The sequence below is a fragment of the Nematostella vectensis genome, chromosome 14, assembly GCF_932526225.1.
Source record: "Nematostella vectensis chromosome 14, jaNemVect1.1, whole genome shotgun sequence".
Classification (NCBI taxonomy): domain Eukaryota; kingdom Metazoa; phylum Cnidaria; class Anthozoa; order Actiniaria; family Edwardsiidae; genus Nematostella; species Nematostella vectensis.
The window spans coordinates 10,474,739-10,541,737 of record NC_064047.1 but is presented as its reverse complement, the minus strand read 5'-3'; the positions used below and the strand labels follow the sequence as shown (position 1 = coordinate 10,541,737).

General features: G+C 39.8%; 7 protein-coding genes and 3 long non-coding RNA genes across 20 annotated transcripts in view; 4 read left to right on the top strand and 6 right to left on the bottom strand.

Annotated features, from left to right (window-relative positions):
- Positions 1 to 6,445: 6,445 nt before the first annotated feature.
- LOC5503167 lies at positions 6,446 to 16,900 on the bottom strand. 2 transcript variants are annotated; one of them, XM_032371445.2, is made up of 8 exons: positions 16,745 to 16,900; positions 12,060 to 12,817; positions 11,016 to 11,110; positions 10,641 to 10,794; positions 9,758 to 9,821; positions 9,027 to 9,292; positions 8,138 to 8,297; positions 6,446 to 7,386 (listed from the first exon to the last, which is right to left on the bottom strand). In XM_032371445.2, exons 2-8 carry the CDS (start codon positions 12,690 to 12,692, stop codon positions 7,172 to 7,174), a joined length of 1,587 nt encoding a protein of 528 aa, XP_032227336.2. In that variant the 5' UTR covers positions 12,693 to 12,817; positions 16,745 to 16,900; the 3' UTR covers positions 6,446 to 7,171. The 2 variants fall into 2 exon arrangements, with proteins under 2 accessions (XP_032227336.2, XP_032227337.2); XM_032371446.2 differs by lacking the exon at positions 16,745 to 16,900 and adding an exon at positions 14,962 to 15,098.
- Positions 15,123 to 36,472, top strand: LOC5503176 (lactadherin). Of its 2 annotated transcripts, none has more exons than XM_032371447.2 (3): positions 15,123 to 15,225; positions 34,270 to 34,610; positions 35,978 to 36,472. In XM_032371447.2, exons 1-3 carry the CDS (start codon positions 15,189 to 15,191, stop codon positions 36,119 to 36,121), a joined length of 522 nt encoding a protein of 173 aa, XP_032227338.1. In that variant the 5' UTR covers positions 15,123 to 15,188; the 3' UTR covers positions 36,122 to 36,472. The 2 variants fall into 2 exon arrangements, with proteins under 2 accessions (XP_032227338.1, XP_001624268.3); XM_001624218.3 differs by lacking the exon at positions 15,123 to 15,225 and adding an exon at positions 20,550 to 20,691.
- Positions 20,137 to 34,314, bottom strand: LOC125559926. The gene is made up of 2 exons (XR_007306599.1): positions 34,208 to 34,314; positions 20,137 to 20,554 (listed from the first exon to the last, which is right to left on the bottom strand). It is a non-coding gene; the product is annotated as an uncharacterized LOC125559926 (long non-coding RNA).
- LOC5499552 (cuticlin-6) lies at positions 20,898 to 30,443 on the bottom strand. 3 transcript variants are annotated; one of them, XM_048722213.1, is made up of 5 exons: positions 30,400 to 30,443; positions 24,227 to 24,447; positions 23,175 to 23,357; positions 22,848 to 23,035; positions 20,898 to 21,376 (listed from the first exon to the last, which is right to left on the bottom strand). In XM_048722213.1, exons 1-4 carry the CDS (start codon positions 30,422 to 30,424, stop codon positions 22,874 to 22,876), a joined length of 591 nt encoding a protein of 196 aa, XP_048578170.1. In that variant the 5' UTR covers positions 30,425 to 30,443; the 3' UTR covers positions 20,898 to 21,376; positions 22,848 to 22,873. The 3 variants fall into 3 exon arrangements, with proteins under 3 accessions (XP_048578170.1, XP_048578169.1, XP_048578168.1); XM_048722212.1 differs by lacking the exon at positions 20,898 to 21,376 and adding an exon at positions 22,399 to 22,619; XM_048722211.1 differs by lacking the exon at positions 20,898 to 21,376 and having other exon boundaries at positions 22,399 to 23,035.
- On the bottom strand, positions 35,929 to 38,066 carry LOC125559925. The gene is made up of 2 exons (XR_007306598.1): positions 36,865 to 38,066; positions 35,929 to 36,570 (listed from the first exon to the last, which is right to left on the bottom strand). It is a non-coding gene; the product is annotated as an uncharacterized LOC125559925 (long non-coding RNA).
- A 753-nt stretch (positions 38,067 to 38,819) lies between these two features.
- Positions 38,820 to 39,440, top strand: LOC116605491. The gene is made up of 2 exons (XR_004291510.2): positions 38,820 to 38,995; positions 39,283 to 39,440. It is a non-coding gene; the product is annotated as an uncharacterized LOC116605491 (long non-coding RNA).
- Positions 39,441 to 40,535: 1,095 nt separating this feature from the next.
- LOC116610712 lies at positions 40,536 to 42,872 on the top strand. The gene is made up of 3 exons (XM_032371448.2): positions 40,536 to 40,689; positions 41,319 to 41,537; positions 42,633 to 42,872. The coding sequence occupies exons 1-3, from the start codon at positions 40,629 to 40,631 to the stop codon at positions 42,821 to 42,823; spliced, it is 471 nt and encodes a 156-aa protein (XP_032227339.2). The 5' UTR covers positions 40,536 to 40,628; the 3' UTR covers positions 42,824 to 42,872.
- A 1,451-nt stretch (positions 42,873 to 44,323) lies between these two features.
- LOC116610719 lies at positions 44,324 to 56,124 on the bottom strand. Of its 2 annotated transcripts, none has more exons than XM_048721967.1 (4): positions 55,908 to 56,124; positions 49,913 to 50,037; positions 47,667 to 47,872; positions 44,324 to 47,523 (listed from the first exon to the last, which is right to left on the bottom strand). In XM_048721967.1, exons 2-4 carry the CDS (start codon positions 50,028 to 50,030, stop codon positions 46,876 to 46,878), a joined length of 972 nt encoding a protein of 323 aa, XP_048577924.1. In that variant the 5' UTR covers positions 50,031 to 50,037; positions 55,908 to 56,124; the 3' UTR covers positions 44,324 to 46,875. The 2 variants fall into 2 exon arrangements, with proteins under 2 accessions (XP_048577924.1, XP_048577923.1); XM_048721966.1 differs by lacking the exon at positions 55,908 to 56,124 and adding an exon at positions 50,112 to 50,259.
- A 1,591-nt stretch (positions 56,125 to 57,715) lies between these two features.
- LOC116610707 lies at positions 57,716 to 65,846 on the bottom strand. Of its 5 annotated transcripts, none has more exons than XM_048722137.1 (5): positions 65,582 to 65,844; positions 64,771 to 64,796; positions 63,380 to 63,504; positions 59,652 to 59,857; positions 57,716 to 59,417 (listed from the first exon to the last, which is right to left on the bottom strand). In XM_048722137.1, exons 3-5 carry the CDS (start codon positions 63,495 to 63,497, stop codon positions 58,770 to 58,772), a joined length of 972 nt encoding a protein of 323 aa, XP_048578094.1. In that variant the 5' UTR covers positions 63,498 to 63,504; positions 64,771 to 64,796; positions 65,582 to 65,844; the 3' UTR covers positions 57,716 to 58,769. The 5 variants fall into 5 exon arrangements, with proteins under 5 accessions (XP_048578094.1, XP_048578093.1, XP_048578092.1 ...); XM_048722136.1 differs by lacking the exon at positions 65,582 to 65,844 and adding an exon at positions 64,991 to 65,110 and having other exon boundaries at positions 63,380 to 63,515; XM_048722135.1 differs by lacking the exon at positions 65,582 to 65,844 and adding an exon at positions 64,991 to 65,110.
- Positions 65,847 to 66,531: 685 nt separating this feature from the next.
- LOC5508657 (malonyl-CoA decarboxylase, mitochondrial) overlaps positions 66,532 to 66,999 on the top strand; it is a 20,242-nt gene continuing 19,774 nt past the window's right edge. For both annotated transcript variants that reach the window (XM_048721875.1, XM_048721874.1), the window contains exon 1: positions 66,532 to 66,650. Coding sequence is in view for 1 of the 2 variants with exons in the window: in XM_048721874.1 (XP_048577831.1) it covers positions 66,613 to 66,650 (38 nt within the window). In the remaining variant the exon portion in view is untranslated. The remainder of the gene's footprint in view (positions 66,651 to 66,999) is intronic.

The window sequence follows — 66,999 nt, the reverse complement described above, 5'->3', positions numbered from 1 at the left end:
TAGCCTTGAATATCCATATGTAAGGTTACGGAGCTCATATCGAGCGCTTCATGAGATATCTGTACGTGCTACATCAGAGCCTAAGAGACGGTTTCTTTAAACAAACTTTGAAACACTGCTCCGAGGAAATGACGTGATAAATGCGCCCTTGGCTATGCCCTAGGGGGGGATAAAAAGTATTTTGAGCAATTCCTGAGAATGCTGTGCTGTTTGAACGATTAATAGTTCAATAGACACAATTCGTGTCCTTTCAAATGTCACTAAATTGATTGAGTTTGCCTGCGTTCGTGCGTACCTAAAGACTAACCGTGCCTCTTTGCCGAAAAAAAAAATTGCCCGAGGTCAGCGAAGCTATATGCCGAGATCAGCGGTGCACATTTGATCATTTGCCTGCAGCTCGATATAGCCACAGGATGCCATGTTTAACTGATCTCGCGTCTTTTCTCATGACAGTTACTTTTGCTAGTTGAAACACTAGGTCTCCAAAGCAATTTGTTTTTTCCTGATAAATATCACAGCTTATGGCTATTGTGTTGGGAGCGCAGACGTAAAAATTGCCGTTAAGCGACAGTTGCTTCCTCTCTCTTGTTGAAATACTCAGCAGCTAAGGCTAAGTTCAATCGTCGTATTATCCATGAGCCGTATTCAATGCAAATGCGTGCAAATATGAAGATAAAACAATCGACTTAGATTCATTTGCATGTCTGCCTTAGTCTGCAAAAGGAAAAAAATGACGATTGAAAATAGGTGACACACGAAGCTAGGTGCTTCAATAGAGTGTCTAGACATAAAAAACAGTCTTGAAAAACAGTTCTTTCTTTTCCAGAAAAAAATGATAAACATGACGGTTCCAAATAAAGTGCACTTTTACCGCCGTATTTTCAAGCTTGACCTACTTTTAGCACACGAGACCAAACATCGCGGAAGACGACATCGCAGCGAGAAAAAAGAAAAAGCAAACAAGGCGAGAAAATGTCAGGTCAAGAAAACTAAATACTCTTTTCCTCAGAATCCCTGACAAATATTTAAGTCTGACCCTGTTATTATGAGTGCAGACATCACAGTGACCTTTCAGCGGGTAAAGTTGCATCTCGTCTGCATGCGCCTTATCATGCACGGTTGAAAGTCGTAAAAAACGTGTCGCGTGCTGACACATGTCAATAGCCAGCCGTGAAAATGCTCCCTTGATATCACCGGCTCAAATATAAGACCTGCTGAGGCCCCAAGCAGCTCATAAAGCTATCAAGAGACTTGACAGCAAATGCGCTTGGAGACTACTCGACGTAAGAACCTACAAACTAGACAAACGTATCGGAACAATCAGGGGCAAGAAGGAAATACGGACCACAAGGAAAACCCCTTATTTTCAGGAGATGCAAGCATATTTTGTGATGTTTAAGTTTTGCTAACAGAAGACGAGTTAATCAGGGCATTAATAGTGGTGATATCAGGCAGGGTCAAAGACGTGAAAAAAAAAAAAAACGGTGCACCTTTTTCTGTCTGGCGGAAAAAGCGTTAAATTGTGCAATTCCGAGAAGTCAGCAGAGAGGAAGATAGGAGTTAAGAGCGATTTTGTAGTGTGATTATGAGTAGAATATCGACTTCAAAGAAGAACTATATGCGTCGCCTTTGTCATCGTACAACTGAAGGAGAGAGCTTTGTACTTTATGGCAATTCAGTGGTAAATGCAATCTCTCGCGAGGAGAAATACCTCGACAAAACAATACATCATCTGGACCACGAGAAACGTAACTCAATACAACACTTGGATAGCGAGATTGAATTATTCAAACATGAGCACCATGACGAGGGCCGAAGTGACTCGAAAATGTCCACTATTTCCGAGGCAGGCAGCGATTTCGATCATCTGTGGGATTTGCGCTTGCCTTTTATTGTTGATTGTAACAAATTAACGAGACCGAGTAACAGGGGGAACGGTAGAGAAGGCGCTCACAGAGGCGGGTTAAATAACGTGAGCGGTTTACGCGGGAAGGAGCAGAACAATCACACGAAAGCCGGTGCTAATGCTGGAGTTAGAAGAAGCTGGTCTCTCAAGGAAAGGCCAACAGAGTTGAAGTGGATACAAGAGAAATACGAGCCCACTCAAAGAAACAAGGAGCGCAAAGGAGCGAATGCTAAGCTTGGGGAATTCCTTTGGATGCGACGAAAACCCGAGAAATTAAGCGAAAAGAGAGGATTGGTAAACAAACTGAGTGCCCTTGCACAAGAACATATGCCGCAAGCTTCGCTAAAGATAGCCCCACTGAATAATAATATCATTTCTCAAGAAACTATTACGTTCGAAGATACGCCGATGGCTCCGGAGGAGGACTCGGAAAACCTTCGGCTAGATTCGCCGCTTATTCGACGCCGATATTCTCAGCGACAAGCAGATAAGCTTAGAATCCCTACTCCTCCCCCCTTGAGTGGGCGTTTGGTTCGTTATCATTCCAACATTACTCCAATACGTCGCACAAACCTTAATCCAATGCTATTTCACCCGAGTTTTAATATTGTCAGCGATGCACTTCACGAGAATGGCGAAGACATTGACGAACACAATAGCTTCGAAGTGTTGAAGAAGTGTCGGTACTTGCGAATGCCGCGATATCAGCCGACACCCATGAGCGTCGATAAGGTGTTTGAATGACATTGACATTTATTGTCTCGACAAAAACGGCAATATGCGACTTGCACTAAGAAATTCACCGGAATTGACGTCAAAATAACCCTTAGAAACGGCTGCAGCCCGCACGCCAGAGTGTTAAGAAAATCCAAAATCTTATCAAAATCAGCCCTCTCTGACAGAGAAACTAATTCTGGCTGATTCCCAAGCGCTGAATTTTTTTTATTTTATTTTTTTTTGCCACAAAACGCCCGAACTTAAAAAGTCATGTGATTTCTTAGTACACAGTCGCCTATTCTCGCAAAGTGCGCTTACACCCCTCGTTGGTCGCGTCCAAAATTGGGTCTTTTCTTATTGATGGATCGTCAAATGCTATCCTTTTCCATGTGGCCGCTCAACCCCTCTCAGCAAATCCTGCCGTATGTTTTCATTTATTGAGTGACATTAAATAGCGAACAAATGCTCTTCTTGGGTGGAGTATGCTTGGATAGTTTGGCCTAGTGCAAACCCCGGTATAAGCCGGAAAAAGGATAACTGATCTGGTTATATTTATTATGTATTATAGAGTAATATGCCTGTCTTATAGTGTGAACTGAATATATATGTTTGGCGTTTGGGAAATAAATTATTTATTTCTTCTATGGTCTAAGTCTAAGTCTATTCCAGCACACAGTCGGTGTACTGTACAAAACCAAAACTTGTAAGGCATATTCACCCGCTGATTCGATGGCTTAGAAGGCATCTCAGAGAGCCGAACTCGTAGATGACCAAGGCCAGGGAAACGCCGTTCTTTTTGTGTACCGCCCGCCCCAGATGCAAATAGTGAATATGGGCATGGATCGACTTAGATCATTTGCATGTAGCAAAGCACATCAAAAGCAGGGGTTTGACCTATGCCTTAGGATTACGTTAGACGTTGCAATCAATAACACGTTCTTTTCAGAGATGTCATGAATCCTTTGTCGTTCAACCCGACGAAAAACAAACAGCAAAGATATTTTTTTGCCGTTCTCACGTTGCCTCGTCGTTATCAAACGTCAAACGTTTTGTAAACTGGTAATGATAAAAGGGGTGACTTAGCCTTATACCCGTCAGTCTAAAGTTACCTGTGAATCACAACGGGTGGAATGTTCAAGTTTCATGACGCAGCAAATTTCGTCAGTTCAAGCACATTGCACGTTGTTATTACCCGGGTCACGTAGGTCTTATGTCATGCACTATGATAACGTGACTCGTCAAACTGGCCTATAACATGGTTTACAAGTACAGCTTGACCTTATGCTGGACGGGCCATAGGAAAGTTAAGGGGGGGGGAGGCTGCGGGCGCTGCCAAAGGTCACGCGGGGGTGAACGTAACCTGGATAGTCTACAACCTTACAAATAAGCTTGTTGATCCAACTTGCAAATAAGACACTATGCAAATAAACCCTGGTCTCTGAAAGCCTGTCAATGTTTTAATTCCAGGCACATAAAAAAAGATTGACACAGCTTCATTCAAAACAGCTGTTCAACACGCCACGAATTAAAAGTCTATCCAAGTGCAACCTTATATGAAATAGGTGAATTCATAACGTTTGAATTGTAGCAAATATTTTCCCTGTATTATTAAGCGGTTAACATTTAGGAATCTACCCATGCTTCTGCTGTACCGCGGTGAAGTTAGCAACTAATTCAGCAGCTAATTCAAGTAGTGAAGTTAGCAGCGGATTCAGCAACCAATTCAAACAAAAGTTAAAAATAACGTTCTGATTTAACCAAATTTCGTCTGCAAACACATAAAACTTATGTATTATGATTGCTTAGTGAACTACCGAACATTGTACAATTTCGTTGCTTTTCTGATTTTATGCAAATTACGTAGAAATTGGTTATTCATATAAAACTGCTATATTGGTTATAGTTTCGTTGTTTCTTGGGCTTCCTAATGCAAAAGCCAAGTAAATGAGATGATAAAGAGTAAATATCTTTTACAGGATTAACAGAATAGTCCTTTTCTTTTCAAATCAAATACAGAAAGGGCTTATTAATCTAGATTTAGGGAAATCGACCTGTGGATATGTATTTTTTTACTTTGCGCAATTGGTATTTATCGAGTTTAGAACAAGGTGCTCATATTACACATCAATACCCCATGTTCGCGGCTCTACCACACGCTCCTAATTCTATGCATTGCGACTATAGTTTTCTAATAGCCCTTAGTCACCCCTGCAAGCTCAAGATTGCAGATTTGGGAAAATCGACCTGTGGATATGCTTTTTTTTACTTTGCTCCATTGGTATTTATCGGGTTTAGAAAAAAATGCTCAAGTTACACATCAATACCCTACATTCGCGGCTCTACCACTCGCTCCGAATTCTATAGATGTCATTGAGACTATAGTATTCCGATAGCCTTTAGTCACCCCTGCAGGCTTATGATTCCAGATTTGGGGAAATCGACCTGTGGATATGTCTTTTTTCACTTTGCGCTATTGGTATTTATCGGATTTAGAACAAGGTGCTCAAGTTACACATCAATACCCCTTGTTCGCAGCTCTACCACACGCTCCGAATTCTATAGATGGCATTGAGACTATAGTTTTCCGGTAGCCTTTGGTCACCCCTGCAGGTTTATTATTCCAGATTTGGGGAAATTGACCTGTGGGTATGCTTTTTTTTTACTTTGCTCCATTGGTATTTATCGGGTTTAGAACAAGGTGACCTCGAGGTAAATAATAGCAAAGTATTCGTTTTTAAGAGAAAAAAGACTATTCTCTTAATCCTGTAAAAGATATTTACTGTTTTTCATCTCATTCACTTTTTTTTTGTACACAAGAAGCCCAAGAAACAACAAACTATAACCAATTTAGCAGTTTTATATGAATAATCAATTTCTACTCAATTTGCATAAAATCTGAAAAGCCACGAAATTGTAGAATGGTCGGTAGTTCATTGTAGGTAGTTCACTAAGCAATCATAATACATAAGATTTGTGTTTTTGCAGACGAGATTTTGTTAAATCAGAGCGTTGTTATAAATTTTGTACAAATTGGTTGCTGAATTCGCTGCTAACTTAACTACTTGAATTAGCTGCTGAATTAGTTGCTAACTTCACCGCGGTTTCTGCTGTCATCGCTGTCGACGCACACATTGCCGACACATTAACATTGGCAGTCAGCTCCAGGCGTTATTTTTGCGCTCCTGTGCTTTATGGACACAGAAGAGGCCAGGCGTAGAGTCTGGGTAGAGCTAGGTGAGAGAATCTCTTGGCATGTCAGCCGCCATTTTGTCTTCGTAGCAAATTACCAAGTGAAAGAAAGCATTCATTTCCATCATCTTTCTTTTCTTGCATAATTTGTTAATAACGCATAAAACTTTGTTTTGATAACTTCCCTTTTTGAATAAAAATATTAACATAGGTGTGGCTGACAAGGAACAGGGCTTCTTCGATTGTCAACCACAGGAAACCCGAACACCCTTCAAGTCTTGGCCCGACTGGTGCCAATGTGTGTATGCTAGTGTGCTTCTAAAGTTCACCCTTCAAGGACTCGTGTCAAGCCAGTGATCAATAAGACATAATTCCCAAGACAACATTTCCAAGATAAAAATTTCCCATAGAAAATTTCCAAGATAAAATTTTCAAGACAAATTACTGAGAAAGTAAAAAAAACATAATATGTGAAGGGCCTTCGGCATGTTTTAAAGAAAAACTGAACGTACTAAAAGAATGTTGTGAATGGAAGGAATAAAATTCTTCCACATTGGTTAAAGGATAAGTGTCAACAAGGGATAACATCAAAACCACAAAAACCAACAGAGTGGTAATATTCACTCTACTTGATACCATTAGCATGTTTTATTAACGCTAAACGCTGTTCATCTCGTACTTGTGCAATAGTGCGATGTTGGTATTTATCATGCAGATGCTATGCTATTCTTCATGCATTCCGCTGTTTTCGAGCTTCAAGAGAAACATCTAAAAAATCATCTCTAAAATCAGTTGGTCCATTTCCAATTATGCTCAATAAACCTATTGGGCAGTTTATCCATATGCTTGATTCCTGATTGTTCTCATCATGATGCGGGATCCCTATACAGGCCCGTACCCAGGGGGGTGGGGGTGCAGGGAGTGCTAGGTCCCTCTGGTATGTAGCCAAAGTCCGACAATAAACGTCCAGTGGAGATACTGCAAAGGCATAAAAAAAATTCCTTTAAAAATAATGGTCCTTCCCAATCCTTAATTTCCTTCGTCCCTTTTTTTGCTCAGAACCAAATGGTTGCATTTTTAAATTTACTATTTCAAGCATTCAAACTTATGAATGGGCTTCTAAGCAATTGATCCCTTACTATCGCTTCATTTCCATCTGCCTCATTTAAGGATTCGAAATTCCAAAGCTCAGAACCAGTTTCATTTTAACACTTTATTCCTATTGGTTTCTTTCCATTACTCGAGCCCAATTGGTTCCAGAAACGCTATATTTAAAGGCCCTTTCGGATGATTGAATCGAACTGGTTCCTTTTTGACGCTCAATTTTGATTTGTCCCGAAACGCTCCAATGCTTAATTCCTATTGGTTCATTAGTTCACTCGTGTTCCTAATGGCCCGTTCGTCGCACACTTCTTGCACTCCTCGTATCCATTCCTCTTGGTATGCGCGGTATTTTGATATCATTCGCTTGAGCTCTTGCCTCCGCTGAATACCGCTGTCCAGCATTTGTGCATCGCTGTCATCTTTTGAATAACGGGGCTTCTCGTCTATCTCTGGAGGGGCAAGATGCTTGGCTGAAGTGAGTTTAAACAGAATTATGTGTTATTCCAGAAAAGATCCAATATAATATCCAGAAAATAAATGTCAAAATGCTGTGGGAAATCCGGGCTCTCGTTTTTCTTTTCTTCGGAAAATATCTTTAGTCCATATCTGGTAACACTAGTAAAACACTAGTAAAATGGTAGACGATAAAAACAATTTTTTATCAAGGAGCTAAACTCTCGCATTAAAGCTAAATAGACAGTCACCCGACTTTCAGACACTTCAAATGCCGACAGCGATACTTTATATGCGAGATGTATACGAGATGTGAATAAAAATACAAATGGTAGTTTAACATTTGTAACAACATTTCCATGCATCATATAATTTGATGAAGGGATTTTGGAAATCATAGCATAACCAGCGATCACAAAGCTGAATGAATCTCAGAAAAAAATAAGCATATCAAAATTTGGGTGTCCTTCATACCCACTCGGCCGACGTCTTGGGAGCCTGGGTCTAAGGGCTTTTCGAGATCAGTGAGAAAAAAGATTTAACCAAGCGATCAAGGTTTTCTAACAAATTTTGGCCGCAAGTCTCAAATTGACATGAATCAGCATATTTTCACCATGTTTTCAGGAGATCAGGGAACGGGAAAACTGTAGCTCCTCTAAATATGGGCATCAATGACCATATAAGGCAATACATACGAAGGACACTATATGTGGGGAATATATTTGATATGAATAATAAAGCTTATGGTATTGTATCAACTCTACTTACTGAGCTTTGGCCGACGCCAAAAGTATTCCCATACCACCCCTGTCAATATGAAGACTCCAACCACAGCCATCCCACTGTATGTCACGATCTCAAACGTCTTTTCCTTGAAAAACAGACCCTCGGCCGCGCGGAATTGGGCACTAACTTTATCTGCAGGGTTCTGGAAGAATGAATATGTGCAACAAACTCTGTAAATCAACCTTTGCTCAGGTAACTTACTGTAATAGGGTACTTGCGCTAAGAGATCACGTGACCTCTCTGGGTGGAAAATTCAAATTAAAATAATTTATAAAAAAAAAACATGAAAAGACTGCGCTAGTCACACCAAAGCACGACAATAAATAAAATCCTTAAATGTAACAAACTCCCTTCTGAAAAAAAAAATTCTTGCTTTTGTCCAAACGCTGAATAAGTTGCTTTTTGTTGCTGTTAATTTGTCACTAAATGCATACGGGCGCTAGTTTGCCACCCAAACAGTCACGTGATCTCATAGCGCAAGTTACCTATTGCTTGGATAAGCACCGAGGGGCTCATTTAAATATTATGTGCCCCATGTGAGGCGTTTATTCATATATGGAAGTAGATATATATACCAGATACGCAACTGTAATCCACATCGACTTTTTCCTTTTTTTATTCCCCCTGAACTCCGTAGAATTTCCGCGTTTACTTGCAGAAACAGGCTCTCACAGGTTTCCCAAGCGCTTGCCCCAGGCTTTTTTAGACCATTTAGAAAAACGACAACAATTCATTTATATGTTCCCATGTGGACAGGCTTATTCATTTTTTTTTTTTCTTAGACGAAGTACTTAAAAGAGAAAGCCCTTATTCGAGCAATTACGGTGATGCGCAAACTAGATGCGCAATTATATTAATTAATCAATGTTACCTTTAGTGGCTTCAAGTTCCTTGCGGTAGCCTGGTGCCGAGTACCTGGGTAATTGTGCAACATCCAGTTTACACAGTTTTCAAAATCCCCGCTATCCCGGGACATAGTCATCCCGTATGTGATCGGGTAATACATGGTCTCTTCTGTGCGCATGTGCCCAGCTGTTAGCATCTCAAGGTGTTCCGTGATGACGTAGTTGTCAATCATTGCGCCATCAATCACGTGATTTGACAGGTTGTTCAGCATAGGCTCCACCTTGGAGAACGCTGAAGACAATATACAGGATAAACGGGTTAGGTGATTCAGCTAATTCTAAAGGAATAAGATGCCCTCTAACAGCTTTAACAAGTCTGTCTACTATTGCGTGCCATACAACTCCCTGCCGTCCGGTTGTCTTCTTTGTTCGTCTGTCTATCTGTCCGTCCGTCTGTCTTCTCTGTTCGTCCGTCTACCTGTCCGTCCGTCTTTATTCTCTGTTCGTCCATCTTCCTGTTCGTCCGTCTATCTTCTCTGTTCGTCCATCTTCCTGTCCGTTAGTCTGTCTTCTCTATTCTTCCATCGCCCTGTTCGTCCGTCTATCTTCTCTATTCGTCTGTCTACCTGTCCGTCCGTCTATATTCTCTGTTCGTCCGTCTACCTGTCCGTCCGTCTGTCTTCTCTGTTCGTCTGTGTACCTATCCGTCCGTCTGTCTACTTGTCCGTCTGTCTAACTGTTTGTCCATAAAACTGACCTTTGACCTCTGCGTTAAGGTTAGCAGCAAGTCTGTATTCCTCACTTCCGTTAATAGCTCCAATCTGTCAAAACAATGTTCCAAATATGACCCATTCGGAAGCGCACGTCAATAGTTTCTGATGAGTTTGAACTTGTCACTTATAAGTCAGAAGAGATGTATTGTGGGATCTATTTGATACGCATTTAGAACTGTGAATCATGATGTTTGATGAACATAATGAACTACATCAACAATGTCAAATATTTCTGGTCTTGTAAGCAACAAACCCCGATAATTACCAAAAGTTTAATAAAAGGGCTTTAGTCGCCACATAAACGATGTGGTTCCTGGGTTTTATCTAAAAACATCCCTCGTTAAATTAGAATCGGTGAATACCCTTCTGGACATAATACATCTTAAGGTCCTGTGCATACAACTCCGAAGTCTCGCTGGAATGTACGCAAGGCAAATAACAGGCTGGTATTTCCTCTGTCTGGTAGTCAGTCGTGCGAGACTCGCGTACAAGACTGGCCTGATGCATATCATTCAATCTTGTTTGAAAAACTGTCGTTCTTCTAGCTCGCTCGGTCATTTCCTTATTAGGCACTACATACCATATTTTGGATTCAATCTTTTTTCGCCACGTAAACTTGCAGGAATTCGTGTTTATTACGATTTTGCTGGCAGCCATCTTGGAAATAGAGCCTAGTCCCTGACGTTTTAGAATAACACAGGCACGCGCGCTCGCCCCAGGTTCTTTAGGCCATTTCGAAAAACGACATCCATTGATTGATATGTTGGCGTTTATTGTAGCGGGCTTTAAGCTCGCCACGACTTTGAGATATGATAGCCGCTGGGTTCTCACTCGCTAGTTTAGATTGATAAGGCATTTTTAACTCACCACAGATCCATGCAAGCGGAAGTTAGGAGTAGTGCTGGCCCAGAGGGAACTGGTGACGAGTGCGGTGAAGATACTTATGGTGGTGACCCCGGTCAGGATCCACAACATGGCGAAAACGCGTCCGAAACGGGACTTAGGTGTCCGGTCGCCATAGCTACAAAGAACATTATTGAGATACATTTTTAGTGCACATTTGAATCTCACTATGTTAAAGCGATATTCCTAGTAATTTTTCACGCCCGTGTTGGAAAGAAAGTCTGAAACAAAACAGAAGCCATCCTTCGAGGTAAACAGAAGAACAAAAAGTCTAAAAACTCTTTTTCTATACAGGATTTACAAAAGCTAGGGCAACAGCTTGGTGGAAACATGACTTACCCTACAGTTGTCATGGTGACCAGTGCCCACCAGAAGCCTTCCCAAGTTCCCTCAAAAAAAGAGGGCGGGAACTCCTTAGAGTTACTTGTGTGTTCCTGGAAATACAGCACAGAGTGTTAAAAGCCAGAATATCACATTCTTTTATGAACCAGAAGAATGGTAAGGCCAGGGCCGCTGGCAAAACTCCTCCTCCCCCTCCCCCTCCCTTTTTCGTTTCCTGCTTTGCCATCAGCAAGGGCATGCATGTGATTGCAACGTGACAATGGCTGTCTTTTTTATCTTGTCTTTATTTTGGCATGATTTTGACTGTGTTTGAATTCGCAGAGCTCCTACTGTGCCAAATCGACGGCGATATAGATGCTGCACTAAATTAGTCACACGGGATAGGTTGCGAGTATAGTCAAAGTTTACTTGATGTGGGATCTCTTTTGCACAAATCAAAACAAATGTGGCTTTTGATTCGGTTCAAAAATATATTAATGTCGTGCTTTTGCCGTACGGGACGACTGGCATGACCTGAGTTGACTTTGCTTGCCGAACTTAGTTTATTCAGACGTCGGGCTGTTCATGTGTCAAATTCAAATAATTAAACTCGACCTAAGCAACTCCTTAACCGTGCAAGTCATTTAGTCTTAAAAGTAGCTTAGTCACGCCGCCATGTTAAGCCGCGTGCAAACTGCGCCAGCACCTGCCAGCATTCCTGGCGAATTCTTGCTCGACTGACCAAAAGACAGAGGAAGTGTCAGAAAGTCCATTTCCCATTTTGACATTTCCTTTGTCCTATAGTCAGTCAAGCGAAAATTCGCCAGCAATGCTGGCAGGTGCTGGCGCAGTTTGCATGGGGCTCTATATTCTACCGCACATTACAGAGTCAAAATACTAAGTAACTGAGAAACTTTCAATCAAATATAATTAATAAAGCACCCAACTTCAACCGTGGATATTTATTTTTTATGTTTCCTTGCAAATGAACCGCTGTATTTTCAATTGTTAACAATAACAAAGGAGTGCTTGATCGATACGTTCTAACAACTCATCACTCACCAAAAACCATAAAATCATGCTTGCAAGCGTGGCAATGACAAGGATGAACACAAGCATAGGCCAAGCTCGCCCCAGGGTCGTTATCAGCGCGTCCGTCTTGCCGGCATCACTATGGGCGTCCTGTACAAGCAACACAACACGAGGGGCCTGGAACAAGCGCACAAACACGTGACCACGAAAAGCGTACTCGATGACGTCATACCCATAAATAGGAAACACCACATCGAAGAACTTATCAAATAGGATATTCTCAGCCGCCCGGAGAGAGGGGAGAACGGTACCGAATTCCACTTTGGTATTGGGATGACAGCAGGAGTTTAGGAGGCTGCTTAGTAGCTCGGGAATCATGCCAGTTAGCGTATATCGACGAAGACCATTGTCCAGTTCAGCTCCTGGTTTTACTCTGACGTAAGGTGGGTATGGGTAGACGGCAATAGATAAGGGAAGTCCTTGTTTACATCGCTCTTGGAGAGTTAAATTAGTGGCATTCCTATAGCTATTGAACTTTGTCGATAAGTTTGAAGTATCTGATGATGCTATTATCGATATCGTTGCATCTGTGAACTGCGAACCAAAGGCGCAGATAAGCAAAATCCACCATAGACCTGTCTTGATGGTGTTCACCTTGAGCATCTTACTCCAGTATTTGCTTATAGATTATTTGCTATATTTTGCACTCCCTATTCTATCTTTTAAACGCTTTGCCCCCGCCGTCCATATAGTCATCCGCTAAGCAGCTGATGTTGTTCTCTCGACTCCTATAAACAATAATAAAGAAAAAGAGATAAACAATGAGTTTACTTGCACTGCCTAAGAGAGCACCTTAGCGAAACATATTTTTGTCCGTGTGTGTTTTTGCTTTTTCCCGTCTTCTTGTCTTCCCGCCGACATTGCATACAATAATCGACTCCAGAGACCTCACTACTTGAGTTTCTCATTTCAGTTCTAATTGCGTTTTGCACAAACATTACCTAATGCTTCTAAGCATAACGCATTTCTCTGTTCTTGCGTTATTCCGGTAACAGGCAGGATTCAAGAAGGACTGAAATATGTGCACTACACAGCTACGCACACAAGCGTTAGGACATAACTGGATTCATCTACACACCGCGCGTCTCACTTTCCAACTACTTCCCACAACTCATTGCGAACGCTCATGGCCATCTGACTTCCCCGACGCCACTTTGTTTGTTTACAGTTTTTTTGCCAACTGATTTTGTTTTCATGTGTGCTTCGCAAAGAGTTGTGGAAAGTAGCGGGGAAGGTGAATTATGATAAGGCTATCAAAATGTCAGTCACGTCTTATTTGGAAATCACAGGAGAGAAAGCGAGCGAAAACAAAAGAAAAGGCGAACGAATACATGACGGTGAAAAAAGAAACTACTCAAAATATCTAATGTATATATTGTATCCCCAGAAACAGAATCATAGAAAGACACTACCGCTCCGACCGGCGCCATGATTCAACACCATGTCACTTAGACCTGCCTGCATCCTACGACAACTAGCTTGAGGCAAACTTAAGGTCACCGAATCACACATCCACAGAAAGCATGCTTTTTTTGTCAAAATAGTCAAAGCAAAGTGGTCACTGTGTAAAGCACAGTCTATTCAGTTTTGTTCTTGGTTTTGTCCACTCTTGGGAGATATTTAAACCAGTTTAATTTAACCATACCTTTAAACTAGTTTAAGTGCTGGTGTGAATGCGGTATTAGTCCAATAAGCGGTGTTTAGCTCGCACTGAAACATTTCGATTCACATTATTATCTTTGTTTTTCCTCTAAGAAAGGTTGTAGACTCACACTTGAAGAGTCTTTATCCCGTTCACGCTAATATCTGGCATGGTTGCACGGTCCGCTGAACAGAGAGACTAAGGACGCATAAATAGAGAAGGAGCCTGGGTTCGAGACTCGGGCACATCAACGAAAATCATCCGACGTTTTGGATAATATACTGTATTCTAAGAACAATGGTCATTGGATACGAAAATATGGCAAAGGACTGAAAAACTAAATCGTTCTATCGATAACATCGTTAAATCAATATTATTTTCCATTTTAGTATTTTATAGCTGGCGGGAACTGAAACCGATATCAGAATATCGAGAATATCGATAGAGTCCACTGTGTACTTGCGGATCGAATGAAACCGAGACTTACACGTTTTTAGTGCCTCTTTATATCTCTACCTTTTTCATATCGTCTTTTTTCAATCCGTTGTCTTGTCGTTCTTATTTTGTTTATCACAAATTCACACAGAGCTAAATCCAAACATTGTCTGTTCCAAAATGCTTGTACTCCTCAATTATTCATCAAGTGACAGCATTGGTTAAGTAAATCTAAAAGTATCTTAACCATGCCGTTGCGATGTCGTACATGCTCAGGATTTTAACGATATATAGAGGGTGAAAGCCTCGTGATTTTTAGATTTCGTGGATGTTTTGATGGCTTGTCATAGCAAACGTGACAAGAAAATCGTACTTTCTTCAAAAGAATGTCTTTTTCAGACAACATAAGCCCATTTATAGAAAAACAATCTAGCTAATCCCACTTTATAACATGATAAGAATACAGTGACTTAGGGATTTTTAAATGTATGCTAGATATTTGAGCATTCTATTTACTCATTTTAAACATCATGTAATTTTTTTTTGTTCTGGCAGTTTTTCCCCTCAAAATCGAAAAATGGTAGAAAGCTAGTGTTGTGGTCTCTGTATTGCTTCTGTTCAACAACATTTTGAATTCATTGAAATCATAAATTCATGCCAGAAAAAAAGGAAAAATAAAAAACATACGTAACGCTATTCGGTGAGTAAATTTTATATCATATTTGGCGCTAAAAACATATTTCAAATGAGCAACATCTTTGGATTTAAGCCAACACGGATATAATATTTACTTACGTTTTTGAATTCTTAGTGTGCAATTGAGTTACGTGCATTTAGCTTCCATTTAAAGTCAATTCTTGGATCCACATCAATGAAGTTTCAGTCTGAAGGCGTTCAGAATAATTTTGCTATATCAGTTTATACTATCTTGTATATGTAATGCTCAATGTTAATGTTTTCCAGTGTATAGAACACACTCCAACTGTCCATACACGTCAGCCACGCAACCCCTTTAGTGGTTAATGTTATTTTCTAAGGCGAGAATTAACCGCAAATCCGGTAAGTGTGGGACAGGTAAAAACAACCATCAACACAAATAATTCACAACACTTTAAAAAGGTTTATTAGTAATACAATTTTTCAGAGATTTCATAGTACTGACAGTTGTTGTAGGAAAAAAAAGGAAGAAAGGAAATAAAAGTGAGATGAAAGAAGATAAATTCAATATTAAATTCCATATGAAATTTTGCAGAAAAATATGAATTGTTGAAAAATTACTTTGTAGGATGTAGACAAGCGAACCTTCATAGGAATTAAAATAGACAGGAAAAAATGTTTTTATTGGGAAAAAATGCTTTTATTTGATTCTGAAAATATATATATATTCAGGTATTTGGACGAGTTTGTTGGATGTGGTAGCGACGTTTCCTATGAATTAGAGATACGAGTGAAGAAAAAAGGAAGAATTCTATCAAAGAAAAGAGTTGAAAACTATTGTATTTTGTCGACATTAAAAAGGTTGTGGGCTGAGGCTAAGTGATTCTGTCTTACAAAGTAGATTCTTTTTTATTTTCTTGAGAATTGTTAAATGTAATATTTATTTCCTTTCATTTTCTCTGTGCGTTGTTCCGTTTGCTCTTGAGAAGTCGAAAGGATAATGTCGTCCATTAGTAGATGATGACAGTACATGACACTTAATCCGGAATATTAAGTGAAGTGGTTTTGAGTACGCAAAAAACTGATCTCTTAAAAACATCAATTCAATAAGTCGGGATAACTTAATCATGGTTACTTACAGAATTTTTAAGTTTTGACCATTTGCTAAAATTGACGTTGTATAGAACACCTGATTTAACTTTATTTATTTTTTAAACAGGTTACTTCCCTAATCCTCTGGGCGGGCTATAAGTGTCGTTTTTTATCTCACTAAAAAATAACCAATTATTAATTGGTACATCTACTCAGTTTTCATGTTAAAATTACATAATAAACTGTTTATATATCCTTATATCGCTTAGAAAACCCTTCATAACAAATAAGAAGTGGTATTTCGTATCAATTCAAGGCCATTTACAATGCATTCAGACGTGATTTACTAATAAGCGTCATAAATAATTGTTTATCTGTTGTGAAAACCTGTTCAAATGCTCAAGATGATAATTAGGAATCGTTCTTGTACAAATTAATAGAACACAGTTAGTAATTATCAACGTTATTTAGCTGTTTTTATATCGACGTGCGTGTCTAGCAGTCAGCAAATGTGTAAACAGACTTCTTTGTTTTATTCTGCTGCTTGTTTTGATCAAGGATTTGTACGAAGTAAAGACTTGATTGTTAACTAAGTATACTTTATCACTAACTTGAACAACACATATAGTTTTGCTTATGATTCTATGTAATGTAAGCGGGAGATATAGCAAAATACCCCATAGTACACACAGTATCATTTTGAAGAATATTTCAACATCATGCCCATACAAAAATGCACGAAAAATCAGACACAACAAATCATTTAACTGATGCTCTTTCTCGATCATATCTGATGTTTCTTCGCGTCCAGAAATAGCTCAATACATACCGTCTTTTTGGACTTGTAATCGTTACACACTCTCTTTAACCAGGCACATTGAGTTCGTGTACACCTTATGCAAAGTTGGAGCTTTACAGTGATACCACTGCATTCGAACAATGCCAACTCAAAATGGCTGGCGAAACACAAATTGTAAACAAAAACGCTTGTCAAATGGCTTTTTATAGACTTCCGTTGGAAAGAAAAGGCTTTTGTTTCCTTAATTGAATCAAGACCATAATTAACATGCAATTTATAAAATCCCTAAAAACGTCAGTTCATTGAGAAATTTTTGGTTATGTTTCGTTGATTAAGATGCCTAATGGGCATCAGAGGCTCGAGCTTCGTTCGTTTACTTACTATGCGCCTATTACTGACTGGTACCCAGGGTTGCTTTACACGGTAACTCTAAAGTAACTCTAATACCTAGTTTACCCAAATAACGGGGAAAAAGGTCAAGTTAATAAAAAGACACTGTAACCTTTTTAAAATCCGTTTTTATTATTATCTTTTTTATTTTATCGCACACATCATATCGCCACAATTTGTCTGACTTTAAGCGTTCTCTCCATCGATGCATTTTGAATTGGTACCTCAAGCTCAGAGTGTGTATGAATACGTTGTGTGTGTCATACGTTGTGTGTGTTATGGTTTTACACTATTCAGACTGGGGGGGGGGGGGGCTCTTTAAGACCTCCCCCCCTTCCGGGAAAATTGCTATAACTCCTGAACCATAGCAGCTAGAAGGCTAAAACTCTGTGACTTTTCCTAAAATCTTTCTGCGGACGTTTTGATGCCATTGACATGTGGTGATGACGCTCCATGTTACCATGGCAACCGTTTTTTCACACATAGCTTTCACAAAAACATAAAAGTAGTGAATTTGTTATATTTTGGTCCTCTTTCTAAGATTTAAATGCCCCTTTTGACTTTATAAGTTTGTTTAGGTGACAAGTTTCACAACAGCGCTAGAATGTTTTTACCTCGGATATTTGGGGGGGGGGGGGGGTTGTGGGTAAATTTTGCTCTCTCAAAGCTGTTGTTAAAAGTGTCGCTAGATTTACTAGATAACACTTTAAAACATTTTAACCTAGCTAACAGACTGCCTAGAACTATACCCTAAATCAAAATGGATTAGCATATTGTCCAAGTTAGAAAGGTAGAAAGACTTCTTCCTTATCCTATGCCTATTCTCATGGAAGTCTATAAACTCATCAGATCTGTCGTACTTAAAATGCGTATCACAGCTTGAACAGACATTCCCCTTAACCAACCTTAATCATCACTCGGTTCTCACAACACTCATCCATTTGGTGGTAGAAAACACCTTGGAAATAGCTTCTTTTTAGCGGCGATTACCATACGAGCCCCCTCTATCTCGCTGGAGACTTTGTCTATGATCGAATCCCACTCGTTATGCTCAAATGTATTCGATGCACTTCGCCACATGATCCAACCCCCATGCAACAAGAAGCCTCTTCCAAACGTCTTCTGCGCCCCTTCTTGAAGGTTGGTAAGTTCACCTACAACCGATACAAAATAGAGTTGTACTTGATAGACAACTGATACAGAAAATATATTTATAATTTGCCACACATTAAGATCTTGCTAAATTGGGCCCTATTTATTTGTGTTAGTCTTGTTGTATTTATTTAGTATAGTTCAGAGAATCTACAAAGATTTTTTTTCAGAAAAAGCGACCCTTAAGTTCATGTGCCCTTTGAATAAATAAGAAAAAAGTTGATATTATATATAGCTGTCAAACTCTCCTGAAAGAAAAACATGACTGAGTTTAGGCAGTCAATAGTACAGCAGATGTACAACAGATTGTACAACAGATCAAAAATTATAAATAGGAAATTACCCGTAGGGGCTTGGCTGTACCCTCCCCCCACCCCCCATTGTTTTATTAATTTTTCTGTATTGTCCTGCATTTCTGTATTCTTAATGTTTTTGTATTGTGGTGTCCCCCCACTATGCCTAGGCCTGCTACGGCTATGTACTATGGGGCCTTAGAGAGTCCAAAACTATATACCCCATAAACCTAACAACTAAACCTTATTACTATATCTATTGCATACCAAACTACAAATCCTTGATAAATCAAATCCGTTTCATGTATCCTTTTTCTTATCCTTTCTCTTCACCATCCTTTCTTTTATATCCTGTATAAAATCCATCTTCCTTCTAATGACAAACAACCATATTTAAATTTATTTAAAATTCCATTCAAATATTCAAAGCCCTCTAACCCTGCAATTAGTACATATGAGTCTCTCCTAACCATGTTCATGAATAGTAATCAGTCATGTAGAGGGCCAGCCATTGTGCAAATGCATAGAAAAATTAAAAGAAAAAAAAGACTATCTACATTTGCAAATAACAGTGTAGCCAGCTTCCATTGATGTTACATATGCAAAAAAAATTATTGTTGTTAGCTATGCAAATAAATGCACATAAATTGCAGTAAGTAACTTTTAATTACAGATATTTCTAAAATCTCTGGGGACTGGGAAGGGTCGGGGGTTCTCTAGGGAGAGGGTTCCATATTTTCGGACCTTGGTATGAGATTGCTCTGTATCAACAGAGCAAGAGCAGAGAGTATGTTGGCTATAGGAATGTGCGTTGATTGAATAATTTTACTAAGCAAGAAAGGAAAATAAAAAAAACATTTATTTACATCTGCTGTCATTTCAGCCAGCCTATAATGACAGCTATACTTTAGTCCTTGCTTTATTCACCTGAAATCACCTGAAAAAAGGTATCCTTGTCATTTCATAGCTATTACCAGCTATTACCAATTGTTAAAGGATTTTCCTGATTCTGCTATCTTTAAGGGTATAACATTTGACCAACTGCTTTTCCTTAGGGTTTTTTTAATGGCTCTTCCTATTCTGCTATCTCTAAGGGTTAAAACATTCCTTCTATCACACCCGATTTGCTATCTCTTAGGGGTAAGAATTTCTGCTGACCACACCCAAGTTGCTCTCCCATCAACAACCACCCCCATCTGCTTTTAGCGGAGTCCCTCCCCCGAGACCAAGATATCCTTGTCATTGCATAGCTATGCCGACTAAATCATGTAATTACTTAGCATGTAACTTGCTTGCCCTAGGCAATGTTACTTTTCCTGCTAGCAGGGAAAATGTTACTGTGAACATCACAAAGACTGGGGGCTCGGACATTGCTCTAAATGTGATGTAAGCAGAATATAATTGGTTTGTGTAATTAATTGTATCCTGCGAAAACTATTGGCAATCAATATATTTTCTTGCTCTCCTTCTTTTCTCAATCTTTTACCTTCAGTAGCCTTTATGTTCAAAACAATACGTTTTCTCTTTTTCTCGGGCTAAACACAAACAACGGCACAGCATTGTAAACATAACCATCAATAACAATCATAACAATCATCTATCCCTTTAATAAACTAAAGTCATCTCCTAAGGTGCCATTCTTTGAAGAGATGATGCAATTTGCGATCACAATTATCATGCTGTATAATCACATTTTGTTTCATCAAAGGATAATTATCATCTCAGCATGTACTCCTTCAAAAGAAGATGCATTCTATCATGTGAGTCAATTATTCAAAAACCAAAAGAAGACACAGAGATAAGAGCCATGCTTCTCTTCCGTTGCCTACTCGTATCCTTTCTCACATCGGCCATTCAGAAAACAAGGAACTCCACGTTTGGCCACTCGCTTCTTGCATTTCCCTACGACGAGACAGATTTTAGGGAACTTTGGGAATGCTACAAACTCTGTCATGACGACAAAGAGAACTGCGCCAGAATCAAAGAGGGCGACTTTGTGGCAGGTCTAGAAAAAAAGGGAGATGCAAACGAATGACCGTCACACACGTGAATGCCTCGAGAACTCATAAAAATAGAAAACTCTGTTTACGCAGATATCATATATGCGTAAACAGAGATTTCCATTTTCAAGAGCTGATAGAGGTACTTTCACCGAAAAGTGTTAACATAATCGACAATTGAGAAAACTGTAAGTTAAGATATGTCCCAAATGAACTCTAAGTCAGTTAGCTATTCAATTTTGAGAGAGATTTATATGGCTGTTTCCGGAAAAGAACTAAAACTGCAATTTATTGGTTTAAGTCGGCCCCACAGCATATACAGCCTCGGCTTTTAATTTCTTTGTTTTCTTTTGATGGCAGACATGAACCAAGAATACATCAATGGTGGAGTCTCGTTTGCGCGAGAGAATCCTACAATTATGAGCAAAGTCAAAATACATTAGAACCCCACTAACTCGAACTCTGAGAGAAACTGGGGTTTTCAGGGGTTCGTATGACCTGGACCGACTAAAAATATATATTGGCAGCTCACATTCAGCCTACAAACAAGCGTTTCTCTGGCTGATCCCTAAACACTGAAGTGATTCGGAGTCCGCGAATTGCCACTCAAAAGGTCACGTGATACCTAAGATACCTTACATGGTTTATAGCAGCACACAGGCCGTCTAGAAAACCTTGTTGAATGTGGTATTAGCGGAAGCGAGCAGACTTTCGTAATCCGCGACTTTAATGACGTTGTCGAGTGTTCCGCAGAGCAACTGGAGTTTATCCAAGTCAAGCACCGAATCACTTCCAACAGCGACTGCCAGAGTTTTCACGCCCAAGGCCTGAAAGCAAGTTATGAGAGAAGCTATTTTAGTTAGGTGCGGTGCGGCTAGTTGAGGCGAAGCAAGGTAACTAAAGGTGAGGGGAGGGGAGGGGAGGGGAGGGTTAGTATTTACTTGGAAATCTAGAAATTACAGTTTAAATTCTAGAGAAGATTTTAGAAAAAGAGCCCGCTTAATACTCAGAATGGTGGTTTATTTTGATAGATATAATGATAAAGATATAATGGTAAATAATCTATGTAATGTTAGCGATCAGAAAGAAAACAAATTAAAATACAACCTACAACTTGCACTTGCACAATGTCTATTGCGGCCTTGGCGGCCAAAATTAATCTGCAGCTGTAAACATGATAGATTGAATTTCAAATAATAATAATAATAATAATAATAATAATAATAATAATAATAATAATAATAATAATAATAATAGTAATAATAATAATAATAATAATAATAATAATAATAATAATAATAATAATAATAATAATAATAATATACAAACAACATATACATACAACATATTAACAACAAACATCCTACTCTATTCTACTCAATAATTTCGCTGAAACTCTATCTTACACATATATAACGGATATATATATATATATATATATATATATATATATATATATATATGTATATATATATATATATATATATATATATATATATATATATATATATATATATATATATATATATATATATATATATATATATATATATATATATATATATATATATATATATATATATAGATATATTATATCTTAATACTAATACTTATGATAATATTTCTAATGGTTAAAAACTAATCAATTAAACTAATCAAAATAAAGAGATAATTAAAACAATCACCACAGAGTGGACATCTGATAACTATTTATGATATACTATCTGTTTGAAATTTGCTTTCTCTTCCCCAATCCCGAATAGTCCCATGTATTGTGGTCTATTAGGCATCTCCTTTCTCCCGTTAGATAATGACCTCTAGTTCCTTAGGAAATGATGATCCGGTGTCATATGGTACTGATCCAGCAATATTAGTTTATTCTAATTTGTTATACAATTGTGTAGATAGCATTTTTTTAATTAAAAAGTTCATTAATCCTGAAACTTTATTATTATCATATTTATCTATTGTCGCTTCTATGCCTCGGCTTTTAATTTCTTTGTTTTCTTTTGATGGCAGACATGAACCAAGAATACATCAATGGTGGAGTCTCGTTTGCGCGAGAGAATCCTACAATTATGAGCAAAGTCAAAATACATTAGAACCCCACTAACTCGAACTCTGAGAGAAACTGGGGTTTTCAGGGGTTCGTATGACCTGGACCGACTAAAAATATATATTGGCAGCTCACATTCAGCCTACAAACAAGCGTTTCTCTGGCTGATCCCTAAACACTGAAGTGATTCGGAGTCCGCGAATTGCCACTCAAAAGGTCACGTGATACCTAAGATACCTTACATGGTTTATAGCAGCACACAGGCCGTCTAGACCACCTTGTTGAATGTGGTATTAGCGGAAGCGAGCAGACTTTCGTAATCCGCGACTTTAATGACGTTGTCGAGTGTTCCGCAGAGCAACTGGAGTTTATCCAAGTCAAGCACCGAATCACTTCCAACAGCGACTGCCAGAGTTTTCACGCCCAAGGCCTGAAAGCAAGTTATGAGAGAAGCTATTTTAGTTAGGTGCGGTGCGGCTAGTTGAGGCGAAGCAAGGTGACTAAATGTGAGGGGAGGGGAGGGGAGGGGAGGGGAGGGGAGCTTGCAGTGCTTGATTGGCAGTACTTACCTTGAGACCTGCGATAGCCGCGTCCATCACTGAGTCATCGTACCAGCTTCTCCCGTCCGTGATAATGACCAAGGTCTTTGGGACTCCACTCCTCTGCTCCCTCTGGAACAAGCTTAGCGCGCTTTCTAATGCAAGGTCGGTTCGTGTTGACTTGTCAGAGAACTTTAGTTGGGTTTGGATGATCTTAAACAAAAAGGCAGGACGATTATTGGTTAAAATGTATAACTGCAAATCCCAAGACAAGTGTTTGCTTATCATTGAAAAGAAGAAATCACTGAAAGAATACTAGTCAGCCACACATGTTTCCCTCTCACCCGCTGTTAGTACCTTTCTAATGTCAGTGATTCCCTCTCCCCCATCCTTAAGTACCTTTCGAATGTCAGTGATCACCCCCTTCCCGTTAGTACCTCTTAAATATCAGTAATTCTCCCCCCCACCCCCCCGCGCTCCGTTAGTACCTCTCGAATGCTAGTGATTCCTTTTCCCCATACCTCTCGAATGTCAGTGATTCCCTCCCCCCTCGTTAGTATCGTTGAATGCCAGTAGTCAAAGGCCACACCCCCACCCTGTTCGTACCTTTCGAATGTCATTAATTCCCTTCTATCGTTAGTACCTCTCAAATGTCAGTGATTCCCTCCCCTCTTGTTAGTACCTCTCGAATGTCAGTGATTCCCTCTTCCCTCCCGTTAGTACCTCTCGAATGTCAATGATCCCCCGTTAGTTTTGTTGAATGTCAGTAGTCAAAGGCCCCACCCCCACATATCAAACATATTCCCCACGGATAGTGTCCTTCGTATGCATTGCCTTATATGGGCATTGATGCCCATATTTAGAAGAGCTAAAGTTTACCCGCTCCCTGATCTCCATAAAACATGGTGAAAAATGCTGATTCCTTTCAATTTGAGACTCGAGGCAAAAATGTGTCAAAAAAACTTTATCGCTTGGTCAAATCTTTATCACACAAGTCTTGAAAAGCCCTTAGACCCAGGCCTCCAAGAGATTGGCCGAGCGAGATTTAAGGTCACCCAAATATTGATATGCCCTGTTCGTACCTTTCGAATGTCGGTGTTTGATAAAAATGCGCTCCCCTGGAGCGTCAGCTTGATGTGTGGGACAACATCGTACCCGACAACAGCAACTCGGTTCTTGTCCTGAGCGACGTCAGATCTGTCTAAAAACTTGAGAATGTACTCGATCACTCGCTCCAAGTTACTCTGCCCAAGGTTCCCTGATACGTCGACGTAGAAGGCGATGTCTGCCTTGTTGCTACAAACTGTATGAAGAAGAAAACAACTGTTAAGCCTTTTTCACAAGATGTTGAGAGAATGTTATAAGGTTTTACTTGCTTTATTCTGCTTGCTACAAACTGTACTAAGTGAACACTGTTAAGCCTGGTTCGTTCCGCCCACACTACACGGTTGTTTCGCCCACGTTTATAAGAGTTGTCGATTCTTATACAATAAAAAAGCTTTTCTAGGCTTTATACCTTTTTGTTGAGTCGCGCGCAATTTCTGATCCGTGAGCACGCTGTAAACGTTTACGATAATTGAAATACGGCCCACATGTGTACATAACGTACACATTTTTTTCTTATTTTTGTGGGTTCGATTCAAAGGGGTTTCACTATATAAATTATAATTATAATTTGACGTGTCCAACGTTATCTGAATATCTGACGAAGGTGTCAGATATTGTACTGAGCTGTACACGGATTAAGAAAAAATCAATGCAAAAAAATAAGTGCCGAATATATGGTGCTCGTTACAGAAATCCAATCGGCCAAATACGATGACGCACGAACACTATCCGAACATCTGTCGAGCGTTTATCAGATTTAAAAAGCTTATACTTTTTATTTACTCCAAACTTAATTATCAATGTAAAGGTTTAAAAAAAAAAAATCGAAATTAACTAAAACGGCTTTCAAGTGATAGTCCGGGAGCCAGTGAATCGAAAAAAAAAATGTTCGTCTACTTTGAGAGCTGACCAAGTTTGGACCCTCCTAAGTTAAAGTAATGTCAATGTAAGTTTATGTACGTGCGGCAGTAGAGACTGTTAGTTGGGCCAGCACTCAAATCGACACGTGTTAAACCCCTTCCCTTGTCCCCGCTCCCCTTCCACGTGCCTAAAATGCGATTTATCGGTGTGCAAAGAAGAACATTCCGCTAAAAAAAAAAACTGAGACCTAAACAAACTTCGAGATTGAATTGTCTTTATTTTTACGCTATAACTGTCATCACAATGTTTGAAGAATTTGAATTTTTGCCTCCAATGATTTGTCGCCGATATTACGTTTGTTATTTGTTATTTCCGATAGCTACGCAACTTGTGTTAGAGGGGAGAGGGCAGATCAGATCAAATTTGTAATAGACAATTTGAGGAAATTTTTAAAGAAAAAAATTGAAAACTAAAAAAATTCTTCCTAACCAATATTTGAGGACAAACCGCGCGTCTTCTAAATTACAAACCAACGATACGGCTACAATAGGTCTTTACGCCAATCAAATTGCAACTTCGAAGAGCTGCGTACTGACCCAGTAAGCTTTACGCGAGTACTTGCTCGCCGTAGCTGCATTAGGCTCGATTTCCAGCCGTCGCTAGGCCTCATTTGAACCACTGGGGGCACGTACTGCGGGCTCACAGAAACGAGCTGGAAATTGAGCCTATAGCTGTTTGGTAAAACTGCGCTTATGAGAAATTAGGAAATCGGGAACAATTTTAAATGTGTTCCCCAGGTTTCCATTTATACTGCCACCCTTAAAATGTTCCTCATTGAGATTCAAGCAATTCTGCATGATGTTTTTTTTTCTTCAGCCTTTGAAGTAAAGCAACTATCGTGCTTTAACCACCTTTCTTAGCGCTGTGGCTCCCGGACTATATAACTTTCTACTCACCAGAGTTTGCCGTGAAATTTGCCAACGCCAAGAAAACCGAAAGTATCGGAAATGCTAAAAGTGACTCCATCTTCAGATACAGGTGGACATATACGTACTGGGCATGAGGCTATGTGCATAATGTTGGTACCCACTGCCGTAACAAACGTAGATTTCGCCCGCTGGCGTCCGTTTTTACACCCGCTACTTTTCAATAAGGCCCGCTTATCAACAAGTCATCGAGGCCCGCTAGCGTGCCTATTCCTCGCTGATGCCTCTTGAAGCCCGCTTGTGTCTTGCAAAGAACCGCCGGGTGTTTATGTTCAAGTAACGATCGCCGAAGTCCGCTCAATGCCCGCTAGCGTCCATAAGGCCCGCTGTTTTCCATTTAATGCCCGCTAGCGTCCATTAGGCCCACTGCCATCCACAAGGCCCGCTACCGCCCGTTTGACACCCGCTACCGTCCATAAAGCCTGCTGTTTCCAGTTTAATGCCCGCTAGCGTCCAGAAAACCCGCTGCCGTCAGTTGATCGCCATGTAAATTGATTTTACGCTTGCTGCTGGCATTACGAACTTGTTTAAAATAGAGAACACACAAAATTTAATGCTGACCATCCTTGTACGTGGACTTTGGGAACCTCACCTGTGCATGTCACAGAATTACGTGCCACTTGAATTATTTAATTTAGTAAGTCAGTCCCCGCACGGAACTCCGTATACCGTTGCACCTTCCCTTTTGAGTAAACTTATAGTAAGTACTTATAGTAAGGTACTTACTTATAGTAAGTACCGTAATGTTGTTGACTCAATAAAATTGAAAAACAAATGTGTTTCAGTTTTGCCCGCCCAGCGGGCAAGCGTCAAAGGCCCAGTAGTTATTAAAAGGGCCCGGCTAGCCCGAGTACGGGTTTGTCCAGCAAAAACGGCTCAAAGTTTTGCTGTCTTTCCTTTCACCTTACTAAAAAATGCTCGCTAGCGGGCGAGTAGCGGGCGTTTGTGGAGGTACGCTAGCGGGCGTTAAGCGGGCTTATCTTAGAATGCACGTTAGCGGGCAAGTAGCGGGCCTGTCTTAGAAGGCACGCTAGCGGACATTATTGCGAGCGTTCGTCAAGGCATGGTAGCGGGTGTTTAGCGGGCATATCTTTAGAGGTACGCCAGCGGGCCTGAATTTGAAAAGGACGCTAGCGGGCCTTCTTCAAAGTACGGTCTTGCGGGCATCAAGAGAGAATGCCAGCGGGCCTGTAGCGAGCGTTTTCACCGGGTAAGGTAGTCGCCTTGGTGAAAATATAACTGTGAGGGGGGTCAGGCCTCGCTAAACCAGACATTTTAAGAAATCAAGCCCATCAAAAACGACTAAAATGTTTATTGACAGTCGTAGTCAAACGTATGTCAATTTCTATTGTACATGATTTATGCATCAAATAGCATTAAAAAATACAACCTTTAAAGTTCTCGTGAAGTGTACATTAGAGGGGGTCATATGGTCAGGCCTAAGAAAATCCGCAATAACTTTTTTAATTATTATCGGAACAAAAACTATTCCACAAAAAAAAAACGAAAAATTTGGGTAATGCCAATTCAAAATATCTTAAAGACTTTTAAATACGACATTAATAAAGTACATTATTTCCAATTATTCGTAAGGCAACTAGGTGAGTGATGTTACACATGCTTTTGTCTTTTTGCTCAATTTAAACGTTATTAAAATCTACGTCAGGCAGTAGCAAAATTTATATTTCAATCTATTGGAACGACGTTTCTAACAGCCTTAGCATATATATATATATATATATATATATATATATATATATATATATATATAGATGATTAACCATAAAAGTCAGCATCCTGTGATGTTCCAATCAGCTATGTTGTCCAAAGATTTTGTGTGCTGGGAGTTGTTAGAAGTTGAAGAGTATGACCTTTGGGAGCGCCCAAGTACGCTGTATCTTCCAACATGCAGATCTATGAGCTTTGAATTTCGGCGCTATTTGTCGGACAGCAAAACAAGATAACAATTCGAAAAAAAATATTTGAGATAAACGTACCCAAGTACCTTCAATGCTGGGAGACAAAGGACAAAAACAAAAGGCGATTTGTGTTAGCATAAAAAGCACAGTTTAATTTGGTCTGATTCGGAAACACAGTCAAAGTTAAATCGTACTTTCGCTTCGTATCGCTGGAGCCTTCGAACTAAATAATAAACAAAACAAGGCTATTCGAGAACATTGGGGCTTCTGAAGTGTGAGTACGAAGAAAAAAAAAGCGTAATAAATACAATTCCGTAGGCTTGAGTTGAGACAAATTTAGTAATAATCTGAGACTTACAGCCCAAATAGACTTGCAATGCTAAAAGTATTATAGAAAAGTGTATCGAAGTTCAATTTTAAAATAAGCGATACGTATAATTAGTTTTTGCGTTTTTACAACAGTTGAAGAATGTTTACAGTGAGGACACAGAAAGCGGGCCATGCTGAACAACTAATCAGAGTTGTGTTTTGGAGATGAAAAGCTAGTGTGATTTGAGAGTTGTATTTTGAAGATGAAAAGCGCAAGTTTGATTTGAGAGTTGAATTTATTTGAAGATGAAAAGCGAGTGTGATTTGAGAGTTCAATTTTTAAGATAAAAAGCGAGTATGATTTGAGAGTTGTATTTTGGAGATGAAAAGCGAGCTTGGTTTGTGAGTTGTATTTTGAAGTTAAAAAGCGAGAGCAATTAGAGAAGTTGAAAATCGAAAGCGTTGATTGACTTGCGAGAGTGACTTGCTAGCTCAAAAGCGAAGGCGCAATTTTATGTTGACTAAAAAATAGAGCGACTTGGGAGTTTGTTTTTGTTTTTCAAGTTGTAGCCCGATATTGGAGAGCGATTTCAAAGTTAGAATTCGATAATAGACTTTAATTTGAAAGTTGGAGTTTGATAACAGATTGCAATTTGATAGTTGAAGTCACAAAGTGAAATTCAAAACTAAACTTCACGCGTGACCGGACCGGCCTATGCTTCCGTATGCCAACCCCGCCTTCTCGAAACACGTTAACATGGCATATTTCCTCGTTTTTTTTAAAAAAATAAGGAAATATGCCATGTTAATGTATTTCTAGTACAGCTTTCTATGAAGGACTAAATTCGACGAGAAGCGTGGCGTACGATTGCGTATATTTCGAGGTCGATCGAATGGTTTACCTAGTGTTATCGAGTGCTCTTTTGAACTTATACGGTTAGATAAGCCTTGTAAGATGTTATTTAGAGTCTACCAGGACCACGTTTCGCATTTATTTGAACTTGTTTTGGCGATAAAAGGTGCCCCGATGCAAAGGTACGTGCCTTTACGACAACCATTGTCTTGCAATTGTTGAAATATGAGCGCTCAGTGGGGCTGTTTATCGCCTCATCAAAACTCGTGTTTTTAATTGCCACAAAATTTTATTTGATATATTGGAAGTACAATAAGTGCTGTATACATAGAGTGAAAAGAATTGTGCAATTCCACGTCCCATGGAAGATATAGGCCTCGTTTCCGGGCTTATTTACGGAGTACGAAAAACAGAAAATAATTGAAAAATCTGTTAAAAATTAAGAAAAATACTAAAACTACCAACGACCTAATCTATCAATCAAGTTTGATTTTTGCCGCCCGGCTCAATTTTTTATTTTTTTATTTTTTTAGACATTGTCTAAAATCGCTAATTATCGAAAAATACATTTTCCCCTTGTCAAGCCAAAAATATTTATCCGATCCGTTTCAAACTTTCACAGAATACTAAGGTCATCAAGGTCTTTCTCCTGGCAAAAGATGGTATTTTTGTTCTGAACAAAAAAATTCATGGTCTGAGACGGTCACTCTACTTAATATGTTATGATGCCGAAAATGTCCATTTTAAAAGTTGCAAGGAAAATATTATCTGTTCCTTATTCCCAGGAGGGAACATTCCTTTTTCTCCCATCCATAGCAGTGGTTAGGCATTCGCACATGAATAACTCCCCGTATAACCCATCGGGACGTTTTTTTCCCCAAGCATCCGCTCCAGCGCCCCAAAAAATATTCCAAGCACAACTAGTTCGGCTCCACAAATTTGCCCGCAAAACAATTCGGGAAGATTTTTTTCTCAGCAACCGAGGGGTCTAGAATCTTCCCAGCCAGCAAAAAAAGGGGCTGCGGAACAGAACAGAACTTGGCACACTCGTGGCCATTATGGGAATTAGTCTCCATCGAAAGCATGATTTCTTGTCATTCTTTCAAGCTGGGTCTTAAGAGTCAAAAACATTTTCAGAGCGAGAATTATACACATTTCCTTTCGCCTATGGTCTCAAATCGGCGCTCAAAATCGCCTGGAAGGCACATATAACAACTTACCGTTCGCCATGCTTTCGCATTCCATCGTTGTGAAAACCAAAGGAAACGAAGCTATGCCTAATGATCTTTCACCTCAGGAGCTTTATTGACACTAGATAACATATCTATTTACATTTTTTTTCTTTAGGAATGTACAGTGTACAGTAATTGTAAGAATCGCCATTTTCATGGACACAATACAGAAAGCTGATCCACAAGCAGTTATTTTTTCTAGTGGAGGCTTGTTTGCCAGCAGTCTCTCCTTTGTGTTTTAGGGGGGAGGTGTTAAGGATCCTTTTCTGCTCGCCACAGGAATCCTAAATCCTCAAAAAACAGGAATTTCCGAATTCCCACTAAACAGCGTCCTAACAGGCTAAGTAAAGTCGAGAAGCATTAGTCGTTGTCTAGGAGTTCTTACTTGTATCCATCTGTGGGGTTTGGTGCATGGATTCTGAAGTAAGCGTCACTCAGTTCCTGTCCAATGTAGCATCGTGATGCCCTCCTAACCATCAGGACTCCCGTAATTGTCAGACACCATCAGCCATCCCTTGCCTAGTCGTCTTGGGACAAGCTAGCACTTTTTCATTGCTGGATCTTCACAAAGGAATGTCCAGAAAAAGCAATCCTGGGATATAAATAATATTTATTAAACGAAGGGGAACAAATGGCTTTATGCCTGGCGCCCGATTGCTAATTGGTAGTTGTGTTACCCCTCGCGGGGATAGATTTATCAGCCAAACGTGACGCCACTCAAATAGGGACGGATAATGCGACCCTTTCTTTCTGGTTAGCACTTGAATGTAATCCTCAAGTTCCATCGAGCCGCCTTTAATCCAGAAGTCTTAGCATATCTCCAACACCAGATTGTTAAAATTGTTTGACTAATACATTAATCTGTCGCCCTCAGGGGTTGTATCGCATGTTTTACCCTCGATAACCCGTGAAATGACTATTAAGATTAGTCACAAGCGACAGTTGTGCATACAACTAATCAAGGCAAGTGTTTTGGAGGTTGATTTTCTTTTTAAAATCTCTTAGATTTAGCGAAGCTATGATTTTTCTTTCTTAGCAATAATTAATGCAAGAACGATACAGGGTCCCATTTATCCGTGGCAAAAAGCTTTCGCCACCTGATAGGATCTTTTTAAAACAAAACAAAACAAAACACAATCAAACATGTACAGGTTAGAACATGTAGAATATGGTAAGATTTTGAGGAAATTATGTAGAAAATGTGGGGGGGGGGGGAGAAAAAAATCTCGTTTTCACAAAAAAATACCCAAAAAATGCTAGCATAATCGGAAGTAAACTCGGAAGTAAAAAGCCAGTTCTCGATAATTATTTTACAAATCAACTCATTTTAGAGGTTTTGAGGTGAGCGGTCCGATAATGCGGGGTCCGGATCGTAGGATACCGGACCTCACGCGAGCCAATCAGAGCGCGCTATATTCAGGGATACCGGACCCCGAAAAAATATATATCTATACTTGCATACGATCTGACATATCTAATATTTCGAAAAAGTCGCCCTTGCAACGGACAGTTAGCATAATATCATAAGAGGAGAACATGCCATATTTATAGTAGTGAATCGCATGTAAAAAATTATATTCATGATAAAGAGTTTCTCGGGCTCGAATATTATAGTAAAAGTTACTACGAAATATTTCCGGATCCCCCCATGCATTTACCGAATTTTCGTGTAATTTCGCGGCTTCAGTAAAACTCGAAAATACCTTTACCATAAGATAAAGCATTTCTTTAAATACGGAAAAAAGTAGAAAGGGTTGAACAAATAAAGATGGAAAAACTAATAAATAAATATAAAACGCAAAATAATATTTGTAATTATTAAAAATTCTTAAGATACTTTAAGAAACAAGTCTCAAGGGGTGTTGTGCGATCACCCAGATGGCGTAGGTACTAGATTGAAGGGCCGATAGATACACCAAGGGGGTCCTTGGGACCTTGAAGGGGGTCCGCGTATTGGCGATTTTGTATGATTATTTATTTTTCGCAAATAAACGTACATTTTGCAGTCATAATCAGCAAACTATATTATTTCCATTATCTACTTTAATTAACTCATAACTCATTTAATCATCTAATAAAAGGAAAGCTGTATCATCTCCTAGGAGGATGCCATTCTTTGCAGAAAGAGATGATGGAATTTGCTAAAATAATTAACATGCTGTATTTTCCCCATTCTGTTTTTATGTTAGTTTCAAGGTCCCCATGCTTCAAGAAACATTTCGGGTTTTGGGCTTCAATAAAACTCAATATACCTAATGATATAAAAGGGTTAAAAAACAAAGATGGGAGAAATGATAAGAGATGAATGAAACGCAAAATATTTAAAATTCTACGTTACATTGGGGTGTTACATTGTGCGATTTTCAGATGGGGTATCTACTGCATATAGATAGGGGCCGATAGATACTTGAAGGGGGTTGCGTATAGCAATTTTATCATGGGGGATTTTTTTTTAGTAAACTTGCATTTTGCAGACAAATAAGCAAACTATGTTATTTCCATCATTTATCCCTTTAATAAACTAAAGTCATCTCATCAATGGATAATTGTATCATCTCCCAGCAGGATGCCATTCTTTGAAAAGAAGTTGCAATTTGCGGTCACAATTATTATGCTGTATGATCCCCATTTTTTTCCCAAGAGGATAAATTGTATCATCTCAGCACGGTACCCTCCTTTCAAAACAAGTTGCATTTCATTATGTGAGTCACTTATTCAAAAACCCCGAAGACACACGGCTAAGAGACATGCTTCTCTTCCTTTGCCTACTCTTATTCCCTCTCGCATCGGCCATTCAGAAAACAAGGAACTCTATGTTTGGTCATTCGCTCCTTGCATCTCCCTACGACGAGACAGAAGTTGGGGAACTTTGGGAATGCTACAAACTCTGCTATGACGACAAGGAAAACTGCGCCAGCATAAACTACGACGTGAAAAAAGGAAGATGCAAACGAATGACGGTCACACATGTAAACCTTCCTCGTGAACTCGTGAAAATGGAAAACTCGGTTTACGCGGATATAAGAGCGGATATAAAAGGTACGTTTACCGAAAAATGTTAACATAATCGACAATTGAAAAAACTGTAAGTTAAGATATGTCCGAAATGGACTAAGTCAGTAGCTATTTCATTTTGAGAGAGATTTATATGGCTGTTACCTGGGAAACAAACTAATACTGCACTTATAATTTTGAAAGATACGATGTTTTTGGTATTTTTTAAACAAAACTGTCCATTCTTCTGCAACTGCTAGTCATTATGTGGTATAATAGCGGACTCGCTAGATACAAAAGTTAGTGGAGCTGAATTAAGGTTGGCAGCCTCACAGCTTAAAGATTTTTCTGTTGTGACGCCGTGGATGAATTTGCAAACAAATCTCTTTCACGAAATAACATTTTTTTTTTGGTTTCTTACATACAAATGTCTTGCCCTAAGCTGTTATGCTAAAATAACCCTTATAAGCCTTATAAACTAACCTCGCGACCTACCCGAGCAAAAAAAAAAAAAACAATTCTATTGTAATCTCGTTAAAACCGTCTATTGACAGGGTAAGGAAAATCCTATTAAGGGGTGAGGGGGGTGGGGGGTTCAGATAACCTTCTAACTTCTCTAATACAAATAAATAATGGCGTCTTAAAATAGATGGACCATAGGGGAAAGTCAACGAAACATCCAAATTTCTCAAACATGACGTTTAAGACAATAAGTGTATACTGCAAACCCTGCCCAAATAAACATGACAGAAACACGTATGCGAGAAAGTATTAACCGACACGTTCAGATTAGATTACTAACTGTTAGTGTGTAGGTAAAGTCAGAAGAATAACAGCGGTTTGCCACTCCTTGAATCTTGTCAGGTTGTGCTAAGAAAACGCACCCTCTGGGAATGGAAGATGGGAGCATTCCTGACTCGAGTATCACGGCTTCGTCTCAGTATTCCCAACAATACGCCCCTTATTACGGACGACTGAATAACCAACGAGTTAGCGGGATACACTGGGGTGCATGGGCAGCCAAGACCGTACGAAAAGCCGAGCATCTACAAGTGGACCTGGGCCGAGTCACATGGATTACCCATGTTGCAACGCAGGGGCGCCCTATAGGAAACAATGACCAATGGGTGTCTGAGTACAGTGTGGAGTACAGTCTGAGGGGTGATCAGTGGCAGAGTTATCAAGACGGGAATGGTGTGACTAAGGTAAGAACATGTGTACAGTGGAATACAGTCTGATGGGAGATCAGTGGCAGAGTTATCAAGACGGTAATGGTGTGATTAAGGTAAGAACCCGTGTACAGTGGAATACAGTCTGATGGGAGATCAGTGGCAGATTCCAAGACGGGAATGGTGTGATTAAGGTAAGTACATGTGTACAGTGTGGAATACAGTCTGAGGGAAGATCAGTGGCAAAGTTACCAAGACGAGAATGGTTTGATTAAGGTAAGGACACATGTACAGTGGAATACAGTCTGATTCGAGATCAGTGGCAGAGTTACCAAGACGGGAATGGTGTGATTAAGGTAAGTACATGTGTACAGTGTGGAATACAGTCTGATGGGAGATCAGTGGCAGAGTTACCAAGACTGGAATGGCGCGACTAAGGTGAGGACACGTGTACAGTGGAATACAGTCTGATGGGAGATCAGTGGCAGAGTTACCAAGACGGGAATGGTGTAATTAAGGTAAGGACACGTGTACAGTGGAATACAGTCTAATGGGAGATCAGTGGCAGAGTTACCAAGACGGGAATGGTGTGATTAAGGTAAGGACACGTCATGTAGATGTTTTATTATTGGTACCATATAATTTTTGTTACATAGGTTGTTTCAACCAATATGTTTCTATATTTCCTTTCCTTATTATATTTCCTTATGTCCTTTCCTTATACACATACACAGAAAAAAGTGCTTTGCAACAGCCTTTCGCACCGTTTTTGGCGGGTTTAAGAGTAGATGAAAAGCCGTTCCTTGATGTGGAATCTAATTTTGTCTTTTCCCAGAACATCAAGCATTTCTTTCCTAAGGTTATCATAAATGGAACACCTCATGCGCGTACAAAGGATTGGCTGAGGGGGAGGGGGGGGGGCGCAGTCAAAGGTATTATATGGAAAGAGCATAGGATTTAAAGATTCCTAAAAAAAAAGGCCAATCACACCGCCATTCTATGCTCCCGCTAAATGGCGAGTCACCGAAACATCCATTTCCATCGGCTAATTCAAGCAAGTGAACAAGATATTTTCAATGAAATATCTTCAATAACATATTATACTCCATTTTTAGACTGTTATTTGGAAGTTTCCTTGAGAATAAATCGCTGCATTTTCAATGACATCCATTAACAAAGGTGTGGGTGATTGACATTCTTTAATAGGAAGTGACCTACTATTTGGCCGACAAGGGGGGTCTGCGCGCGCACCCTGTTTACGCGTCAGACAGTGTGATGAGTACAGTTTAAGGGGAAATCTTTGGAAGAATCTTTATCAATATGAGGGGTACAATTGATGTTAATAGAAGAAAGCTTTTATGTTGTCGTTGTTGGTATTATATTTTGAGCTTTTTTTTTTACAGATTTTCCCTGGTAACTCAGACCGTACCACTGTGGTGAAGAACGAGTTCTCCCCTTTCATCAAAGCGCGTTTCGTCAGGGTTGTAGTTCAGGCTTGGTATGATCATATCACTATGAGAGCGGAGTTTTATGGATGTGCAGCTTGACTTAGATATCTTTGCACTGGGCTATTCCATTTTAGAATTCCATTCTTGGTGAAGGGTGCTAGTATTTACTTGAGAACCTTTATTAAATTTCTAGAAATCATAGTTTAAATTCTAGAGAAGATTTTAGAAAAAGAGCCCGCTTAAGACACAGGCTGATGTCTTTTGATAGATAGATATATAGGCAAATAATTCATGTAATTTTAGCGATCAGACAGAAACCAAATTAAAATACAACCTGCAACTTGCACTTGCACAATGTCTATTGCGGCCTTGCGGCCAAAATTAATCTGCAGCTGTGAACTTGATAGATTGAATTTCAAATAAAGAGATAATTAAAATAATCACTACAAACAGAGTGTACATCTGATAAGTATCTATGATATAATATCCGCGAGAAATTTGTTTTCTTTCTTTCTTTTCTTGTGATAGACTCTCTTGGAAACATGAACCTGCAAGTCAAAGAAAGTAACCTTCCAATTATGAGCAAAGTCGGAATGTATTAGAATCCCACTAACTCGAAAGCTGAAAGGAGTTATCATGGGCTCGAGTGACCTTGGACAAACTAAAAATATTTATTTGGCTGATCCGTCAGCTCTGAATAATGTTTGTTATTTTGCCGCCAAAACCCGGAGTGTCCTCAAGCCTGCCACTCGGTGCATGTCGCCTATTGACTTAGCGCGCCGCCGGTGTCCAGTATGTATGTATGGGCTACGCTCCTTATATCTGATACTAGGATAACTTACGTGGTTTACAGCAGAGGCCATCTGGACCAACTTTCTTAATCCGCGACTTTAACGACGTTGTCGAGTGCAGATCGACTGGAGTCTATCCAAGCCAAGCATCGAATCACTTTCAACAGCGAGTGCCCGAATTTTCCTGCCCAAAGTCTGAAAGCAAGTTATGAGAGTAGCTATTTTAGAGAGGTGAGGTGAGGTGAGGTTTTGTAAGGTGAGGTGAGGTTTTGTAAGGTGAGGTGAGGTGAGACCTGCGAGAGCCGCGTCCAGCACTGAGTCATCGTACCAGCCTTTCCCGTCCGTGATTATTACCAACGTAATCCCAGTCAGCCACACATGTTTTCCCTCTCCCCCGCCGCTGTAGGTATGTTTAGGGTTTCCCCTACATCCCGTAAACCTTCTCAATGCCATAATGAAGCTGTCTGTCATCATCAAGTGAGCAATCTCGAGATGGACTGCCATCGTGATAGCCTGCGTGCAGCCGGACATAGTTCCATTATAACCGTCTGCAAATTACCGACAGAAAGCTTGTTTAGACCCCCCGCGCACCAGCCGCCGGAGTGAAGCGATTTCTTATTGCTGGTTGTCGTTTGGTTCAAATGTAACGAGCCACGGGATTGGTAAAAAGCTCCATGTACCCTGCATATATAATTTTTCGAATGTTATGATTTCGCATGTTATGATTTCGCGAGATGAATGTTATGATTTTGCGAGTCAGTAAAAACGTGAGACTGCGGGATGTCCAATTCCTTGGTTATCGCTTGCGACATTCTGACCGCCATAACTGCTGCTTGGAGCTCAAGTCAAGGGATACTTAGTGACTTGAGGGGTGCTAGTCTGGCATTTCCAAGAACAAATGAACATTCAATGTTACCACTTAGAGCCTGTGTCGAAGGTATGCCACTGCTCCAAAGGCTTCTTCTGACGCATCTGCAAAAATGTGGATCTGAGTGCTAGTGATTTCTTCAGTTGACTTGAGATAACACCGGGGAACAGAGAAGTTTCGTAGATCGGTCATCTCATGCTTCCAATTTTCCCAAGCATCGAGAAGTGGTCTGGTTATGTCATCATCCCAATCGTACTGCTGTCTCCAGAGCTCTTGCAGGATTAACTTAGCTCTCAGCACGAATGGAGACCCTAGTCCCAGCGGGTCGAACACTGAAAGGCTGCTTCTGGGGGGTAGGTACTTCCATTGGCTGAAGCCTTATCTAAACAGAGCTAAACGCTTTCCATGGCTGTCAGTGTCGGATTACCTAGGGGACGCCGTCGTAGGACCGTATAAAAAGGGGTGCGGTAGAAGCCGCAGTCAGATCTTGTAAACCTTTAGATTGTAACAGCGAAGTAAAACCCGGTACCTCCCCCAGCCAAGTGGTAACCAAAAATAACGGTTACCGCTCGTGATAGAACCAAAAAGATAGCTCCACGCAATGAACAGCATTGATGCTGACGATACTGATGCCGTGTTACTGCGTCAAACGCATTCAATTTGCTTAACAGAGCCACTGCGTTGCACAATGTCGCGGTACTTAATATCTCATCTTAGCTACAAACGCCATCAATAATAATAATACCTGTAGAGCACGAGCGCGCCTCTTTGTAACGGATGGCAAAGAAACAAGATCTGCTGAGGGCACTACACAGGATGAACCTTTACTTCCGGTCGATTACGTTATAATCTCCCATGATTTTTAACGGAAAACGCGAAAAATAATTTAAAATATTGAAAGCAGTGTGTATATTGCAAGTTTCTTCGAGGATGTGATTGATAATTTAGAGCGGATGCCATGTTAAATATATCGGATTCTAATAGATTCTTTTGTCTTTTAACGGTTGAGGTTTCCGTCGGACCTCCGGAAGTGGACTGGTGACAATGCGGCTTTAAGCTTTGAATACATTTATCAAAATGATAAGAATTGAAATCAATAAAAGAAAAGGAAGAGACTGTCTGGATAGCTGTTCGAGTTTCAAGCTTTTGCAAGTTCCAGTTATGAATAGTAAACGATCATATATTGACATTGGGCTTCCTGTGTGACGGTGAAATTCAGCAGCTTCCATTGACCAAATATGGTCACTACACTGTTGGGTGTAGGGCCTTAAGGTACCCAGGGAAATCATGGTCTCTTGACCAAATACATTCAAGGTAGAACTTCATCTTTTCTTATTTGTGTATACATACATATAGCGGTTGTTATCATCTTTAGGGCCATTTATTTTTAATACCTGATTATTTTTAAATGGCTTTCACACACTAACAGTAATCAAAACCAACAGTTAGATTCGTCTCTCCCGCTTCTTGTTTGCTGCGTCTTATCCTTAATTGAAGGGAACTTCACGCCAGTACGGCCTCTTAAACAAATAAAAAATCCCTTGGTCAAATATTCTGTTTGAAATTATGTTCTGTTTAATATTTTGTTCAACTTTCTCTAGTTCGATTTTGCCCTGCTTGCTTGGCGACCGGGTTGTAGTTGGTGTTTGATCTGCTGGCGTAGCGAAGCAAATGAAAATTAGAATATTCATCTGATAGGAGCGCAATAGCATTCATGTGTAGTTATAAGCCCTTGTCGAATAAAATAAAAGAAACTCTATTTGTTGTGTGGTGTCTTTTAGATAATATTAAAACTGATAGTGCCTTAAAAATTATGAATGCATGCGTCGACTTCAAAACCATCTATAGTTGATGAGTTAAACAGTTAAATCCAAACATTTATTATGATATTGTAATTATTTACAATAATAACCATGATATCAAAATCAGTGTCTTACATAAGAACGTTGTTAATATATTTTCCGTTCATTAAACCTGTTGGTGTGTTCTACTTTTCCTGCCTATTTACATTGTATTTAATTGGAGCCTGATAATAATTGTGTTATCACTTCCTTAAACCCAAATCTGTCAGTGAGAAAGGAAGTTACTGTCTCAATGTTGAGCAACCGTCCATGTTTTAGCCAAATACACGCACTCATTTATACAAGAACCCTTTTTAAGAACGAAATTTCACCAGGTTTAAGAAAAAGTATAGCAAAGCCTTTATCAAGCTATTTTCCGTGTTAATTCTCTCGAATACGCTCACTCGTGAACCTTATAAAATACATACATGTATATCTTGGTTCTACATTTTATGACGTGCTACAAATTAAGATATTCTATCATCGATCTTTTTTCAATAGCGACATTTCCTTTCTCCTTGTTTTATTATTCTTTTTTTACTCTCAGACAGAAGGGTATTTGACATACCAAAAATGAAACCATTTTCGACCAAATAGAATTAACCTCGACTTATGAATACAATAACGCGACTTTTACATCTACAATAATAATGTATGACGCTTATTTGCAAAGAACAAAAACAATAACTGATTGGAAAGTGAAAAGAAATGAGGACCGACTTTAACCAGAATCGCAGTTCGGAGGCTGAATTACAAGAAACATTTATAAAAATTAAGTGTATGAGGAGTGGATGCTAATCATGTTAGAAGGGCAAACATGATTATTTGGGATCCAAATGTCAATACACGAGTCTCAAACTGGTAAATCATGACATTTGCCAGTGGAAACACGAATTCTTACAGTATCAAGCTCCAAATGTTTAGAAAAGAGAGAAATGCAAACACAGCTGGTTTTGACCATATTGTTTTGAGCGCTTACCAGGTCACGTTTTCGTAGCTCCCAAAGGTACAAAAGAAGCTGAATTGAGCAGATTTATCAGATCAATTCTGAGCCGTAAGCGAAGAAACTGTCAATTCTCAAAGTGAACCTTTACAAACCTCCCAGCATGCATCTCCAGCTGAGCATTGCCGTGGTCGTGGTTCTACTTGCAACAAGCTGTGTGGGCGGTAAGTAATTTTTCTTCTTCTGAATTTTACACGGTTGATTTGTCTTGATGGAGAAAGATCAGCGCGAGAATTTTGCGATACGTCACGACTGTATTTCAATTGTCAGATGGAATTTTATGGAACCAGATGATTTTAAACGATTTGAATGCTTTGCTAGAAATTTTAAAACCTCCTACTCCTTTGTAACTCTTTGATCCGCAAACTCTCTTCCAACAGATATTCTCGGGTCCCTCTATTTCCTCTTATTAATTGAAATTATTCGCTTGCTTACTTTCTCTCATTAGTTGCTGTATTGCTTGTTCATCAATTTCTTCAATCACTTACCCGTTGGCTTTAGTTAAATAAAGAAGTGGGCAAAAATAAACACTTTATTGCCATTCCTAAGCTTTATTTTCAGGATCCGATTTTTGCGACGTTTTATTTCGCGCAATGCATTTGAATTCATCACGAAGAGCGTAAAATTCACTTTTTTTGCATTATTTATCTGAGCCGTTCTTGAGCTATTGAACACGCCACCGCAGGCGGCTACATTAAGAATATTGTTAAAGTTATAGCAGGGTCTCTCACGTATCTTCAATTTCATCATTTCACATGTTTCTTGTTTTTTTTTTTTGTTGTTGTTTTTTTAGGAAAAGTTGGGGAATACACGACCTCAGCCGGCCACATGAAGAATCTCTTGAAACACGCTCACTTGGAGTCTCACGGTTTCACACGGAAGGACGTGATGGAGAGCAGACAAGTTCCCGGGTGTAAGGAACCGGTTGATCAGGTCAAGTCTGTGTACTACAAGTCGGTGCAGTGTCACAAGGCCGCCGAGGTTGAAAAGCAGCTAAATCGGCTGATGAAGGGTTAGAATGTTGCCATTCCTTGATACCATATTTGGAAGCCTTGCTTCAATAATTTTTTCGCTTTTTTTGTCACCCTGGGATTGTCTATGTCGAGCATATTCGGCATTTGTATGCAGGAATTCGTGTTTACTACGGTTTTACAGGCAGCCATTTTGTGCAACATTTTTTTTGCAGGCAGCTCCCGCGCGCTCGCCTCAGGCTTTTTTAGACCATTTATATAAAGAAAAAGACGACTGCCATTGATTGAAATGAGTTATTTTCTTTTCTTTCTTTCATTGCGCTAAAAAGGTATTTTTGCGCGAGTTTGTGTTTAACAAAAGGTTGTCATCAACCGGCTTTGCGACTTCGCGACAAGCCCGCATGTAAGCCTAGCTGCACATATTAGCCACTGCATAACTTCAGGCTTAGACGCTGTATAGAGATGATGGTATCAGTGGCTAATATATGCAGCTAGGCGCTTTAGTGGCTTTTACCCATACTTACATGCGGGCTCGTCGCGTAGTCGCAAAGCCGGTTGAGGACAACCTTTTGTCAAACGGCTGTAAGTTGAAGAGTCTGATCCGACTTGCGTGACAGAGTTGTCTTTCGTGACATCGTTGTCTTGATTTATTTTGATAGATGAAATTCGATTATTTTAGAAAACATGAATATTAGCCTTGTGCCCCTAAATGTTAAAACCGATAGTATATCGATAGTTATCAAAATAGCTACCCCGGCTTCCTGTGGTGGGCAAATCCCCTTGATCTCCGCTTCTCGAGTCGCGCGCTCGTTTCATCGCCACAGGTTTCCCGAGCGGCCTTGTTTCTTTTCTGTTGTTTTCTGGGCACATTTTGTAGTTCCAGAAAATATCCATACCCCCCCCCCCCCCCCCCTCATTGAGGGGATTGGAGATTCCGGGGGGCTGGTGGTTCAAACGCCCAGGAATTTCCAGAGGGGAGGGTGTAAAATGCCCTTTTTTCTTAACAGTTACTGTATTTATTTTTTTCTAGGGGGGTAGAAATTACAGATGGGTGGGGTGGGGTGGGGTCATACCGCTGACACCCTCAATAGGGGGGTATGGATATTTTCTGGAACAAAACATTTCTATTTCTACAGGAGTCTTCGGGAAGAAAACGAACACCCAGGTGGCGCGTAAGACAAGTGCTCTTGGAAGAGGAGAGATCTGTGAAGTAGGAATGGAGGTCGACTTTAACAGCAAGACGACATGCCAACCCGAGACCCCCAAGCGCGCGGAGGCAAAAGGAACCGCTACCTCTCGTCTCATAATCATTATTATCTTTGGGTGAAAATTATTATTAATAAAGTGTGGAGAATCAACTCCATTTAACACATTGATAACGCTTGTCTTTTCTGCTTAATATGCGGAGAATAATCATAAAGATAAAAAAAATTAGGCGGACAAGAGTAGATGAGCTAGTCCCCTTGCGTGCATTCGCTTGCCCAAGCGTAGTTTTAATCCTTGCGCGCCCATCCAGGGATCATCTCCACCAAAGGTCGTATTGGTGGAACTTCTTAAATTGTGATCGCGCGGGGTTTACATCTAGAACAAAAGAGAGTACGCGCCCAGAAACATTTGTGCTTCACAACATAACAAACACAATGTGCTATCCAATAATTGCATTCAATTTTTCTTACATTTGTCAACGATGCTCCCAATAGACTAATATCTCATATATATTTGCGGCTTCCAATAGTTTGATCTAGCAGTATAAGAAATCAAGCAAAGCTGAAAGATGGTTTAGAAGTCATGCTTAAGAAATTAAGTGTAGTAAAACAGCTATCGAGCCAAGAAGAAAGAGAAAATCCACGGTGCACACAAGCCAAAAAAGGAAGGTTTGCTTTGAACATACCACATCATCCATCTTCCTAAGCAGCCTTACGTAGACATGTAGGGGGTAAGCTGAATTGGCTGCTCACGCATTCACTCTTATTTGAAATAATTCTTAAATGCGGACATTTTCTTATACAGGTACACCGTATTCATGTTCCCCTAGTACCCACGACACCCAGTCTTATTATTTCCCGTTGCATCTGACTAGTACCTGGTCTAGAACACACGTAAAGCTGCTTAACCTTTCATAAGAGCTCTTTGAAATATCCCATTCATTTTTAACTGTCATACATTATACATTTATGTGCACGTTGTTGTTTTCTCATATTTCATTCCCTTGTTACTCACTACTCTCTCCACCGGCACACACACCTTGTCCCTTATCAGCCATCCTCGTTTGGTGCTAGCTTCCCTTCCCTACCCACTTTCCCCCTTTTTGCCTCCTCTCTCACCCTAGGTGCCATGGTACGAGTAACCGCTTTAAACCACTCTAATTAGTAATCCATTCACCGAAAGAAACAAATTTATCGATAAATACATTTAATATATGGCTACGATAGTACGCGCGCTCTGATTGGCTGTTGAGCGGGCTGGAATCCTACGATATTGCTTGCCCGTGGGAAGTTTTGGATCTTTTTTCGCAGCGGGCTTTGTTTACATAGCCGGGTGAGTTTGCGAATTTCGACCAAAAAACAAAAATCAACATAGATTTAGGCACTGCCTAAAAACGAAGCCAGCATGCAATCAATTTAAGCCATATTATAATACCTATGTATGTATGTATATATGTAAGGTGTGAGTGAAGCCGTTCATAGAAAAGTGCTTGATGCACAGGTGTAGAGTGTAATATGTGTGTATGTATATTTTTATTGTTGTTTAACCCGGAAAAACTTGTTGGGTGTATATGGAGGTATCATCCAATAGGGAACATTGAAGAACTGAAAATGAATTTTAGTTTTTTACAGTAAAATGGGTGCTTTTTTTATTCTCTTTAACATTTAAAACCATATCAGCACACAACGCGTTTCTATACATTAGCATATCGTTTTTGCCAGTAAATGTGCTGCTTACTTGCCTACACTGTCCAAATTCCCTTTCTTCCTTTCACATTGCACTACTACTAGATTTTCTTGATTTTTATAATTTTCTCTCAGTTGAAGGGTAATAAAAAAAATAATTGGTAGAAATTACAAATAATGGATAAACAGTTTTATCAACCTTCTTTACTGTTTTTTTTGGCTAATACTTGACACTTTGTCTTGGGTGGATCGTACAAAAAGCTGACTCTAAATTATGAGGTCCATGGACCCACTAGACCCCCATATTGAAGCATCATGGTTTCAAGGGTATGTACACCTAGTATTTTTGTGTTGAAACATAAAATAGGGCTTGGTGTGGCATTACAAAAAGATGCAGTTTGTTTAAAAAAAGGCAGCTTTATTTTCATTTCACATCACTTCCATGTACAGTGCTAAACTATCTTTGAAATAATTGCATGAAAGGTCAAATGGTACATTTCTGTTGATTTTTGCAAATATCATCTCAGATTCCTAAGTATTGAGCTGTATTCATATCAGCTATTTAAAAAGTAGATTGCTCACAAAACCCTGTGCAGTTAATTAGTTCAAATTGAAACAATATATTTTTTTTAACTAGAAAACCCATTTAGTCCATTTGCAATAAGGGCCAATGTTGGTCAGTGTTTTGTACCAGCCACTTTGTCAAAAGGTGAATGAAATAAACCACTCTAACTTGTTTTCAAAGTTTTTGACTACTTTTAGTAGTAAAAATGGGAGAACAGTGACAAAACGCTACGGAAGAATACTAAAGATATAAATGTTATGCTGAACAAAACCTAATTGATAAACCTAAAATTAAAAATATTTCCAAGTAACCTTTAAAATAAAACCTTGAACAGAAAATTAATATATGAAGTCTGTTTTTTAGGGGCTTATGAGCCAGAGTTTCTTAGGAAAAGCTGTGGAGATAAACTATAGGTATCGGACTAAATGCTCCCAACAAAAAGCTGTCTTTAGTTTTCTATGAAAATTGAAGAGATGGGAGTTTTGAGATGTTGTATGAAAACGTTGAGCTGGAGTATTCAAGATATCTTTTTGTGAAAAAGAATCATATGCAAAAAGGGAAGTGTGTAGGTAAAGCAGATCTTTTTAGAACCTATTACCCCTCATGAACCTTTTTTTGATTTCTAAAATTCAAACCAGAATTCATTTTAAATTTTAAATGTTCTACGAACTCACAAAATATAAACTAAAACCGTTCCTCGCTCGATATCCTTCATAAAAGAACTGACAGAACTTAAATGTGATGAAGAATCTCCAGATAAGAAATCGTTCTTTATTTACAGTTAAAAAGTTATCCCACTCCCCACTTCTTCAAAGATTTTCTAAAACAAACGCGACGTTTGTTTACGAACAATCAATCGCACAATTTCTATCCTTTTTGTGGGATAATGTATGAGCAAACTAGCTGAATTACTAGTTAGGAACTAGGTATAATTAAACATCAACATCCCATCATGGCTTTAACTGTTTGAGTGCTACAAATATATCAACACAAAAAATTTCCTAGCTCCGACGAAGTTTATAAAATTGACGTCTTACTTACCTGATTTTTCCAAATCCATCCTTTGTCCTTCCATCCATCGTTTGTATGTCTTTTTATTATAAAAGTGTGTTAAGATGTGTCGAATTTCTTTCTTGGCTTTGGCCACGACGAAAATAATGCAAAAACTTTATCAATTCACGGTGTCGGCCGCGAGTTAGAAGAGCAAAACGAGGGAAAAATTAGACGCAGGGTTCCCGTGAGTGTAAATACAAAAACACAAAACTAAATAATTGTAAGTTTTGATGCAACTTTCGGGGTTTTATTAAGTATGTAGCATTCTCGGATAGTGCTAAAATATATTCTTCTATAATTATTTCACTGAGGTGGCGTTTTGCTAAGTTATTGCAAATTGTGCTGGCTCCACGTGCAGGCAGGCAGACGGGCGACACCACAGGGTACCCGCGCAATGACCAAAAAACTGCGTCGCATAGTTATATAACATTTCTCTATACCCATGGAGCTTCGCGCGCCGCCTGCGGCCGCGCTGGCTCCGCTTTGAAGCATGAATGATCTATAGCACGGATAAAGCTTGTAAGCTTCCGGCGGAAATAGGAATGAGTAGCCCGAAAAGCCGTTGAATTATTATTTTTTTAGTTGACCCGTGCGCGAGCGCTTCTTGTTTTCCCGCCTTTTTCGAAGTCGATCAGTGCTTTTCTCCTCATTTTAATCTGTTAAAGCCATATAATAAAACTTTTATTAACCTCGCTTGCTCAGTCTGTACGAAGAGATATCCGACCCCGGTCTTTTTTTGCAGGCCGTACAGACCTCGCGCTTGGTTAAGAAGTACTTATTAATATATGAATTGGCTTTAGAAAACGAAAAAATCTTAAAGGCATTTTTACATTCATGACACTCCTTGATCCTTGAAACTTGATTGTTGGACTATGCGTATCCTCCGAACCAATACTCAGTGGTGCTGTCGTCGTCTTTCGTTCCGCGAAAATTCACGTTCATCGAGGGATCAGATTCGCAGTAATAGCCGAAGTTGTTCTCGCTATGGACTGCGCCCGAGTTTGGCTTGAACTGACAATGAGTGGCACCGCTGTCAATATGAAAACCTATTCCATTCTGCCAAAACGCCGCCTCCGTGTTAGTTCCCAAGAGTCCCCGGATGTTAACCAATTCAACCGGTTTGCAGATACCACCTCCACTGAACGTCATGATGTCGAATGCCAAGAAATTTCCACGAACGTAATCTCTGTAGTCTACACCATAGACCGGGAATCCTGTGGTAACGCGCCAATGAGTGGACTGGGATTTCAGGAGTTGCATTCTGGGAAGGGACAGCCGGAAGTCATTCCAGTTGGGGTTGTTCTCGTTGCGCTGGATGTCGACGGAGAAAGCCTTATTACAGAAGGCGTCGATTCTTCTGTTTCTCCGAGAAAAAGCCATAACTAGAGTCCAGGCTGCGGGTGGTTCAGACCGGAAGTCACAGTACACACTGAATTGTTTGTCGTCACTTCCGGTGATGGTGTAAATGCCGTTTTCAGTAATTCCAATCTTCAGGAAATCCAGGCAGGATTTAAAAGTCTAGGAAAAAATAAGCAAGGCGGCATAAAACAATTATATCACATTTCACATATTATATCCCAATTATATCACAATTTTTTTACTCCCGTCCGTCCGTCCGTCCGTCCGTCCAACTTTCCGACTGTCTATTTCTATTCCCTTACCTCACTAATGTCATAGAAGTGAATGGAGTAAGGTGTCTCAACCAAGGAATCTTTTGCCGTTGTCTTTGTGACATTGAGCAACTGACATAAAGTTCCGCTGACCAAGTTGTACGATCGGCACTGATAATGCATGAGACATTTCTGACCACATTCAACTGATGACGTCACATCATGTTCCGAGATCACGCCATTCATGATGGCAAAACCTGTTTAGATACAAGTTTACTCTGTGAAGGGGAGATATACAGTGGAACCCCGTTAACTCGAACCCTTTCCCCAGTTATTTCTACACTCGAATTTCCGGCTTCCTGTTTGTATCATGAAAAATATTGAGAGGCCACGCTTCCTGCGCCCAATCCAGCTACGCGACTGAAATTCGTATAACACAACTCAAAAAAAGCGGTTTTTGCTCTTTCTCCAGACTCAGTTTATCTTTCCTCCTAAAAGAGGCCTCTTTTCTCAGTATTTCACTGGTCGTTTTTAATTTTCTCGTCCAGCCCAGCAAAATACAGAGAAAAGAGGCCTCTTCTAGAAACAGTTTAATGTCACGCGGCGAAGTAACGAAGCATACTATTTATAATAACTCGATATTTTATACTAGCTGCCAAATTGTCGGAAGTTAACAGAATGACTAAACAGCTAAAAGCTTTTTGTTTAGTTAACCTAACATAGAATCGTTTGACAGGGAATCATGTCACAAGGAATTCCTCTGGGAAGCGGTTTCTAATTCTAAATAACTTGATGTCAAAGGGACGTGCCGATGTCTTCTCACGTGGTTCTTGAAAGTTGGGTGAGGTACGAGGAGATGGGAATTTAGCACTATGCAATTCCCTTCCTGTACTCAATAAATAAACGCAGAAAGTTGGATCTGGACTTCACGGACAGGTAACTTCTAAGTAATATTTAGGTCTAGTGTAGTGTAACTATGGTGTAGCTACGTAAAACTTTTTAATTACAAATGCAGAAATAGTCGAAATATTCTGTCAATCATTGTAATCATGTGTAGAGCTTGTCATGCGCACTAGACCAGCAAGCGCTTGTAGTGGGGTCATCATTGTAGTCAGTAGTAACCCTGTAAAGCTTACGTGAGTCACGGAAGTCCAAGGTTAGGTTCTGGCTATACACATCAAAGGAAATCATATCTCGTGTACCCATAGGCTAACAAACCCAAAAGCCTTTTTAGATGTCAAGTTTTAAGCTTTCAAAGGACGCTAGCTAGCATTTATAGCGGAGCCAGCGCGGCCGTAGGGCGCGCGCGGAGCCCCATAGGTATAGAGAAATGGTATATAACTATGCGACTCAATTTTTGTGGTCATCGCTCGGGAAACCTGTGGTTTCGGCCAACCTTGCCCACGTGAGCTATGTTACCACGCTTTCCTGACAAGCTTGCCTCCACTCGAGGAAAACACAAACTTTCAAACATATAACAAGTGCGAAAACAATTTTAGAACTTCTATCACAATCATAGATTGTTTTAGTCAAAGAATTCCCGATTTTCCCTGAGTCTGCTGTCGAATTTCGTATCCAACAGACTGGTTGTCACACTGCGGAAGATCGATTACACGACGAAACCGTTTGACACAACATCGCGATGCGCGATGAAAGATAGAAAGTCTTCGAAAGATATTTTTACTAACATAACTAACATAAAGAAAGAACCCACGTCTAAAGACGGAAAAATGCAAGACAATAAAGCAGCAAAAGTATAATTATAAATGGTGGTTTCTCGCCGACTTGAAACGAATGAAACGGTTATATGTTTTCAAATCGTAATACTTGACAATTCTATTGTTTCTCTTATTTAGTAATGTATTCTTACTTACTCGTTCATGTTCAGTTCAGATTTTGTCTGTAAATGTTTTTCCCAACAACCGAGGGGTCATCTTCCAAACCAGAAAAAAAAGACGGGCTGCGGAACAGATATTTTGCGGAACAGATCCGTTTTGTGCCCTTTGTACTATTTCCGATAGCTTGTTGTTTTTCTCTCTATATATTAGAAGAGGAGTTTGTGGATATTTAGTATATTTGAATAACCAAGTTTTTGTAAAGTTTTGTTCTATTTTATCAACATCTGTCTATTTTATTTTTTTAGAATAAAGAAAAGGTTTAAAAAAACAGTAATACGAGACGTGTGCTTTTTATGTGTTCGACACAAAGTTAATATTTTACGCCATGGAAAAACTTTACCGTCCGTTTTGAACTAATTGAAAATCGAGAAATTTCAGCTATTTGCCTAGCATATTTACCTTCAATTTTCATGAATATTGCACTTCTTTCATTTTCTTTTCTTTCCATCGACTCGGCGATCGTGAAAAAGCTGGCAAGCAGAAGCGAAAAACCAAAAAGCATGAAAAGTCCAGCCATCTTTATCCTGAAAAGGAACAATTTATAATTATTGTATCAGGATAAAAAACAGAATCATTAGAATACATTCATCATTCATACCTCAGCGGAACCGTGTAAAAAACAGTAATACGAGACGGGTGCTTTTTTTGTTTAAAACAAACCTAAGCTTGTGTAAACAATAATGCCCAATGATTTTGGAAAAACCGTTGGACTCAGACTTAAGCTAAAACAGGTGAACGGGCACATTGATTATAAGTCTAAGTAAACAAGTAAACAGGGTCGAAATGCAAATTTTGGAAACCTAACACTGTCAGCAATTTGAACAACGTTATAAAATTTTTAGTTTCTATTTTTGTTCATAATTAAGATGTATGTTTCTCACTTAAAGAAGAAACACCTGTTTATATTCTTAATAAAACAAGTGACCAACCATTTTTTATTCGAAACAGGAAAAAAGGGACGTGTTGAAAATCTCGAATCGATAATGAAAATTTTATATGTCAATTTTAAATTCGATAAAATAAGATATGATTCACATTGTTTTTATCATTTTGTACACCTGACATGGCCCATAGCAACCGATATGCAATCCATAGAAACGGCTATGTACTTATACTAGAAGACTTTTTTATGCTTATGTATCGTCCACCTTTACATTCCCATTGGTTAAGGTGCAATTATAATTTATTCCCGACTTATGTTTTGCCAATTCTTCTACTTGCCACATCTTTCATGCATAAGAGCACATTATCCCACGTAAGGTCACAGTTCCATATGAAGCAATTTTATTTGCCATTGAGTAAGGTGCAATCATAATCTTATTTCGATGCATGTTTTGTCAAAACTTCTTTTAAATTACTCGCCACGTCTTTCATGCATAAGAGCACATTATCCCGCGTCAGGCCCCAATTCCATAAGAAACAATTTTATCTCCCATTGAGTAAGGGGTAAGTATTGAGTAATCTGCTTTAGGCATTAAATAAAAAATGAAATTATATTAATATGATAAAGCCTTACCGTGGAAAATAACGAGGGTCCTGAGTCTAAAAAAAAAAACTTGCAGAATATGCCCTTCCCGCTCTCTCTACTATTCTTTTAATTGTTGTTGAAGCATCCGACTCTCTGCTTAATTACTAGTAGCAGTAATTAGCTAATTACCGCTGCTAGTAATTAAGCAGATAGTCGGATGTTTCAATAGAAAGCGTAGTAGGGAGGGGAGCGGCTTTTTTTTCGTTTTGCTGAAGATCAACAAGAGACTTTAATACGACATTCCTAACTTAAAGTTTCTATTTACCTGTCTTGTAACCCCCTTATGGTGCTAAAAAGATGATGATTGTATTAGTGATTATATTAAGAATATCATAAGGGGGATACAAGATGAACTATTGTTGTTGTTAGGGAGTGTTCATTAAATTGAGATTTTTAATCAAAACACCTTAAAATTTCAAAGCCTCCCATTTCACTGTAAAAAAAATTTTCGTTGACCCCTGACTGGACACAATAAAGAATACAATGCCGGTTTTCCACAAAATACAATGACATGGCAACCGATGAGACCTTTATTGTATTCTGTTTTGTGTTTGTCAGCACCATGAAAGAATGATAAATTTCGACTTTGCAGCAAAAAAATCCATTGTAATTCGGGAATTTTGGTTTACTTTTTTTGAAAGATTTGTTTAATTTTTTTTTCTATGGCACTGACCCTCAAAGACGTATACGACCTTGCGAAAACTGACGAAGGTACCAAGACACAAATGGACGCCATAACACAGGGAGCCAAACAGGCTACACGCCATAGTGTGAGAAGCAAGAGCAAACCACTAGTTCAAGAGATGTTTAATATGCGGAAACAAACACGACCTAGCAGAAACGTGTCAAGGAAGGCACAAGAAATGTCTGTACTTTGGCAAGATCGGTCACTCCCGAAGCGTATATATGAAGAAGAAGTCGTCGCAAGTTGATGAAATTGTCGCAAGCCCCGGCTATAAAGACCAAGATATACATCTACAAGATCACGAAAGCGACGACCCCAGAAGCGACGAAGATATGGGTGACAATCGCATGATTGTCATGGTTGGCACGTTAACGTCGAAACAGACAGTGGAGGCTGTCGAGTAATATCTAAACAGACTCCGGTGAACGACCTTGACATATAGCCAGCAGGGCGGTGCTGAAGGGTGACGGAGGTCACGCTATCAAAAACTTGGGAACGACAGCCTTCAAGGTAACTCACAAGAACTTTTTTACCTCAGCAAAGTTCACAATCTTCGATGCTCCCGGGCAGCCCTCAATGATCGGATGCCAGCAATCACAAGGGTTATGCCTGGTAACAGTCAACATCCAGGAGGTAACCGGAGGCATCACACGATCTCGTGAAGTGTACAAACCCGCCCAGGAAGGTAATCTGACCAAGGAATGTGTCCAAGAGAAGTTCGTCGACTGTTTCAACAAGATAGGAAGATTCCCAGGCGAGAAGTACCATATCACCCTCCTAGATAACGCCACGCCCGTCTTCCATCCGCCGCGTACTGTACCACTGCATATTCTTTCGTTCGCTGTACACCGGACAAATTAAGTAAAATAATCGCCGACGACGTCATTACCGAGGTCAACAAGCCTACCGAATGGGTCAACTCTGTCGTCTGCAACGTTAAAGAGACACCAGAAGGCAAAAAGGTAAGACTATGCCTGGACCCAAAGTTCCTCAACATCCGACAAGAGCACTACTACGCCAGAACCATAGACGAGATACTGCCTCAGCTTCACGGCAAGAAGTTCTTTTCAGTGGTAGACACTAGAGAAGGATACTACGTCGAGCTAGATCGCCAGTCAAGCCTACTCTGTAACTCAACACACCCTTTGGCCTTTACCGCTTTAAACGCTTGCCATTTGGAGTAATCGTGTCCCAAGACATTTTCCAACGCAAGTTGACGTTGACAAAGTGCTTAGGGACATCCCCAACGTCACAGGAATCGCTGACGACATAATCATCTACGGGTCCACGAAGCAAGGACACGACCGGGCATTCGTCAGAATGTAAGAAGCCAGCCGATCTAACAACGACAGCTAAGCTCCAGCTCAAGCAGTAACAGGTGAAATTCTTTGGCCACGCCCTGACGACAAAGGGGATAGTCCCCTCTGCTGACAAGCTCGAAGCAGTAAAGAACATTACCGCTCAAAAAAACAGCAAATGGCTCCTTTCGCCGATTGTTATGGTAACATATCTCAACAGATTCTCTACAAGAATCGCCGCCCTCACAGCTCCCTTACGTGAGCTTACAAAGAACGCCCACTTTGAATAGTCCCCACCCCACCAAGAAGCTCTAGACAAGATAAAAGATGAGCTGTGAAAGGCCCAGGTATTGTCATACTACGACCCTGATCCGTCAACTACTACCATCCTCCAGTGCGATGCCAGCCAAGCAGGGCTAGGCGCTTGGCCTCGTCAAACAGGCCCCAACGGCGAGGGGAAATAGTTGCCATGACTTCTAGATATCTCGCTACTGCAGAGTCTCGATAATCCAACATAGAAAGGAAGTGTTTTGCAGTGATGTACGGCATAGAGAAGTTAGAATTCTACATACTCGGAAGACATACCCTCGTCGAGACCGATGCACCGGCTAGATTACAGAGACTACTGATACGATGTCTCAAGTTCGATAGCGAGGTCAAGTACAAACGCGGAGAGTCGATACCTGTTGCCGACCTTCGCGCGTATGCCTCGCCGGGAAACCCAACGACAAGAAAGACGCTGAATACGAAGTTCACTTAACAGAGAAGACATGCCCGATAGACATCCAATGTATAAGAAAGTCAGCCCATGAGGACCATACCCTCAACACACTGAAGAACACCATCTATGCTGGCTATCCAAAAACTACAGCTCCGACCTGATCCTGGAAGACGGCCTCATACTGAAGGGCAACCGAGTAATCGTCAAAGAGTGATAGTGCTAGAAGCCATACACGAGGGTCACCAAGGAGATACATAGTGTCTACTTCTTGCCAGGCAGTCCATTTTCTGGCCAGGCATGGAAAACGGCATGTGACAGATGGTAAAAGACTGCAATGTCTGCAACAAACACCATTCTAGCCTGTGTAGCAAGCGTTTCTGTGGAGTTCCGAGCGAAAAATGTGGCCGCGCGAAGAATAGGGAGAGAGAGGGAAACGCTTGCAAGCACGTGACAAATCATGACAAGCGAGTATAATTCGAAACAGCTGTCAAACTTAGCTCCCCCCAAAGCCTCCCTCCGATCTCATTTTGGGTTCTTTGTAGGGTTTGCAGATTGTAGATGGGCGAAATGTAAATTGTTTTTCTTTTAATCAAACTAAGAATTACAGAATTTGCAAATGCGACTTTCGGCATCACTGAGCGCATGTCATGTTTTGTTTATAAAAGCCAATTTCGAAGGGAACACACGTACTAGCAGAGTTTACTAGGCGATCTCAACATCATTCTATATGCATGCGCCTCGGAAACCTACCGTAAATTTATATAGACAAGGAAAGAACCAAACTGCAAGCTGAAAAAAGTTCCAATCCAACTCAAATGTCACGATTCCATCTTGACGGCGCGAACGACTAACATGCGAGCAAGTTTTCTTCCTTTGAATTCGCTTCAAGTTGGAATATATCTTTGCTAGGACCAATCGACAAAACGGCTAACGAATTTCCTTCACCAAATAGCTGTTTGTAAAACGCATTCCTGTCTCAGTTACTAAAACATCTTTCAGTGGATCCATGTGCAATGCTATTTTGAGAAATTATGAGTGTGAATCCGCGAAATGTCACTCAGCCTTAGCCGCGCCGCGCCAATCAGAATCCTCGAATTCTGCGATCACAGAATGATCGCAGACTCTTCACTCTGAGTCAAAAAGACAATGAGTGCTGGCAAGCGCTTACTTCTTCCCCTTCCCCCTCCCCCTTCTTTTTTTGCGCTCGCCCCATTTTTCGCGCGGCCACATTCCTCGCTCGCTCTCTATCCCTGCTGAAACTCTACAGAAACGCTTGCTACGCAGGCTAACACCAACCAGCCCAGACGAATTGTCCGGCCCTGACAGAAGCTTGGAACAGACATATTCGAGCACAACGGTTCCAAGTACCTAATAAATGTAGACTACTACTTGAGATTCCCGGTAGACTTGACCATATGACGTCATGACCGCAACAGTAACAAGGCACATCACAAGCGTCACGTGAATGATGACGTGATGTATTAGGTACTTGGAACTGTTGTGCCATGTTTATTGCACCCAAAGTATTATTTTTTAAGTTTGGTGGTCGAAGTGCTAAATGCCTTGGAGATATTAACGCTTTTCTACCAGGTCACGTGACTTATGACGTCATGTATTTTGATTGACGAGTCATGTTTGTTACACCCGAAGTAATATTGTTTACAAGTTTTGTGTTGAAAGAGCTAGTTGGCTTGGAGATATTAGCAATTTTTCGTTGATTAAGTAGAAACTTAAATTCTGAAGGTAGAAATAAACTCCCGTGCATAAAATCTTGAAAGTTTAAAGGATTCGTTCCGGACGGAACTGTTTTTCTAGGAATTTTGTTCTGGCCGGAACGAAATCAGGTAGGAACGAAAACCCTGTTACACCGGCTCTCATTTCTACGCACCCTCGCCCAAGCGTACCTCGGCCTTTACACGCTCCACAGAATTCCCAATATTCAAAAACAAAACATTTCCGAATAACCCCGAATGAAGCCGGCTAGCAGGTGGTTTAATCCTTCTCGTGTCTAGCTAACAAACCTGCAGTTGTTGAACACTATATATAGAAAGCGAAGCAGTAGCGGATTTAAGGTGGGTTTGAAAGGGTTTTTAACCCCCTTTTGGCTACCAGAAAGCCAAATGTAACAAAAAATAAAATAAAATAAAAATACCTCCTCCTACCTTTGTCACTGAGCCAAATATCAATGCGATGTCAATCACCGGTGTCGATCGGCCGTTTAAAACCAAAAGGGCTCAGACAATACACATCAATACTTACTACGGCGAATCTTCTCAAAAGCAGTTTTTATAAGTGAAAATTCAGAGCAATTCATGCACCGAACTGCGATTCTGGTTAATTATGTTGGTTCTCATTTCATTAAGTTTTTATTTGTATTATATTTTATTTGTTCTTGGCAAATAAGCTTCATATTATTGTAAAGTTATAAGTCGCGTTATTGTATTTATTAGGTCGAAAGAGGGGTTTCTTGGTGTGACAATATAATCTAGTGCGTGAGAGTAGCAGCGTTCTTTATTGTGACGCAAATTCTGATCATGATAAATAATATTGTAAATGCGATAATGAATGTTTGGATTTAGCTAGTTTTCTTCTTTATCTATAGTTGGTTTTGAAATCGACACATGCATACATATTTTAAAGGCACTTGTTAGCTTTTAGTTTTATTATTCACCGAAATAAAAATAGAAATGACACAAATTTATCGATATATACATGAGTGGCTTGAGAAACCGACTTAAGGAAAAACGAATACCTTGGAAAATGTCATTCTATAATGAAAGCTGCAGTTATTTTGTAAGGGGACTAGCCGGGGTCTTTAACCCTATTCAGACTGGGCTTTTTTGATCTGTCTGTGACTGGAGGGGGGGGGGGGGGCTAAAAGGCACTCCCCTCCGTATTTCATAAACCGCTTGGGCTATGACCATCAAACTTACAGACAGTGATCACCAGCATGAAAACAATCATCACGGCTTATTTTGGGTGTCGTTGAATCAATTATGACGTCACAATGACGTCATCAAAATTCTAGCGCTGTTTTGAAATTTGTTACCTAAACAAACTTATAAAGTAAAAAGAGGCTTTTACTTTTTAGTTTTTGGGAAAACCTATGTGTGAAAAAACGGTTGCCATGGTCACATGGAGCGTCTCCTAGGCCATATGAAGAAAACGTTGTCGTTTTGAGGGACTGGTACCGAGAACTCTTAGTTTCTTTTTAGATACTTTCTCCATTGACCAAAGATGGTCACAGTCACTGTTTTGATTCCTTCTTCTAATTACAAGTCATAATGTTTACGAAGCACCTGCGTTACGGCAACCTTAAAAATGACAAGAATCATGCAGTTTTTTCCAAATAAGGAATATATTAGTTTCCTTATATGGAAGTAACGGCGTTTGGCAAAAACGACAGTTTTTGGCTGAATTTTCTTGATATGATGTCAATGATTTCAAAACGTCCGCAGATAGTTATTAGGAAAGGTCACCAAGGTTTAGCTTCTTAGCTGCTATAGTTCAGAAGTTATAGCAATTTTCCCGGAGGGCCCCCCAGTCTGAATAGGGTTAAGCCATACACCAATTGCAGTCTGAATAGGGTTAAGCCATACACCAATTGCAGTCTGAATAGGGTTTAGCCATACACCAATTGCAGCCTGAATAGGGTTAAGCCATACACCAATTGCAGTCTGAATAGGGTTAAGCCATACACTAATTGCAGTCTGAATAGGGTTAAGCCATACACCAATTGCAGTCTGAATAGGGTTATGCCATACACCAATTGCAGTCTGAATAGGGTTAAGCCATACACCAATTGCAGTCTGAATAGGGTTAAGACGAAGATGAAGATGAAGGCGAGTCTGGTGTTTTCAAGCTTTGATTGTTTGCCCGAGAGACAACATGTTGGGTTTCTTTCATCGTTCATGATGGGGGAAATATCATTTGGATTAAACGTGGGAGAAGATTGGCAAAACACGCCATCTTAGCTCCGGAATCGCGAAGAAGATCCGGGATCTTTTATTAGCATAATCACATATATGTCCAAAACAGGGAACCCATGATATGATCATACTCTAACTCAACACACACAGCTTCAGCAGCAGCAGCATAACAACACTACAACTAACAACATAACATACAGAAATAGGCTCGTTATATGTATACCCTAAGGCCAGCAATTCATGTGGTGGTCCCACGTGAAGGAAAATAAGCGATTCAAAAGGGAACGGGGAGAATTGGATACATTTGGCAAAACGAACCAATCAGCCAAATGCGTGAGGACAGAGTTGGTCTCTCGTCCCTGCGTATTTAGAAAATTATCAATGAAGTCAAGGTGACTCCAAGATAACTCACTCATGATTAAGCAACTTTTTAAAACTTGACTCTGCATGCACATCATTCACGTGACTACATTAAATTTCTCAATATAAAGTGAGAGAATACAAAATTGTCCAAACCAAGAGGTGAAAATGGCATGTGGTTTCGAAAAAAATTCAACAGATTAGCGTGCCAAATATAATGTCCGAAACGAAAAAAAGAAACTACGTAAAGAAAACTGGACACTCCCTGGATTTAGACGCACAGGTGGTGTTGAAGGATTTTTCCGATTTTGCCATCTCTTAGAGTATAAAATTCGACCAATTCGATCCCCTAAGGGGATATTTAACGTTTTTCTCCCGATTCAGCCATCTTTTAGGTTTAAAAAATCCTTCAACTACACCCATGAAGGTAAGAATTTTTGTTGACTACGCCCAAAGTGCCCTCCCTTAGGGTTAAAATCGATTTTGCCGACGATCACCCACGTTTGTTTTTATCAGAATCCCCCCCTCCCTCTCCGGTGAAATTCATTGGCTTCTAGCATTCATATTGTTACATCGGCTTCCTAGCTCTAACAAACAGGAAATTGCTACAGGAATTGATACAGCGATATTAGGGTTTGATGGGGATATGCACCTAAGAAAAAACTCTCTAAGGCTTTTTTCACACATAAATCTCTTTGGCTCCTTGGGATCCCGCCTTGATCCGCCATGTTCTGACTATGCATATCCTCCGAACCAATACTCAGTGGTGCTGTCGTCGTCTTTCGTTCCGCGAAAATTCACATTCATGGAGGAATCCGATTCGCAGTAAAAGCCAAAGTTGTTCTCGCTTAAGGCTGCGCCCGAGTTTGACTTGAACTGACAACGAGTGGCGCTGCTGTCGATATGAAGAGCCGCTCCATCCTGCCAAAACGCCGCCTCAGTGTTAGCTCCCACGAATCCTCGGATGTTTACCAGTTCAACCGGTTTGCAGGTATCGGCTCCACTGAACGTCATGATGTCGAACGCCAAGAATTTTCCACGAACGTAATCTTTGTAGTCTACACTAAAAACCGGGAATCCTGTGGTAACGCGCCAATGAGTAGACTGGGATTTCAGGAGCTGCATTCTGGGAAGGGACAGCCGGAAGTCATTCCAGTTGGGGTTGTTCTCGTTGCGCTGGATGTCGACGGAGAAAGCCTTATTACAGAAGGCGTCGATTCTTCTGTTTCTCCGAGAAAAAGCCATAACTAGAGTCCAGGCTGCGGGTGGTTCAGACCGGAAGTCACAGTACACGCTGAATTGTTTGTCGTCACTTCCGGTGATGGTGTAAATACCATTTTCAGTAATTCCAATCTTAAGGAAATCCAGGCAGGATTTAAAAGTCTAGGAAAAAAATTCAAGGTATAAAACATTATATCACATTTCACATATTTATCACAATTATATGACATCTTTTTGGCCTCCGGTCCGTCCGTCCGTCCGTCCGTCCGTCCGTCCGTCTGTCCGTCTCTATTTTATCTCTCTCCTTATCTTTGTCGCCCATGTAAGTTGAGTTTGGTGTCTTTCTGTCTGTCTTTCTGCCCGTTCATCGGTCCTTGTCTGATTCCATTCTCTTACCTCAGCTTTGTCATAGAAATGAATGGAGTTCGGTGTCTCAACCAAAGAATCTTTTGCCGTTGTCTTGGTGACATTGAGCAACTGACATGAAGAACCGCTGACCAAGTTGTACGATCGGCACTGATAATGCATGAGGCATTTCTGACCACATTCAACTGATGAAGTCACACCGTGTTCCGAGATCACGCCATGTATGATGGCAAAACCTGTTTAAATACAAGTTTACTCTGTGAAGGGGAGAAAGATATACAGATATACAGTGGACCCCGTTAACTCGAACACTTTAACCCAGTTGTTTCTACACTCGAACTCCCGGCTTCCCTTTTTATATCATGAAAATATTTAGAGGCAGCGCGTCTTGCGCCCAATCCAGCAACGCGACTGAAACTCTTATAACACGACTCGAAAAAAGCAGTTTTTGTTCTTCTTCCAGACGACCCCTCTCCAGCGGTTGTATAACTATGCGACTCAGTTTTTTGTGGTCATCGCTCGGGAAATCCGTGGTTTCGGTTTTCCCCTGCCCGCTCAAGCTATGTAACCACGCTTTCCTTAAAGGTCGCATCCGCACTCGAGAAAACACAAACTTCCAAACATCAAAGAAGTGTAAAAGCAATTTGAGAAACTCTATCACAATTATAGATTATTTGTATCAAAGAATTCACAATTTTTCCTAAGTATGCTGTTGAGTTTTGTCTCCAGCAAACTGGTTATCACACGGCGGAAGATCCATTACACGACGAAACCGTTTGACACAACATCTGAACATCGCGATAAGAGATAGAAAGTCTTTGAAAGAGGATTGTGGCTGGCTCGGAGGGTGGGACCACTTGAGGTGTACTTGGGACAGCAGGGAACCCAGGTTGCTCTAATGGCTAGTGACTTGTTTGATGCTTCATGCGTAAAAAATCATCATAAAGCTGTGTGTACCTGATGACTTTCTCACTGTCTCCAAGTTTGTAGAGTTGAGGATGTCGTTCATCTTGCTCTCTCATACGTTGTTCCTCGGGGAAAATTCTAATGTTCTGTTTACGAAGAAATTTTAGGACTTTGTTTTAAAAATCCTCCTTGTTTTACTTTTCATCTGGCATTTAACCGGTTGGGACGTTGGTACGGAGTGTGCATGGGTCACTAGTTGCGGGTTTTAGATCGATCAAGAGGTAGCCATAGGGTCTTTTGACGGCTTCTTCATACATTTGCTTAGCCAAAGTCAGCACTTGCAATTGATCAAGATTCAACGTTATGTTGCGGCTGACCCTGCCTTGATGGAACAGGTCTTGCACAATGTAAATCAAAGATAGCTTTCTATGATGGGACCCTTTCGTGAATAAATTTGAGATCCTTTTGTCATTTCCAGTTTCTATCATCTGATCGTCGATAAGGATCAGGTTTCGTAAATTGACATCAAAATAGGAGTCCTGGTCCAACTGGACTGGAATTTCCTTCCACAAACTCTAATCCCGGCACAGAAATGGATATGGCCGTATAGGCGAGTTGCCACTGGGAATAGCACCAAACGATTCGTTGAGGTGTATGTGAAATGGTTGCGCATACTCAAGAAGTTTCTGGACCCGAATAACAGTTTTTCCACTTCCTGTCATCCTTGTTACCATACAGGTAAACGGATGTTGGAGCTGAAAAGGTCAACTGTAACTGTTTTCCGTGGCGTTGGGCTCCGTCGGTTTAACGCGAGAGGATATCCTATTGTTGGAGCCAGAATTTTCCTTGGTCTTAATCTATTTTATGGACCCTACTGAGATGGGCCGAGACATTTTGTAAACATTCCCATACTAAGAGAAGCAATTAATGACGGATTTGTATTGAGTGGGTCTTTATATGGGTTTAAGGTTAGCTCTATAGCCTAGATATATGGCCTAATCAAAAGGCTAGCTCTTAAGCCATTAAGTTCCCTATTTGTCAAACCCAGTCGCGCATGGAGGAGAGTGTAAAAGAAGGCAATACATACAACACTAGATTGCTACACGAACATTTTTTGGTTATATGTACATGATTGACTGGTCGCATTCGACGTAGTTATCTTGTAAAATAAAACACCTCGCGTGACACCTTTGTCTCACAAATAGTGTGACAAAGCGGAGATGGAAGACTCTATTCTGTTGAATCCAATAAATAATAAAAAAAACATCTCCCCCCCCCAAAAAAAAAGACATTCTTATCTTTTTAGATAACGCAAAACAAATTATTGTATTGTTTTGGTCGATTTGATTATTGTCTTGATTTGATTATGCCTTGGTTTCCTTTTATTTCTTGTGACTGCTTGTTGTTGTTGGTGTTATGTCTTGTTTTGATGTGGTTATGCCATCATCCACCCCTTTATGGCGAAATCTAGCCATGTTAATGATCTGCTCTGACAGGTGGGTCTCCTCTCCAAGGTTGGGATCCAGTATATGTATTTTACTTCTCTCTTAACATTTCTTTGACTCCTGCGGCAACGAGGGCAACTCAAACATATCCCCGGTCAAGCTAGCTATATTGACACTTAATAAGACATTCCATGTGACATTTTCAACTGCAGCAATCTAGTACTTTCATACAAGCCAAGCATACGATGCAATCCATTTTGGTTTTACGTAAACATGAAAGGTTTTTCTTAGAGACAACAAACAATTCTGTTGGCATGTAGACGGGCGTTGTCAAGCCAACAGGCATACTTTTCTCGAATTAAACCCCAACTGAAATCTCTCATCAAACTCACTGAGGAAATGCGAAAAGAAATTGATTTTTGGCTTAAGCGCTTCCTCTACAAGTATTTAGTACGAATGCATCAATTAACCTACCAAAGATAATAACCACCAGTCGCTTGTTCCGTATGCATTAATTGCCCGTTGAGGACAATTAACACCAGTTGTTGCGTGCCATATGCATTTATTAACTCGCGGGCGATTAACTCTCAAGAGAAAAACATGACCTCACGTTTTCACAAATTCTCCTTGCGCTTACACTAATAACTATTTCTGATATTTTCGACTATCGTTTTTTTTCCTTATTGCAAAAACAACCCGAACAGAGCCCTCTTTTACATCGATCTTTAGCACTTTACGCTCATCGACAACAACGCCGACCAAATTCATTCATTCTATCACATTCACACCGCCACATCCCCACCGCCACGTCCACCGTCACACCCACCGCCACAAACGACCACCAAAATGACGTACATATACTACTGCTTCCAAGTTATCAAGGGTTTAAAATTTTAGAAGATGCTCTCTTTTAATAAAAGCGTTGTTTACCTTTGATTCTATCACAGTCTTTTGCGGCCTTTAAGACATTATTACTTACTTTAATTTCAATAAGACTTTACTCAGCTTTACAAGGAGTTATCACCTTCCCATCAAAACGCTCAACGCAAACAATTTATCGAATACGTAAAGATTTGAAAATAGATTAATATGAAAATTCGGAGCTAAGACAAACTAGCAAACGTAAACAAAAGCTTTTTTTTCTTATTCCCTCTTTAGATATAAGAAGGGGAGGTTGTGTATATTAGTATATTTGAATACCCAAGTTTTTGTATATTTTTTTATCTATTTTATAAACGGCTGTCTATCTTTTTTTTTAGAATTGAAAAAAAAAATATTATGTACTCGACACAAAGTTATTATTTTACGTCATGTTAAAACTTTCCCCGCTCGTATAAAACTATTGAAATTTTCTTCCTTTAATAACTAAAAAACGAGAAATTCCAGGTATTTGCCTAGCATATTTACCTTCAATTCTCATGAATATTCCACTTTTTTTATTTTCTTTTCTTTCAATCGACTCGGCGATCGTGAAAAAGCTAGCCATCAGAAGGGTAAAACCACAAAGCATGGAAAGTCCAGCCATCTTTATCCTGAAAAGAAACTATTTATAATCATTGTATTAAAAGAAAAAAAAAACTATAGAAAATCATAAGAAAGATAGGCCGAGACTCTAGACTGGCCGAGAGTCAAGACGGATAGGTCGAGAGTCAAACAAGATATCTGAAATGTTGAAGAGTTTTACACAAGAATTTTATTATATCTAAAAATAACATTACATAGCCGCGGTTCTCATTGTTACAATCGGTTTCGTATTTCTTGCGAGATGACCGACCGCGGTTTTCGTGAGACCTTGCAAATGTAACAAATAGAAGTATTATGCAACAACCTCTGTATCAACTAGCTCCAAGAAATGCAATAAAGGAGGCGCTTCTACTGGTACTGGTCCTTATAATTGTTTTATTTAAATTTCGGGGACGGAGGCACGCAATAGAGAATGCAATTCCTCATTAAAAACGACAGACAAGGTTTGGTGTTTTGAGTCGCTCAGCATGCATTGTAATATATTTACTGAGTTTCGTCGTGGTTTCTGGAAGCTAGCTCGTACGAAGCTTGTTGTGTAATCTTTCATCTTCTATTTATAAAAGCCTGTCAGGAAAACCGTGGAATACCGGAAGTCTTCTCGCAAGAAATAGGAAATAATTTTCATAATAATGCGGTGGCTATAAAATGTTTTGAAGAAAAAAAATAAAATTCATGTGCGAGGAAAAGTATAACTCTTCGATTCGATATTTTAGATATCTTTTCGACTCTGGAAAAAAAAGGACGTGTTGAAAATCTTGAATCGATAATGACAATTTAATATGTCAATTTGAAAGTAGATAACATACATGAGATATGCTTCACATTGTTTTTATCATTTTGTACACCTGACATGGCCCATAGCAACCGATATGCAATCCATAGAAACGGCTATGTACTTATACTAGAAGACTTTTTTATGCTTATGTATCGTTCACCCTTACATTCCCATTGGTTAAGGTGCAATTATAATTTATTCCCGACTTATGTTTTGCCAATTCTTCTACTTGCCACATCTTTCATGCATAAGAGCACATTATCCCACGTAAGGTCACAGTTCCATATGAAGCAATTTTATTTGCCATTGAATAAGGTGCAATCATAATCTTATTTCGATGCATGTTTTGTCAAAACTTCTTTTAAATTACTTGCCACGTCTTTCAGGCATAAGAGCACATTATCCCGCGTCAGGCCCCAATTCCATAAGAAACAATTTTATCTGCTTTTAGGCATTGATAATAAAAATGAAATTATTGATTAATATGATCAAGCCTTACCGAAGAAGATAACGAAGGTCTTGAGTCTAAAAAAAAAATTGCAATTGTAAGGTGCAATCTGCATGTTTTGTCAAAACTTCTTTTAAATTACTTGCCACGTCTTTCATGCATAAGAGCACATTATCCCGCGTCAGGCCCAATTTTATAAGAAACAATTTTATCTGCTTTTAGACATTGATAATAAAAAATGAAATTATTGATTAATATGATCAAGCCTTACCGAGGAAGATAACGAAGGTCTTGAGTCTAAAAAAAAAATTGCAAACTACGCCCTTCACGCTCTCACTACTTTTCTTTTAATTGTTGTTGAAGGATCCGACTCTCTGCTTAATTACTAGCAGCAGTAATTAGTGCCAGCCTTTCTAGAAAGCGCAGTGGGAGGGAGATGGGGGGGGGGGGGCTTCTTTATAAACAAAATCCTATCCTTAAAAGATTTTCAAAACATAATGACTTCCGTTTCCTGGAGATCAACGACATTCCTAACCTAAACATTCTATCAACTTGTCTTGAAAAGATTATGATTGTATTAGTGGTGATATTAGTGATGAATATCATAAGGGGGTTACACAATGAACTATTGTTGTTGTTAGTAAATGACTTCGCTAGTAGACATACTTTCGGACAAATAATAACATAAATTTGTTTTTGCTTGTGGCGGAAAGAAAATTTCTGGTATCTATCTTTCTTGCATTTCAACTAAAATCGTAGCAAACAGGCAAAGGGGGGAGAGGTCATGTCTCCTTGGAACCCCTGAACCTGCTACTGTAATAAAAAAAATATTGATTCTATGCGTCACCAACATGCTACCCACCTGTCAATACAAGTATCGACTTCTTTTTTAGCTTTTACCTCTCGCCGTCCACTTGAGGTGGCCATATAATAACAATTCAAATTAAGAAAAAGAAATAAACAAATGAAAGAAGACGTGTTAACCGGATAAACCAATCATGTATTCAAGGATTATTTTAAGTAGTTATGGCTTGTTACTATATAAATATTGAAATTATAAAAAACTCGCTTTTCGTCTGCTCAATAACTCCTCAAACAAACACCATGGTTTTCAAAACGCTATTAAGGCAAAGAAAGAATGTTTCATTTCTTTCATAGAACTATTATCAATGTATTTGTTTAGAATTTATCCTGAAACGGGAAAGAAAAAGCAATGACAAAGAACTTCACAACAGCGCGCGCTGGTGGCGTCATTCCCGTGCACGTCAGCGCGCGCGCAGAAGACATTTCAAAATTGAAAACTTTTGCTTCAATTTCTATTCCAGCTCTCAGCAGAACAATAAGAAAACAGTCTAGGCGTAAATCCATTAGTTGGTATGCGAGTTTTGAGCTTGTAGTGTTTATTCTAATGAAAAAAAAAATGTTGCGTGGATTGTTATCTTTCGAGAATGGCAAAAATTCTAGTGCACGTCCAGCGCGCGTAGAATACACTTTTCGCATTTCCAGTGTAGTCACTGGGATATAAAATAAATAAACCCCTTCTTTGGCTCACTGAGATATCGGGGGATAATGTCCGCGGATGAGAAATGGTCCTCAAAATTTCACTGTTGCCCTCAAAGCTTCGCTTCTCGGCCAACTGTTTATTTTTCGTACCATTTCTCATCCTTGGACATTATCCGCCCATACCCCAGCCGCCAGAAGGGGTTTGTTTACTAAATAGCTGTGGAATTTATGTATGATACATCCTATTATCTTATTGTATCGTATATCCCTATGATGTACCATACATGAATGACCTACCGGAATTGGCCGCTGGTTATAAAATCGCCGGCTCACATCAGGTCTTGATAGTAAACACAAGAACAAGAACTTTCATTCAAAACCGACTCTGATATGAGACTCGGTGCTTGGAAATGGCTGCGTTGTTTAAGGTAATGACAATCAATATGCTTTTGCCACCTTGATATTAATCCTGCAGTTGTTTCTGTAGTTGACAAAGTTTGAATATGAGAGTTATACTAGTTGTACTAATATCCCTCTAGGGAACATCGATCTTAGAAAATTCACACTCAAACAGACATCATGAATGTGATCATCGCTGGTTGCCATTAGAAATCTCTCATGTATACCCACCTCATTTATGTTTTTAGAGCAAGGTACTAAGATTTTATAAATCCCTTGGGAATTGTCATGGGCGTCAAAAAAGGTGTCAAAAAGGCAATAAAAGCAAAATGATTGAATGAGATTTCTGAAAGGTCAAAGTCCAGCGTTTATTCATTT

Coding starts and splice junctions, on each gene's coding strand:
- LOC5499552 (XM_048722213.1), bottom strand. CDS start 30,424: ATGGAATGCGAAAGCATGGCGAACG. Junction 24,448..30,399: donor ATGCGAAAGCATGGCGAACG/GTAAGTTGTTAT, acceptor TTCTTCATACAG/TTTGTAGCAACAAGGCAGAC. Junction 23,358..24,226: donor CAAACACCGACATTCGAAAG/GTACGAACAGGG, acceptor TTTTTGTTTAAG/ATCATCCAAACCCAACTAAA.
- LOC116610719 (XM_048721967.1), bottom strand. CDS start 50,030: ATGGCTGGACTTTTCATGCTTTTTGGTTTTTCGCTTCTGCTTGCCAGC. Junction 47,873..49,912: donor AATATTCATGAAAATTGAAG/GTAAATATGCTA, acceptor GTATCTAAACAG/GTTTTGCCATCATGAATGGC. Junction 47,524..47,666: donor ACTTCTATGACATTAGTGAG/GTAAGGGAATAG, acceptor ATTTTTTCCTAG/ACTTTTAAATCCTGCCTGGA.
- LOC5503176 (XM_001624218.3), top strand. CDS start 20,652: ATGCGTAAACAGAGATTTCCATTTTCAAGAGCTGATAGAG. Junction 20,692..34,269: donor ATTTTCAAGAGCTGATAGAG/GTACTTTCACCG, acceptor GAATCTTGTCAG/GTTGTGCTAAGAAAACGCAC. Junction 34,611..35,977: donor ACGGGAATGGTGTGACTAAG/GTAAGAACATGT, acceptor TTTTTTTTACAG/ATTTTCCCTGGTAACTCAGA.
- LOC116610712 (XM_032371448.2), top strand. CDS start 40,629: ATGCATCTCCAGCTGAGCATTGCCGTGGTCGTGGTTCTACTTGCAACA. Junction 40,690..41,318: donor TGCAACAAGCTGTGTGGGCG/GTAAGTAATTTT, acceptor TTGTTTTTTTAG/GAAAAGTTGGGGAATACACG. Junction 41,538..42,632: donor GCTAAATCGGCTGATGAAGG/GTTAGAATGTTG, acceptor CTATTTCTACAG/GAGTCTTCGGGAAGAAAACG.
- LOC5503167 (XM_032371445.2), bottom strand. CDS start 12,692: ATGCTCAAGGTGAACACCATCAAGACAGGTCTATGGTGGATTTTGCTT. Junction 10,795..11,015: donor GTCACCATGACAACTGTAGG/GTAAGTCATGTT, acceptor TGTTCTTTGTAG/CTATGGCGACCGGACACCTA. Junction 9,293..9,757: donor CCTTAACGCAGAGGTCAAAG/GTCAGTTTTATG, acceptor TATTGTCTTCAG/CGTTCTCCAAGGTGGAGCCT.
- LOC116610707 (XM_048722134.1), bottom strand. CDS start 65,646: ATGGCCACCTCAAGTGGACGGCGAGAGGTAAAAGCTAAAAAAGAAGTC. Junction 63,505..65,581: donor GTCGATACTTGTATTGACAG/GTGGGTAGCATG, acceptor GTTTCTTTTCAG/GATAAAGATGGCTGGACTTT. Junction 59,418..59,651: donor ATTTCTATGACAAAGCTGAG/GTAAGAGAATGG, acceptor TTTTTTTCCTAG/ACTTTTAAATCCTGCCTGGA.